General features: G+C 35.5%; 11 protein-coding genes across 11 annotated transcripts in view; 6 read left to right on the forward strand and 5 right to left on the reverse strand.

The window, feature by feature from the left end:
• Positions 1-843: 843 nt before the first annotated feature.
• Positions 844-3,234, forward strand: LOC125188596 (putative GPI-anchored protein At4g28100). The gene is made up of 2 exons (XM_048085540.2): positions 844-1,618; positions 2,660-3,234. Exons 1-2 carry the CDS (start codon positions 1,037-1,039, stop codon positions 2,990-2,992), a joined length of 915 nt encoding a protein of 304 aa, XP_047941497.1. The 5' UTR covers positions 844-1,036; the 3' UTR covers positions 2,993-3,234.
• A 1,827-nt stretch (positions 3,235-5,061) lies between these two features.
• LOC125191061 (flavanone 3-dioxygenase 2-like) lies at positions 5,062-7,096 on the reverse strand. Its single transcript, XM_048088523.2, has 4 exons — positions 6,738-7,096; positions 6,344-6,591; positions 5,676-5,997; positions 5,062-5,435 (listed from the first exon to the last, which is right to left on the reverse strand). The coding sequence occupies exons 1-4, from the start codon at positions 6,996-6,998 to the stop codon at positions 5,175-5,177; spliced, it is 1,092 nt and encodes a 363-aa protein (XP_047944480.1). The 5' UTR covers positions 6,999-7,096; the 3' UTR covers positions 5,062-5,174.
• Positions 7,097-7,324: 228 nt separating this feature from the next.
• Positions 7,325-9,333, reverse strand: LOC125191062 (cytochrome b6-f complex iron-sulfur subunit 1, chloroplastic-like). The gene is made up of 5 exons (XM_048088524.1): positions 9,174-9,333; positions 8,870-9,093; positions 8,307-8,424; positions 8,033-8,215; positions 7,325-7,559 (listed from the first exon to the last, which is right to left on the reverse strand). The coding sequence occupies exons 1-5, from the start codon at positions 9,216-9,218 to the stop codon at positions 7,458-7,460; spliced, it is 672 nt and encodes a 223-aa protein (XP_047944481.1). The 5' UTR covers positions 9,219-9,333; the 3' UTR covers positions 7,325-7,457.
• Positions 9,334-12,969: 3,636 nt separating this feature from the next.
• Positions 12,970-15,321, forward strand: LOC125186974 (UPF0481 protein At3g47200-like). Its single transcript, XM_048083466.2, has 2 exons — positions 12,970-13,128; positions 13,901-15,321. Exons 1-2 carry the CDS (start codon positions 13,115-13,117, stop codon positions 15,186-15,188), a joined length of 1,302 nt encoding a protein of 433 aa, XP_047939423.1. The 5' UTR covers positions 12,970-13,114; the 3' UTR covers positions 15,189-15,321.
• A 3,765-nt stretch (positions 15,322-19,086) lies between these two features.
• LOC125191220 (UPF0481 protein At3g47200-like) lies at positions 19,087-21,268 on the forward strand. Its single transcript, XM_048088730.2, has 2 exons — positions 19,087-19,282; positions 19,879-21,268. Exon 2 carries the CDS (start codon positions 19,892-19,894, stop codon positions 21,173-21,175), a length of 1,284 nt encoding a protein of 427 aa, XP_047944687.1. The 5' UTR covers positions 19,087-19,282; positions 19,879-19,891; the 3' UTR covers positions 21,176-21,268.
• A 2,528-nt stretch (positions 21,269-23,796) lies between these two features.
• On the forward strand, positions 23,797-27,376 carry LOC148926956 (uncharacterized). Its single transcript, XM_089059311.1, has 5 exons — positions 23,797-23,845; positions 23,978-24,940; positions 25,319-25,371; positions 25,466-26,634; positions 26,761-27,376. Exons 1-5 carry the CDS (start codon positions 23,797-23,799, stop codon positions 27,374-27,376), a joined length of 2,850 nt encoding a protein of 949 aa, XP_088915437.1.
• An 845-nt stretch (positions 27,377-28,221) lies between these two features.
• LOC125188154 (uncharacterized) lies at positions 28,222-29,601 on the forward strand. The gene has a single exon (XM_048084906.2). The coding sequence runs from the start codon at positions 28,374-28,376 to the stop codon at positions 29,472-29,474; it is 1,101 nt and encodes a 366-aa protein (XP_047940863.1). The 5' UTR covers positions 28,222-28,373; the 3' UTR covers positions 29,475-29,601.
• A 9,823-nt stretch (positions 29,602-39,424) lies between these two features.
• On the forward strand, positions 39,425-41,048 carry LOC125190625 (putative cyclin-D6-1). The gene is made up of 5 exons (XM_048087974.2): positions 39,425-39,701; positions 39,774-39,878; positions 39,961-40,162; positions 40,280-40,410; positions 40,621-41,048. The coding sequence occupies exons 1-5, from the start codon at positions 39,456-39,458 to the stop codon at positions 40,834-40,836; spliced, it is 900 nt and encodes a 299-aa protein (XP_047943931.1). The 5' UTR covers positions 39,425-39,455; the 3' UTR covers positions 40,837-41,048.
• Positions 41,049-44,082: 3,034 nt separating this feature from the next.
• Positions 44,083-45,649, reverse strand: LOC125187155 (transcription factor MYB32-like). Its single transcript, XM_048083689.1, has 3 exons — positions 45,416-45,649; positions 44,951-45,080; positions 44,083-44,862 (listed from the first exon to the last, which is right to left on the reverse strand). Exons 1-3 carry the CDS (start codon positions 45,546-45,548, stop codon positions 44,334-44,336), a joined length of 792 nt encoding a protein of 263 aa, XP_047939646.1. The 5' UTR covers positions 45,549-45,649; the 3' UTR covers positions 44,083-44,333.
• Positions 45,650-55,107: 9,458 nt separating this feature from the next.
• LOC125190898 (transcription factor MYB10-like) lies at positions 55,108-56,910 on the reverse strand. The gene is made up of 3 exons (XM_048088318.2): positions 56,736-56,910; positions 55,844-55,973; positions 55,108-55,748 (listed from the first exon to the last, which is right to left on the reverse strand). Exons 1-3 carry the CDS (start codon positions 56,866-56,868, stop codon positions 55,370-55,372), a joined length of 642 nt encoding a protein of 213 aa, XP_047944275.1. The 5' UTR covers positions 56,869-56,910; the 3' UTR covers positions 55,108-55,369.
• Positions 56,911-69,812: 12,902 nt separating this feature from the next.
• Positions 69,813-70,618, reverse strand: part of LOC125186014 (pentatricopeptide repeat-containing protein At4g18520, chloroplastic-like) — a 3,896-nt gene continuing 3,090 nt past the window's right edge. The window contains exon 2 of the mRNA XM_048082314.2: positions 69,813-70,618. This exon is cut by the window's right edge and continues 1,371 nt beyond it. Within this exon, the coding sequence (XP_047938271.1) occupies positions 70,105-70,618 (514 nt within the window). The 3' untranslated portion in view covers positions 69,813-70,104.

Consider the following 70,618-nt stretch of genomic DNA (forward strand, 5'->3'; position numbering starts at 1 on the left):
GTGTCAAAACTATATAATATCACATCATATAAACGCTACATTTTTTTATTTCGAATAATAGTACTGTAATTTATTTCTAAAAAAATTAGAGAATATTACTCAATTCATCTACTCCCAAGTCCCATCGTAGTTTCCATTTTGATCCACTTATTTTAAGTTTCTCTCTATTAAAGATTGTCTCATTCTCTATTAATATTCCAACTATTTATTTTTTTATTAAATTTGTATTTTTATCAATTTCGTATTAAAAGTCCAACGAAAGCAATATATGTTTGATGCTTATTAAATACCCCGTACTTCATATATTCGAGCCGAATTCAAAAGGAATAGAAGATCAATCGACCTTGTTCGCGCATAAAACCAAAACACTTCATTAAATTCAATCTTTCAACCTAACAACAGTTTTGTCCTTACTTTCCGAAATTAAGCATGACTTCCGTTATTCATTCAACACAGACTTCATTATATCGAAAAGCCTAATAAATTGGAATTTCACTATCGACCCATATCATTAACATGAAGAATACGAGCTACGAGAAAATAGTTCGGAGCTCACCCAACACGAGATAGACATACGCTACACTACTTCCGTCTATTAAAATCGACAACGACCTTCTTCACCAGGTCCGATCCCAAAAGTTTGATTACCCAGGTTCGGAGTTCGCCAAACACGAGATAGATGCTCGCTACACTACTTCCGTCTATTAAAATCGACGACGACCTTCTTCATCGTGTCCAACCCTAAGTCTGATGATACCCAGCCTAGCCCACAAGCCACACTATTCTTAGCTAAATAATCTCTAGAGTTTTCATATTTCTTCTTCCATAGTAAAAAAGCAGCCCACAATTCTTCATCACTTCCAAAATCCCTTTTCCTATTTAAAGCAAAAGGCACCTCACACCTTTCTCTCCCTCCCTCCTTCCTTCAACCTCCCCATTTCCAGCCAAAATCCCCATCAATTCAATCCCCATTTCCCCAAAATCCCCAAATCAACCCTCATGAAACCCTAATTGAACCCCCAAATCGCACTCCCCAATGCTCCAACTCACCCTCCTCGCCCTCCTCCTCCTCCTCCCCCGCTCCCTCGCCGGCCTCCTCTCCGAGCCGGCCAAGCCCTCCGACTCCAACACCGTCCCCGCCTTCCCCGCCCAGACCGCCGCCCAGACCTGCCGCCTCGACCTCTCCGCCGAGCTCTTCGGCGGCGTCGGCGCCGCCTGCGGCCGCACCCTCGACCGCAGCCGCTGCTGCCCCGTCCTCGCCGCCTGGCTCTTCGCCGCCCACGCCCGGTCCGCGCTCCAGATCCCCGCCGCGCCGCCGCCGCTCTCCTCCGACCTCCCGATGATGCCCGACGACTCGCAGAGGTGCGTCGACACGCTCCAGTCCTCCCTCGCCGCGCGCGACATCCGCCTCCCCCAGGCCAACGCCTCGTGCGACGCCGTTTTGTGCTTCTGCGGGATCCGCCTCCACCAGATCACCTCGCTCAGCTGCCCCGCCGCGTTCAACGTCACCGGAAACTACAAAAACGCGACTCCGACCGCCGCCGTGAGGAATCTCGAGCGGAATTGCAGAAATTCGTCGTATTCCGGCTGCACGAAGTGCCTCGGCGCGCTGGAGAAGGTGAGCTCGATTCAATTCAATTTCAATTTCAATTCAATCGATTTTATAGGTTTTCCCTCGCATTAATTTCTCAATGATTGATGAATTTTGAAATTCGGAAGCATTCAATTCATTCCGCCATTAATGCTCAGTTTTCAAATCGATTGAAGCAGATGTGAAAATATCTTTTTCGCCTAAATTTTGTGGTCTCAATTAATTTCTCATTTGAAATTTATGTTATTTTTCAATTTTTTGCATGTCAAAGTGAAGATAAAGATTTGATTTTTTTAAGTAAACGGCTTGATTGCTTCGTGATTAGAGCTTTCATATGTAAAAAGTTTTAATCTTTTTCACCTTTTTCTTTGTTTCTTTCCTTTGTAAATTCCAATGATAGTTTTTAGTAAAGTGAACTATCATGCTATAAATGTGTTATATGAACCAACCATTGACACTATATAGTCAATATTAGCATTATTTCTTTATATATATAGTTTTATTCTAATAATTTAGTATGAATTGTAAAATCAAGGTTGGATTTATTTTTTATTCATTTCTTGGATATATAGAGAATAAAAATCCAACCTTGAGTTTTATGTAATTAGGTATACAATTACTTTTATTAATAATAATTTTTGAAAAGTATTAAATGTATGAACTAGACTTAATCACTAGCTCATGCTAGTTGTATAATGGTTTCACATTTACCTTCGCGTCATCGTGACTCGAACACGTGTCATAGTGACTCGAACACCTGACCATTGTTCTACCAATTAAGTGTTGTTTACCAATTAAGTTGTGTTTCATTTATAAACGGTCACAAAATGGATTATCTTTAGAGGGAAATTCATTCTCTATATAACTTATTCATTCACAATTTATTTTCTAGTAATTATTTAACCCTCTTTTAAGTTTGGCATATTCCTACTTGCAATACTCAACTAATTTTAGTTAGGACTCGTGTTACACCCAATGATGTCTATTTTAATCAGATGGAATAAGCTGTCACGTTACTTTTTTAATGTTCATACAAAATGTCTAAAATACCCTCATACGCCCGCGCAGGTGACCGGTGGCAAAAACGGAACAAGTGGAGGAGGTGACGGCGATCGCGCGAGCAGAATGCTGAGCCGGGACTGCCGGCTGATGGGGCTGACGTGGCTGCTGGCCCGCAACAAGACGGCTTACATTCCCACCGTCTCCGCCGTATTGCGCGCCATAATGTACAGCGCGCACCCTCCGCACGAGAACACCTGCTCCCCGGACCAGGAGAACATGCCCCTCGCCGTGGACTCTCTGCAGTTCGACAAATATAACTCCTCGTCGTCGTCTCCGGTGGCCTTTTTTCTTCTTCTTCCGATTTTACCCCTGATAATTTTTTCCTTACTTTTCATGTAGCATAATTGCATTGGCTGGGTATTTTGTCATGAATTATTGGCTGTATACACCTGATCTCTTTACGCTGTCTCTGAAATTAGTGGGGGTTCACGTGTAGCAAGTTGACAAAATGGGAGTGGGGTCATTTTTGTCATTTTGTATCACTGTAAATTTTCAGACATTTTGGTTCGATTGATATGTAGTAGTACGAGAAGGTCTTACTTCACGGTTTTACCATATAAAGTCGCGTGCTAATTACGATACTCCCTCTGTCCGCCATTAAGAGTCTCATTCATGAGTGACACGGATTTTAAAAAATATTATGAAAAATGGGTGGAAGAAAGTTAGTAGAATAAGGGTCTCACTTATATATATACTATTAGTTTTAAAAGAAATGTGAATGGAATGAGTAAGTGGAAGGTGGGACCATATTACCATTTATGGTAAAAATGAACCGGGACTCTTATTAGCGGATAGACTAAAATGGAAAAACGAGACTTTTATTCACGGACGGAGGGAGTATTACCCATGTCATTATATTTGTGCTTAGAATATTATTCAAATTATAGGTATACTAAAATACAGATGGTATTCGATTGGATATAGTAAAGAAGGTTGTTGCTGTCGTCAAAGGATTGTTTGTGAGCCGAGCCAGTTATCTTTATTAATGGACGGCGGATGAATAAGGCTATTTGAATTTTAATCTCGCAGTTTTACAAATCGAATTTAATAGATTTTCGACTCTCATGGGTCAGTGGTGTGGTCGGTCGACTTCTTATTACACTTACATTAATGCTATAAGCACATTCTGTTCACTCGATCCTTACGTGACGACAATGGCTCTGATGAGACGCCAACTTATTTAATTATTTTTCGCACACAAAAAATTTAAAAATTCTACATTTACTATTGGAGACAAAGAGGAGAAAGATCGAATCTTTCAAACAAAAAAAGTTAATTTACTTTTCAAGACTCGAGCAACTCCCAAGATGGAGTATGTTGGTCATTTCTAGTTTGTGTGAAAATAAATAAATAAATGGAAACATTCATCGATTTCAATGTTTGTTAATTTTGAACAACAAAAGGCTTAGATCAGAAAACCTTATTTGGGAATTTACAAATTGGAGCATCACATGATCAAAGGCAATTTAATATGTTTGGGCACATGTTTTGAAAGAGGGAATCACGGCTGGATGTTTGTCTTCATCTTGATTTTCACCATCTCCTTGTATCTTATTCCTTTGTTTTATTTTGCTAAACCATTTTATAATATCTATATATACCACGACAAAAATATAATATTTGTGAAATATGGACAAAAGCATTTCGCCTATTAATGGGCTCCATAATGTTCAAATAATGTGGTTAATATGGTCCATGATTTTGATTGAAATTTCATGATCAACCCACGACCCACGACTGATTTAATTACACTAATACTCCCTCCGTCCCGCTTTAGGAGTCCCGGTTGAGTCGGGTACATGTTTTAAGAAAAAAGTGTTTGAGTGTGTAATAAATAAATGTTGTAATGGATGTTGGGACCCACTTTTAATTAAGTATCCAATAAATAAATGTTGTAGTGGATGTTGGGACCCACTTTTAACACTTTTTTATTAGTTGTAGTGGATGTACGGACTCACTATTAACACTTTTAACACTAGGCATTTTTTATTAATTTATCCTACCGGGACTCATAAAGCGGGACACCCAAAATTAATCAACTGAGACTCCTAAAGCGGGACAGAGGAAGTACTATTTTCTAAATTGAAACTCTTTAGTTTAATGAATAATTATTGTTTTTAACTTTTAATTATATTTAGTTCTAAAATATTATAATTAAAAAATAATTCTTTGATTATTATGATTTTAAAATCCATAATTTGAGTGTATAATCTCTGCAAGAATCGTTAAATATTAATTACGGTTATTATATAGTATTATTAGTAGTGGGCTATATGGTGAGACAAAAATCACAAGAAAGAGAATTATTTTCGTGGTAGCAATTTCATCAAAATAAACTTTACTATAATCTATCTCATCTTCAATTTTCCAAGCTAAAATTTTTTATAATAATAAAAAATTTAACGGTAGGAAAGGATTCAATACATCTTTATTAACTGCCATAGGACTTAGAAGTAGATGTAAATAAAATAGGAAACGAAAAACATATAAATAAAACATCATACTACCCTTTTGATTTGACTCATATCAATTCATTTTGTTGGGCTTTAAGTGCCAGCAAAGCAGTCTTCCCACGAACTGTGCTACTTTGTTGGATTTTAATATAGTCTTTATACTTAATGGGCTCATATTGGGCCGAACCATTGTCAGCTACAAGTGGGCTTGCAGGCCCAATAAAGCTCGATAACTGAGGCCCATGGCCCACAGCTATCGAAATCCTTGTTCGTTGCGCATTCACCGTTGCTCGATGCTCCACGCTCTTGTACCTCCCGTTGCTCAATATCTATCGTTAAACACATGGTTACAAGACGATAATAAAAAATTTAGTTGGTAAGATGTTTGTCTATTAAACGAAGGTAAATTTAGTTGGTATTTGCAAAAAAGATTTAACGAGGTTCGGCCTTAAATTAATTTCTGAATTTTTTTCTAGATATTTCTTTTTCTTTCGAAAAACATAATCTAACAATGTTAGATCGTATAATCCTTCGAATACTCAATCTTACGTAAATCAGACAATACTAACCTCCAAATAATCTCCAATGTTGACAAGAAAAGAGCCAGGAACATGGTGGACTGCATACCATGTTTGATCATGTTTGATTTGCAAACCATCCACACCATTTTGTGTCAAAAAGGTGAGTGCACCATGATCAGAGTGAGCAGCCAGCCCTAATGTTTTGTGTGGCTCAGGACATGGTGGATAGTAGTTGGCTGCAAGAATCTGAACTCCCTCACCCAAACACTCTTCTATGTACCCCTTTTCAAGCCCTAAGCCCTCCGATATCGCCTCAAATATCTTCATCGCCATCTCCCACACCCGCTCCAAGTATTCCCTTGCAACATTACTTCACATAAAATTTTGCTCACACGTTAGCTTCTTGATAAATGTTTTGAAAATCGGATCGGACCATAATGGGAGGCCCATTTGGTACGAAGGAAATGATTTATACTTTCTCAGTTCCAAGGTAAGTGATAGTAGTATATTATTTGGAAAAAATGACAATTTTTTTTATATCCTATACTTTTTTTTTTTTTAACTTAGTTCACTAAATATCAATTTCTTATTCCTCATATCTCATGCTCAAAGAAATAATAATATAAGTTATATAACCAACTAACATACTCTATCTTATTCTTGACATGATTTATGATTAGATGGTTCGACATGAATTTTAAGAAATATGAATGAACCTGTAATTAGGAGGATTGTGAGGCCAAAGGTGAAAGGTGTCTTGGAAAGGATGACCATAATGTCTGAAAAAGTCCCTCCAATGAAGATTATGCTTCTTTGATGTGTTCAAACTTGTCCCATATCTAACCGGGCTCATTACATCATCTGATGCATACTTCATTTTCTCCCTCAAATTCAGACCAAAAAATTCCTTAGCAACTTCCATCATTTCCTCTATCAATGCCTCCTCAATCCCATGATTAGTGATCTACCACCAAAATGAAATAGTAAGGGTAAAATAAGTACATTACATTCATTGAGAGAATCCATAACCTAACACGAATCTTATACGTACATAAGTTTGATGCTATATTGATCAAGATAGCATCGAACTTGTAATGCAAGGTGACTAACCGTAAAAATTCCCCAATCACGACAAGCAGAGGCGATTGCTCTGACGGTAGAATCCCTAGTTTGAGAAGCTCCGTTTAGACCACTTATATCGATTATCGGAATCTGGGCATAGTTTACAGACAAAGGGTTTCCCTCTAATGGTAGAATGAATTCAAATGGCAACTTGTTCAACTTAGGCATAGTTTCAACAAGACTCTTAACCCCATTCTTGAGATTGATTGTACTAACATCAACATCCTTGGTTTCTTCTTTTTCAGACATGTTAGAGAGAAATAGAGAGAGGAATGTGTTGTGGAAGAAGTTCAAATATGTGAAAGGATACTAAAACGTGTAGGTTTTTGCTGAAAATTTATGCCTAGTGGCCTTTGCATGCAAATGGGACAAAATGATGTCTAATTACATAGATTGCATCACGTGAACTTGTATGTATATATTTACTAGTAATATTTTTTAAGAGGGTCAATAATGATTTCACATCTACCGTATGATGAATCGAACCCATGACTAATTAGTTGAAGTAAAAACGTCTAACCAACTGAGCTGCACTTTATCGTCACGTGAACTTGTATATATAGATGCCAAGAACGTGAGGTATGCAATCTATTGCATAAATTAAATTGAAAATTATGATTTACACAAATTATAGTATGCATAAAAAATATATGGTGACATCAAGTTTTTTTCTTGAGGGATGCACAAATGGGAGTGTTCTAGAGAGATCTAAGACCACCATGGATTCTCTCCGGTTCTAAAATCAGTCTCCACCCATGGAACAAACACCACCTTCCCATCATCAAGGTCTGCATGAGCCAAAGCCAAAGACTGCACAAACAAAAATATTAAAAATCATATTACATCTCAATTCCACAATATGAAATTATTTCTATTTTCCCATTGTAAATTGTATCCGAAAATTATAGTGAAATTTTTGGCCTAGTATTGCCCCTAGACATAGATACACATCTTATCAAACTGAGGAAAATAATTCATGTGTTTCTCTTGTTTTATTCGTGATTATCATAATGAGTCGGGTCAAGATACGTATCCAAACCTATCTTCAATAGCATATTTGTAACTATAAATACCAACAAGATAAAAAATACGCCACTGAAATATGGTTTAGATCCGAATCTTGACTTATCTCACATTGAGATGGACTCACCTACGAACACCAATTGATTAGGATCTCGAGCCACAAATTTAGAGGTAAACCAACTCAACAACAAGAATATGAGTAACTTTGCCTCAATTTCTATAAAATGTAACAAAAAGAAATGTTTTTTGTCCAAACTTACCAAGGGAGCAGGTCCTCTAACAACTTTTCCTTGGTTATTGTATTGTGATCCGTGGCACGGGCACATGAACTTGTTCTCAGCTTTGTTCCACGGCACGACACAGCCAAGGTGGGTGCAGACAGCATTGATACCATACGTTGCAAGTGTTCTGTCGTTCTCCACAACAAGGTAGGTGGGATCACCCTGAAAAAACCATCCAAGAATCGATCACACATCCCCCTCGCAAAAACCTATCTTTCTAGCATCTGAAAATGGATACAATGCCATTAGTTACCTTCAATCCCTGTGTGAGGGTCCGATCGCCTGGCCCGTGCGTTTTGAGCCATTCCTCTGCAACAATGTCGTTCCCCAACGCATCCTTGGCGGGAGTGCCACCGCCACCCCCTCCGGAACTGTACTCAGTTACCAGATCACACACGGAGTCAGGAGGCACGTAAAAGTAATGCACAAACCGATACGATAGAATTTGATCAACATAGGCCGGTCGCAGATTAGGATATCGAGCCCTATGGATGTCGAACACGAAGCCCTCAACAAGTAGAACCGCTCGAGAATCCACACATCACATATTTAAGTGAAATGCAATCGACAAACTAAGCTAACACAAAGAAACTCCCCCAATTCAATCAACCAACAGTAGCAATTTATCTCACAAATCAAACAATCAGACATTTTCCCCAAATCAAAAGCAGAGAACGAACACACATCCATCAATTAACACAAAATTGAATCGAATTCCCCAGCAATTTCTCAAATTCGTCAATCAAACAACCAAATCACACGATCAATTGAATAAAAAAAAGGCCTAATTGAAGCAGAGATGGAGAGGAAACTGACCCAGGCGGAACAAAGAAGTAAGTGTAGGGCAACAACATCCCGGTAGAAGGAAGGGCAATGGCGCCGAGAAGCAGCAGATTCATGAGCTCTCTCTTGCCCATGTCGGGCACGCGATCGGCCGGCACGCTCGTGGCCATGCACCGGACCTTCATCCCCTTCCCCTTCCCGACCTTCGCCACCGCCACATTGAAGCATCGGTTCATCCCATTCTTGCCGGAGCAGAGCTGGTCGGTCGAATCAAGTCAATAAACTCGCAATTGATGAATGGAGTTGGAATTGGGGAATTGAGGAGAGGGGAATTTACCTGAGAAGGGGCGATGGCGGGAGAGAGCGTGGTTGAGGAAGCCATTATTGGAATGTTTGTGTGGAAAGGAGTGATTTTTAGAGGGATTTTGAGCTAAGTGAAGACCACAAGCTTCTAAGATAAGGTGATGATTTTGTAAGCCACATGTTGCTTTGGGATATTATAAGTGTGCTTTTTTATTTTGTTAAAAATGAAAATGGCTAAATAGGAGTAATAGAATGGCAAAGAAAAAGAAATTGAGTCAATGGATCACTCCCTTGGTCCTATTATAGGTTGAATTAGTCAATGGATTACTCCCTCCGTCCTATTATAGGTGGAACGTATGGTTGTTTTGCAAAAACGATATTCCTTCTGTCCCAACTAAGTTGAGTCGTATTTCTTTTTAGGAATTCCGATTAAGTTGAGTTATTTTTTTTTTGACAAAAAACATACTACCTCCGTCCCTGAAAATTTGTCCCATTTTTCCATTTCTGTCCGTCTCCCAAAATTTGTTTCATTTCACTTTTACCATTTTTGGTAGTGGACCTCATATTCCACTAACTCATTCATACTTACATTTTATTATAAAAAAATTAATATATAAAAGTAAGATCCACATTTCACTAACTTTTTCAACTCACTTTCCATTACATTTCTTAAAACTCATGCCGGGTCAAATTGAAACAAATTTTGGGGGACGGGGGTAGTTATATTTAATCACATTTATTTTATTTCATCACCTATCTTATTCTTTCTTTATCTCAACTTAGTTGAAACAGAGGAGGTAACACATACTCCCCCGTCTCCGATTAATTTCACTCTTTTTCATTTCGGTTCATCCCTCAATAATTTTCACACTTCATTTTTACCATAAATGGTAAGTAGATCTCACATTCCACTAACTCATTTCACTCACATTTTATTATAAAACCAATATAAAAAAAAATGGTCTTACATTCCACAAACTTTTTCAACCAACTTTTTTTTACATTTCTTAAAACTTGTCTCCGGTCAAAGAGCGACAATTAATCGGGGACGGAGGGAGTAGAGAGATAGGAGAGAAGTAAAGTAAATAAGAGAATAATATAAATGAGACTCGCTTCTATATTATTCTCTTTTTCAATTTACATTCTTAGAACTTTAATTATTTATTATTATTTTCACAAACAACAGCTCAAAATAAAGTATTCCCACCGTTTCTTCATAGTTGAGTCATTTTTTTATTTCGGGAAGTTTCTTCATAGTTGAGTCATCTCTATATATGGGACCTTTTTCTCTTTCTTACTTTACTCTCTCTTACTTTATTCTCTCTACTTTATTCACTTTATATTTTATTCTCTCTACCTTTTTCTTTCTCTTATTTTTTTATCTATTTATTTAGGGGTAACTGCTTTAAAGTCACCAACTTTCCATGAATTCCGATTTTTCCCACGAACTTTAAAAAGTTCGTGTAATGTCACGAACTTTATTGTCGGTTGTCATTTTCTCATGTCAGGTTTTTGGGTCTGATTCAAACTGTTCGTTTCCTATTAAGACAATGTCCAAATTATTTTATCTTAGTATCTTTATCTTTGTCTTTGAAATAACTTCGCGTGGGTACCTTGTACGCCTCAATCGGAACTCGGATGAAGAAGTTATGACCATTTGATGAAGGTTGCGACCTTGTAGTATCATAATGGCCATAACTTCTTCATCCGAGTTTCGATTGAGGCATACAAGGTACCCACGCGAAGCTATTTCAAAGACGAAGATAACGATAGTAAGATAAAAGAATTTGGATATTGTCTTAATAGAAAACGAATAGTTTGAATCAAACCCGAAAACCTGACATGGGAAAATGACATCCGACAATAAAGTTCGTGACATTACACGAACTTTTTAAAGTTCATGGGAAAACCGAAACTCATGGAAAGTTGGTGACTTTAAAAGCAGTTACCCCATTTATTTAACACACTCAATATTCTTTTCTAAAATTCCGTGCCGAAATGTTTTGCTTCAACTATGGCGAAATGGAGGGAGTACTATTTTCACTTTTGGATAGAGGAATTACTATTTTAATTGGGCGGAGATAATAGTACTAATACCTAATTAAGAATTGGTTAAATTGTCATTTTGACAGTTAATATCTTATTTTAATTGTCTATGTTACGAAAAATATAATTGAATCAAAGTTCATAATATAATTTTGAAGTGAACTTCAAAAATGATTCCTGGATTATGGGTTTATCTTGAAAATAGTCCATGGACTTCAAAAATATCATCAATAGTCCTGGACTAAGTGTTAATATCAAAAACGGTCCTTTTGCACTGTTTCGAGACGAAAATGCCCTTTTGAGGGGTTTTGGGGGATTTGGACAATTTGGTCTTTTCACACTTTTAACATTTTAAATCTGATATTATTTCAGTTATGTATTAACTCTGATATTATTTCAAAATTATCATTCTTCTTTCTTTTTGTCATCTTTCACTTTGTTTCTTTATTTCAATATTAGATTTAATTTATAAAATTAAATTTTAAATTTGATTTTTAAATATCAATAAATTTTTTTAATTAAAACTATTAATTCATGGACATTATAAATATTGATTAAAACTATTAATTTTTGTTATTTAATACTCCCTCCGACCCAAGTTAAGTGACTTGTATTCTTTTTTGGGGTGTCCCACTATAAGTGACCTATTTCAATTTTTAGCAAAAAGTCATCTCTCTTACTTTATTCCCCACATACTTTATTCTCTCTTCTCTCCTCTACTTTTCCCTCTCTCATACTTTACTCTCTCCACTTTAACTTATTTAAATACCATTCCTTAAATCTCGTGCCCAAAAGAAGTAGGTCACTTATCTTGGGACGGAGGGAGTATAATATTCAGCTGAATTGAAGAAGTACCGAAAAATAATAGTATTAATCATGATGGAAAAATAAGAGCTATTCTATTTAGCCTTCGTTCGGTTGTTATAATTGCTTGTGATTGAATATTATGAAGTTGACTAAAAATTTTATATAGGATTATTTTTGTTGAAATTTTCTAGTCATTTTGATTGTTTTCAAATTAATAAACGAAAACTATATTAGTTTTGCATTAGATACATATTTATTTCTGAATAAATCGTGTTATATGATCTATTTATGATTAAAGCTATTAAATATTGATTAAAACTAAAGCGTTGTCATATCTTATTGATTAAATATTAGACACTATCAAATATTGATTATGACTATTAATTTTTGTTATTTATTAATTTTTATAATTAAAAAAATTTATTGATATTTAAAAACTGAAATTTAAAATTTAATTTTGTAAAATTAAATCTAATATTGAAATAAAGAAACAGATGACAAAAGAGAAGAAAAATGATAATTTTGAAATAATATCAGATTTAATACATAACTGAAATAATATCAGTTTTAACATGTTAAAAGTGTAAAAAGACCAAATTGCCCAAACCCTCCAAAACCCCTCAAAAGGGCATTTTCGTCTCAAAACAGTGCAAAAAGACCGTTTTTTATATTAACCCTTAGTTCAGGGACTACTGGTGATATTTTTAAAGTCCAGGGACTATTTTCAAGATAAACCCATAGTACAGGACCATTTTTAAAATTCACTCTATAATTTTAGTTTGAGCCTAATAAATGATAGTAGTTGTAAAAATAAAACATCATTATATTTTGATCATATGTAACAATTTTAGTTCGAGCCTAATAAATGATAGTAGTTGTAAAAATAAAACATCATTGATATTTTGATCGTACGTAACAATTATAGCCACACATCTCACCAGAACCGAACTCATACTTAAATGCTTCCCTTCTGCACAATCATTCATCTCAAATTCTATATTAGTAAAAATCAATTTTACATTAAAGAAAGATTCGGAACTAAATTTGAGGCAGATCCAGATAGAGGAGCTTGATCTGCAGCTTCAATCGCTCTCTCTCTCTCCACCAAACAAGCTAGCAAGAATGCAAGATAATAGGTGACTTTTCTAGCCATGTTCGTTTATCATACTATTCTTATTATGTAATTACGGTTTAGAGTAGAAAGAGACCTGATGTGGAGATAATGCTGATAAAAAAGAAGATTTGATTGAATATTAAAGAGCTATTTGCTTCTAATATCACAACCTTTGGTAGAAATTTGGTATTTCTCATAAACTTAAAACGTGTACTCCCTCCGTCCGCTATTAGGAATCCAAGTCACTTTTGCGCACTTGTTTTGTAAAAATGATAATAAATAGTTAAAGTGAAGAAATGACGAGGAAGAATAATGTTAAGACGACTCTTATCAACATTATTCTCCATCTTACTTTACCATTTCTCTACTTTAACTATTTATTATCACTTTTACAAAACGAGTGTGCAAAAGTGACCGGGACTCCTAATGGCGGACGGAAGGAGTACTATATAAAAGCGGCGTCGTTTATTATGTTCGTTGTTTTATTCAACTATAAGATCCGACTTGCGGAAAATACCAAATTTCTACCAAACTTTGTGAGGTTAGGGACAATTACCCCAGGATGATCAATGTCGAACGAATTTATGCTTCGAACTGTCGGAGCCTTCATTTTTTTAGTTCAATATAAGAAGAATGAAGTAGAACAATCTTATAATGAACTTCGTGTCGTCTATTAATGAAGTCCTTATTACTTTGACAGTTCAGTACTAGGAATTAGTTCTGCATATATCACAATCCCCGTTATATATCCCATTATTAGATGTAAGTCAGTGACTAACTATAGACACATGTAGAACTTTTGAGTGTATGACAAACAGAGAAGAAGAAACTTCTAGATCCGTCACTGTCCAATCACGGCGGCGCAAGCTGCACAGAGTGCCAATACAGTTGCGACAAGGCAAAAAGCAAATCTATGAGCCGGTAGTGGTGCCCCTCGGCCCCTACCACCATCGCCTGCATCCACAGTCGCATCTAGTGGAGCCACTCAAGAACAAGCTAAAGGATATAGTTTGCGGGGACTTCACCAGCAAAAGCCTCTTTCTGTGTAGCATATGTGCGCGGCTAGATGAAATCCGCTATTTCTATGGCGGAGCAGATGGCTACACGGACGGGGAATTGGCTGAAATGATGCTTCGCGACGCCTGCTTCCTCATATGCTATATCGAACGTGGTGAAACTTTTAACCTAATTTTCCAACGCCTGGGAGTGTCCGGGGTATTGTTCATGGCACGCGATATGTTTATGCTGGAGAATCAGATTCCGTTATGGCTCATCTCCTTAATTCACCCGGATCACAATTCATTGTTGTGTCAATACTTGAGCTACAATAATTTTGGGGATAATAGGTTGACACAACTTCCATGGGCAAATGGGAGAGGGGAAGAGCCTCTTCACTTACTCGAAGCTCTGTGCACTAGCTTATTCCTCGATGAGACACAAGAATATTCGAGTAATCTTTTGCGGCTTGTCAAAAAATGTAATAATCTTTACACAGGGAAGCAAGGCTCAAGAACAAACTGGCAAATGATGAACACTCCCTTTTGGTCCGCGACTGATCTGAAAGCAAAGGGCGTTCATTTCAGGCGGAGTTCGTATTGTCTGACGGATATCAAGTTCGAATCCTTTGCATGGTATGCTGAACTCCACCTTCCTTTCTTCTACATCACCTACAATAGCAAAGTATTCTTCTCTAATGCTATTGCATTCGAGATGTCGCCTGAGACAGATACAAACATGGGCGTCACGGCTTACTTTAATTTCATGAAAATTATGATCAGCAACGCTAAAGATGTAAAGGTGCTGCGGGAGAAAGACATATTGTACAGCATGTTGGCGAACGATGAAGAGGTGGTTGAAATGGTTAAGAGCATCGATACTTATGGATTTGCGAGCAATTTCTTTTTTAGTGATGTGAATATGAGGATTGAGAAGCACTGCACTAGCAAAGCAAGGACATGGATGGCCGAACTAATCAACACCAACTTTCGGAGCCCATGGTCTGTTATAGCTCTCGCGGCCGCCACTTTTCTGCTATGCCTCACTTTTATACAAACCTACTTCACAATCAATCCCACCAATTAAACACTATTGCCACTTGATTCCATCTTCTATTGCAGGAGTATGTACGTTTGTAATGTTATTTCCATTGGGAGCCAAACTTAGTTTGTTTGTCTACACCTCATGAATTTCATGTTTTATTTTTAAGTTTGGAATATATTGTTTGTATTTATATAAGTCTCTATCATAAAAAATATATCACGAGTGAATAAAGTGAGTGAACAATAAGATAAGTAAAAATAGTTACCATAAATAATACTACTCTAGTGTCTATATGTTTTATAGATAGATAGATTGATAGATAAATAAAAATGGCAAAAGATACCTATGCGGCTACGCCCTCTATCTAAGAAAATTTGTCATGTTTTGATCCGGTAAGAATTTTAAAAATTGTAATGAAAAATGAGTTTTATAATAAATCGTAAGTGGAAACGGAATGTGAAGTCCATTATAAAAATGATAAAAGTGATATGTGACCAACTTTGTAGTAGGGCGGAAATGGAAATAAATGAAAAAGTTGGGAAGACGGAGGGGAGTATTATTTATAAATTGATGGAGTGATCAGTATATGTAAATACAAATATTACAAGAAAAACGAAACTATTACTACTACTTTACACACAATTATATTACCAAGCTTTATCACAAACGTTGACAATCTATTAACTTCTTTACATACAAATTTTTTAGGGTAATTGAAAAATGAGATGCAAGATCGGTCACTCATTTTTATTAAATGAGTGGTCCAGATTTTGCCACTCAAAAAATAATTTTAGATTAATTTATTATGAAATGACAGAATGGTAATTTCATGATTTAATTAATTCTCATCATCACCGAGGCTGCACATGAATCTCGACAGCAGATCCTTCCCATCGGAAAACCCCAGCTTCCGCCGCTCTCTGATAAAATCTCGCGAGACGGCGTGGATTGTCCCGATCACGCGGCGCAGCCTCCTCTCGCTGCCGATGTTGAAAAAACTCTTCGTCTTCCACACAATCGGAGAAGTCGCCATCGCCCTCTCCGCCGAGAGCTTCGACGCCAGATCGTCGACAATTTCTTAGTTTGGTACTTCAATATATAGTCTTTCGTGTTTGTGTACTGTCTTTGTATATGGCTGTTGATACGTGAACAAACAATAATGGATCTATTCGACGAGGTTGATGATTTTAGTGGAAGATTTAATTTTCATGTTAAAATGGTGGAGGCGTGTGCTAGTATGGTCTGATATGCTAATGGATTATGCACCTATGCAGTTTCTGTTAATCAATTTTTTTGATTCATTGGTTTCCTGATTATGTTTTGTGTGTGCATCTGATACTGCTTGTGTGATGCATTAGCTTCTCCCTTTTCTAGGTTGTAAATACTTTTCACATTTCCAACATTAAGTCTATTCATTAGTATGAAGGATCATTTTAATTTTGAAAATATATTTCATGCCCAAAATCTTGATTAATTGAACAATTAAGCTTGATTATACCAGATCGTTGACATGAAAATAGTTGACATAAATTATTTGTAAAATATTGTTGTTGACATCGTAGTTGACATAAATAATATAGGTCGTTGACATAAAAATATTTGTTGTTGACATAAATTATATGTAAAATGTTGTTGTTGACATTTGTTAGTTGTTGACATTTTAATACGAGTTGTTGACATTCGATATTCTGGCTATTGATATGTGAATTATAAGTCTTATTTTTTAGTTGTTGACATTTTAATACTAGTTGTTGACATTCGATATTCTCGGTATTGATATGTGAATTATAAGTGTTATTTTATTGAAGATTTGAAGATTTGAATGTTAAAGATTTGAAGATTTGCAGCTAGAGTTTTAGAGAGGGTTTTAGAAAATGATTTCAAATACAATTTAATTAAAAGACAATTATACCCCCGTGTTGACATAATGTGATAGCTGTTGACATTAAGTTAATCTTGTGAATTAGTGGCTGAGATTGCATCTCATTTCTCAATTATGCCAAAAAATCTCATCCTAACAAGACCCTCCGTCCCATAAAAATATGCATTCTTTCTTTTTTAGTCCGTCCCACACGAATATGCACTTTCCAATTTTCGTATCTTTTCTTTCTAATGAGGTGGGATCCATTCTCCACTAATAAAACTTTAATTACTTTTTCTCTCTACCTCTCTTTTACTTTACCAATTTTGTATTCCATCCATTCCATAAAAATAGAGTCATTTTACCATTTTGGTACGAGTCCATAGTAGGGGTGCGGTTGGTTCACCATTAGTGTTTTCAAGAGTTTACAGATATTATGCTTTTCAAGGTTTTATGGTTAGAAAATTTGTCCACCTTATAGCGTTTGGTAGAAGTTTATTAAACTATGAAAATATTGTGTACTATGTTTGGTTCAATTTTGTATCATAAAATAAAACAAATGAAGAGACAATTCTACCCATGTACTCCCTCCGTTTCATAGTAGTAGAGTCATTTTGTCATTTCGGTACGTTCCATAGTAGTAGAGTCATTTCCTTTTTTGGTAAAAGTCAACACATTTCTTCCCACCTACTTTACTCTCTTTTATTTTATTCTCTCTACATCTCTCTACCTTTTTCATTTCCTACTTTATTCTTTATTTACTTAACTCATCTAACACAACTTTTCTTAATCTCCGTGTCGAAAAGTAAAGCCTCCACTACTATAGAACGGAGGGAGTATAATTTATCTATTGACTAAAACGCCCTAAGCTTGCTTTTGACACGAAAGGTTTCAGACAATTCAATTTAATCTTAAAATATCACACAAAAATTCACTCCCTCAAACAATAAAAATTAAATAGAAAAATACAAGATCTGAAAGGAAATAAAAAAATAATTTCCTCATATTGGCATCTCCTAGCTGATTCCAATCTCAAAAATTTCCGGCGAAACTCATCAAATTTTCTTCCACTGCCGCCGCGCGGCCTCAGCCCCCGTTTTGAATGAGAAAGAAGGGTAAATAGGTAAAAGAACAATGTTTTCAAGGTTTTAGCAATTTGCCTCCTTCACTATACCAGGTTTTGGAAGAGATAGAGTTATAGCAACTCTTGTGTTAGTAAACGGTGGAATCATGAAACCCGCATTGTTTATACCGGATCTTCAGCAAGTGTTGCGAGGCTACTAATCACCAGTTAATTTATTTAAACAGTAGATTTTCATGGCTTTTCATGGGCTAACAGGGCTACCATTCAAGCCCTAGAGTTATTCCCTTTTTTAGTAAAAGTCAACACATTTTTTTACACCTACTTTACTCTCTCTTACTTTTTTCTCTCATCGTCTTTCCACTTTTTCATTTTCCACTTTATTCTCCCTTTACTTAACTCTCCTAACACAATATTTATTAATCTTCGTGCCTAAAAGAAACGCCTCCATTACTATGGAACAGAGTGGGTATTAAAACTCGTGGCGAACTCAAAGTGCATATTCTTTGAGGACGGATGAAGTAGTATTTTATTTTTTGCTCTTATTTTTCAACACAATTTCTTAATATATGTGCCCAAAAGTTTGACAGCTTAGTTGAGACGAAGAGAGTAATAACGGACGTTAGAGCGGAGAGAAGTAAAATAAGTAAGAGAAAGTAAATGGAGTAATAAGACAACAACAATAGAAAAGTAACGTCTCACTAATAACGAGACAAATGAATCACTTGCTATTTTAATTGGATGGAGAGAATACTAATACCTAATTAAGAATTGGTTGAGTCGTCGTTTTAACGGTTAATATCTTATTTTAATTGAATCAAAGTTCATAATACAAATAGGAATTTATTTATTTCGAGGAAAATGAAAACTTTAAGGAAATATCATTGGCCCAGTCCAATTTTATTTTGAGCCAAAAAGTTATTCCATAAATAAAGAAAGCAAAAGTATCCATAAACATAGAATTATAGCCACGCATCATTGATATTTTGATCTCTCACCAGAATCGAACTTATACTTTCTGCACAATCATTCTTCAATCTCAAATTCCATATAAGTAAACACCAATTTTTACATTAAAGAAAGAAAAGTAGAAGTAGTAATTCTGAGGAAAAAGAGTCAGAACTAAATTTGAGGCAAATCCAGATAAAGAAGCTTGATCTGCAGCTTCAATCAAACAAGCTAGCAAGATAATAGGTGACTTTTCTTGCTATTTTCATTTATCATACTTATGCAGTTACTGTTTGAGGGTAGAAAGAGACCTGATGTGGAGTCTGGAGATAATGCTAAGAAAAAAGAAGATTTGATTGGTTATTAAAGAGCTATTTGCTTCTAATATCACAAACTTTTGGTAGAAATTTGGTATTTCAAATAAACTTAAAACGTGTACTTAAAAGCGGTGTCGTTTATTGTGTTCGATGTTTTATTCGATAAAATATCCGACTTGCATCATGTCAAATTTAATTTGGTGCAAATTGAACTATCATGTTGATGATATTAACTATCAATTTTAGGTTCGTGGAAAATACTAAATTTCGACCAAAATTTGTGAGGTTAGGGACCTTTACCCAATTTCTGGCTCGAACCATCGAAACCCTTCATTTTTTAGTTTGTTTTAGTTCATTGTAAGAAGAATGAACTAAAACAATCTTATAATGTACTTTGTGTCATCTATTAATGAAGTCTGTATTACAATTCGACGATTCTGTACTAGGAATTAGTTCTGCATATATCACAATCCCCATTACCCCATTATTAGAAGTAAGTTGATGACTAACTATAGATACATGCAGAAGTTTTGAGTGCATGACAAACACAGAAGAAGAAATTTCTAGATCCGTCACAGTGGGCATCGAATCACGGCGGCGCAAGCTGCACAGAGTGCCAATACAGTTGCGACAAGACAAAAAGCAAATCTATGAGCCAGTAGTGGTGCCCCTCGGCCCCTACCACCAACGCCTGCATCCACAGTCGCATCTAGTGGAGCCACTTAAGAAAGAGCTACAAGATATAGTTTGCGGGGACACCACCCGCAAAAGCTTCCTTTTGAGTAACATATGTGAGCGGATAGATGAAATCCGCTATTTCTATGGCGGAGCAGATGGCTACACGGACGGGGAATTGGCTGAAATGATGCTTCTCGACGCCTGCTTCCTCATGTACTATATCGAAAGAGGCGAAACTCAGCACCTAATTTGCCAACGCCTGGGCATGTCTGGGGTATTGTTCATGTTCCGCGATATGTTTATGCTAGAGAATCAGATTCCGTTATGGCTCATCTCCTTAATTCACCCGGATCACAATTCATTGTTGTGCCAATACTTGAGCTACGATACTTTTGGGGATAACAGGTTGACACAACTTCCATGGGCAAATGGGAGAGGGGAAGAGCCTCTTCACTTACTCGAAGCTGTGCGTGGCATTAGCTTCATCCTCGATGAGACACAAGAAAATTCGAGTAATCTTATGCGGCTTGTCAAAAAACGTAATAATCTGAACACAAGGAAGCAAGACTCAAGAACTAACTGGCAAATGATGAACACTCCCTTTTGGTCCGCGACTGATCTGAAAGCAAAGGGAGTTCATTTCAGTCGAAGTTCGTATTGTCTGACGGATATCAAGTTCGAATCCTTTGCATGGTATGCGGAACTCCACCTTCCATTCTTCTACATCACCTACAATAGCAAATTATTCTTCTCTAATGTTATTGCATTCGAGATGTCGCCTGAGACGGATACAAACATGGGTGTGACGGCTTACTTTAATTTTATGAAAATTCTGATCAACAATGCTAAAGATGTAAAGGTGCTGCGGGAGAAAGGCATACTGTACAGCTTGTTGGCGAACGATGAAGAGGTGGTTGAAATGGTTAAAAGCGTCGATACTTATGGATTCGCGGGCGATTGCCATTTTAAGGATGTGAATATGAGGATTGAGAAGCACTGCACTAGCAAAGCAAGGACATGGATGGCCGAACTAATCAACACCAACTTTCGGAGCCCGTGGACTGTTATAGCTCTCGCGGCCGCCACTCTTCTGCTGTGCCTCACTTTTATACAAACCTACTTCACAATCAATCCAACCAATTAAACACTATTGCCACTTGATTCCATCTTCTGTTGTAGGAGTATGTACGTTTGTAATGTTATTTCCATTGGGAGCCAAACTTAGTTTGTTTGTCTACATCTCATGAATTTCATGTTTTATTTTTAAGTTTGGAATATATTGTTTGTATTTATATAAGTCTCTATCATAAAAAATATATCATGAGTAAATAAAGTGAGTGAAGACTATGATAAGTAAAAATAGTTACTATAAATAATACTCCCTCCGTCTCACAAAAGATGTCACACTTGTGGGACGGCACGAAATTTTAGGAAGTTTTGTTTTGTGTGTTAAATGGAGAGAGAAAATATAATTTTTATATTCATGTGAGAGAGAACTTTTACCAAAAAGGGAAATGTGACATCTTTTGTGGGACAAACTAAAAAGGAAAGTGTGACATCTTTTGTGGGACGGAGGGAGTACTCTAGTGTCTATATGTTTTATAGATAGATAGATTGATAGATAAATAAAAATGGCAAAAGATACCTATGCGGCTACGCCCTCTATCTAATAAAATTTGTCATATTTAATCCGGTAAGAATTTTAAAAATTGTAATGAAAAGTGAGTTTTATACTTTTATAATAAATCGTAAGTGGAAACGGAATGTGAAGTCCATTACAAAAATGATAAAAGTGATATGTGACCAACTTTGTAGGAGGGCAGAAATGGAAATAAATGAAAAAATTGGGAAGATGGAGGGGAGTATTATTTATAAATTGATGGAGGAGTGATCAATACATGTAAATAAAAATATTAGTACAAGAAAAACGAAACTATTACTACCTCTTTACACACAATTATATTACCGAGCTTTATCAGAAACGTTGACAAGTTATTAACTTCTTTACATACAATTTTCGTAATCTGCGTCCAAAATAATCTCTTGGCCCAACCTATTGGATCTCTTGGCCCAGCCTATTGGATCTCTTGGCTAGGGATGTCAATCGGGCTAGCCCACCGGGTTCGGGCCAACCCTATTCGGGTTGCGGGTCAATCGAGTGCGGACTAATCGGGTTGTGCTTTTTTCAGGTTATAAAAGTTCAACCCTAACCCTAAATGGAAATGAGTGAATTTTAGAGGGATTTTGAGCAAAGTGAAGACCACATGTTTCTTAGATAAGGTGATGATTTTGTAAGCCACATGTTGCTTTGGGATATTGAAGGTGTGTTTCTCGATTTTGCTAAAAATTAAAATGACTCAATAACAATAGAGTAGTCCATCCGTCCCATTATAAATAAGACGTTTCTTTTCGACCATTATTTTTCAAAAATGACACTCCATCCGTCTCAACTAAGTTGAGTCACTTACTTTTGAAAAAAAAAACAACACATTCGATCACTCTTACTTTATTTCTTCACTTACTTTACTCTTTTTTATCTTTCATACTCCATCCATCCTATAAAAATATGCACTCTTTTCAATTTTGATAACTCTTTTCTTTCTAATGAGATGAGACTCATTCTTCACTAACAGTACTTTAATTACTTTTTCTCTCTACCTCTCCCTTATTTTACCAATCCTACATTAAAACTCGTGCTGAAGTCAAAGTGCATATTCTTTGAGGACAGAAGGAGTAGTATTTTATTCTTCCTTCTTATATTTCAACACAATTTCTTAATATATGTTTCCAAAAGTTTGACCCAGCTTAGTTGGGACGAATGGAGTAATAAATAGTTAGAGCGAAAAGAAGTATAATAAGTAAGAGAACTAAATGAAGTAATAAGACAAAACAACAGTTTAAAAGAAACGTCTCACTGATAATGAGACAAATGAAGTATTTGCTATTTTAATTGGAATGGAGAGAATATTACTAATACCTAATTAAAATTGGTTGAATCGTCGTTTTAACGGTTAATATCTTATTTTAATTTCCTATGCTAAGAATATTTTAATTCAATCAAAGTTGATAACACAAATAGGTATTTATTTATTTCGAGGAAAATGAAAACGTTAAGGAAATGTCATGGGCCCAGCAAAAAAGTTACTCCCTCCATTCTGCGGTAGTAGAGACATTTCTTTTCGGCACGTGATTTAAGAAAAATTGTGTTAAGTGGATTAAATAAAGGAAGAATAAAGTAAAAAAGTGAAAAAGGTAGAGAGATGAAGAAAGAATAAATTAAGAGAGAGTAAAGTAAGAGATAAGAAATGTTTTGACTTTTGTTATAAAAGGAAATGACTCAACTACTATGTAACGTACCGAAATGACAAAATGACTCAACTACCGCGGAACGGAGGGAGTACGAGTACTTCATAAATAAAGAAAGCAAAAGTATCCAAAACATAGAATAATAGCCACACATTGATTGTTGGAAGAAGATCTCGTGAAATCAGGGATATAATATGATTTGATATAGGAGTATATCATGCCAATAATAGTGTATCATTTATTGTAAATTAGGTTTACCTTGTATATAGAGTACCTAGCCTATAAATATGTAACCTTGTTCTATACCGTAAAGTGAATAACAACGAATCCTTTTTCTACTGATTTAACATGGCCTCAGAGCAGATACGATTCTGGCTCAGAAAACTTTCATCATAGCCAAATACCAATTCTCGACCTTTATTTTCCGACCCAGAATACACCGAACCCTACACCAGAAAAATGTCAGATACAGAGGAGGATACCAAACCGAATCTAGAACATACCAAGAGTTTGAGGAATAGCAAAGGAATCACCGTAGCATTCAAGTTGAATGGAAGAAATTACCCCCTACGGTCTCGGCTGATGAAGGTCAAGATAGGGGGCAGAGGGGCATACCCATACATCTGAAACGAACCTCCAGAGGCAGGGAGCAAGGGGTTCGATGAGTGGGAGGAGAACGACCTTGTTGTGTTCTCGTGGATCGTCGACAACATTGAAAACGAAATCGTCGCCGATTTCACACATCATCTGACATCCAAGGCTCTATGGGACAACCTTGCAGTCACGTTCGAGAACAAGGCAGATCGTTACCTCATCTACGACCTGGAAGAAAAAGCAATCAACATCAAACAGGGCAGTCTCGATCTAGAGACATATTACCGAAGGATCCACGGATTGTGGATCAACATAGATCGTTGTCAGAAACAACCTATCAACTGTTGTGACAAGGGTATCGATCAATTTCGAACCCATTCGAACGACAAACGTCTGATTAAGTTCCTAACCGGATTGAATCAGGAGTATGACTCGATCCGGCGGGACATCTTGAAGGAGGACCTACCCCCATCAGTAGAAGCGGCGTATGGGAGGGTGAAGATGGAGGCGGCTCGACGTAGCATCATGCCACCGGCGTCTCCATCACCCGCCGGAGAAGCCAACGGTGGAGGCACCGATTCATCATTTGGGGGAGAAATTGGCCACGGCCTCGCCGCACAGAGCCACCGCCCGTCACACCGCAACGGCCAACCACCACCACGCTCCGCAGTCACCGGCCGACCGGCGGGGAATCGCCCCGATACTTCGAAATTGTGGTGTTCCAACTGTGGGAAGCAAAAGCACACATGGGAAACCTGTTTCAAGCGATTGGGATACCCAGAATGGTGGGAAGAACGACAGAAGGCAAGGGCTACCCAAGGTCAGGCGAAAATGGCAATTGGGGTAACCGACGATGGAGGATTGCGGCGAATTGAAGCCGGAAACCATGGGGAAACGACCGGACCAGGGGCGGGGAAGCATCAGGCGAGCCCACCGGTCGACGGCAACATACGGGGCACCGGCAATTTTGCGGAATGGGCTGAGACGACGGGCGACGGCGGAAAAGGAGGTAACGGGTTTGGTAGACAACCAAACCCTAAATACTCTTTTATTGATTCTGATTTTACACCCCCAGAGAATGAAAAATATAAAAAGGAACCCCATCCCATTATATTTGAACCCCCTGGCTTTCTGAAATTTGCTAGAAATACCCCACATATCCGAAAATTGCATACCAGCCCCAACTTTGTGTCTATTAATCAATTTGCACCCTTATAAATGATTTCCGCTGTGTTTCATGTTTCTAGTGATACGAATTCTAAGGGTTGGATATTTGATTGTGGGGCAACTGATACCATGACACCTTATAAGAGTGATTTTATTGACCTACATGATATTACTAAATCCTACATTAGGACTGCGAATGGGGAATTCATTACTGTTGTAGGGGCGGGTACTGTTGAAATATCACCTACTCTCCGGCTCACGAACTGTTTATATGTTCCTACTCTATCCCAGAGATTGATGTCTATTAGTTGTGACTAAAGAGTTGAATTGTACACTCATGATGAATCCTGACTTTTGTATTTTACAGGATATTCAGACGAGGAGGATTCTTGGGCGTGGCACTGAGAAGCAGGGGCTCTATTACGTCGACGAGATGGCTCAAACTGGCAGTGCAATGATGGCTCATGGATCCATGAAACAGGAAACTTGGCTCTGGCACCAAAGACTAGGACACCCTTCTCTTGGTTACTTTAAATTGCTTTATCCGAACCTTTCAATTTCTTCTGATTTTTCATGTGAAACTTGTGTTTTGGCCAAGAGCCACAGACAGTCGTTTAAACCTACAAACACTCGTATGAAATCCATGTTTTCTTTGGTACATTCTGATGTTTGGGGTCCTGTACCAATTGTTGGTGGAAATGGTTTTCGATACTACGTGATATTTGTTGATGACTGCACTAGGATGACATGGATATATTTTGGGAAAAATAAATCTGATGTGTTTGATATATTTGCCTCTTTCTTTAAATTGATCCAAACACAATTTCATACAACTATAAAAACCCTTAGGTCAGATAATGGGAGGGAATTTGTTAACAATGCCATGACCCATTTTTGCAAAGAAGGAGCAAAGACGGTAGGGTGCAGATGGGTGTTCACAATTAAGAGGAGACCAGATGGGTCAGTTGAGAGATATAAGGCACGGCTTGTAGCGAAAGGATACACTCAGACATATGGTGTGGATTATTCTGAGACGTTCTCACTAGTTGCTAAGATTAACACCGTGAGGGTGTTGTTTTCGATTGCTGCTAATAAGGATTGGCCGCTCTACCAGTTTGGTGTGACCAATGCATTTCTACACGGGGAATTATCAAAACCTGTGTATATGGAGCCACCTCCCGGCTTCACAGAAGAGTTCCTAAGTGGGGAAGTCTGCCAGCTCAAGAAGACCCTATACGGATTGAAACAGTCCCCGCGAGCATGGTCCGGAAGATTCACAGAGGTTATGAAGAAATATGGATACAAACAGAGTTATTCAGATCACACTCTGTTCCTCAAGAAGAAGGAGGGAAAGATCACCTGCTTGATTATATATGTAGACGACATGATTATTACCGGAGACAATGAGGAGGAGATAGCTGAACTAAGAAAGAACTTGTTTCATGAGTTCGAGATGAAAGATCTAGGCCTTCTTAAGTACTTCTTGGGAATAGAGGTGCTAAGATCAAAAAGGGGAATCTTCATAAATCAGAGGAAGTATGTGGGACACTCCTATGGTGCAAAACCATGGATTACAAATGAAAGAAGGAGCAAAACTAGCCGACAGGGGGAAATATCATAGGCTAGTTGGGAAGCTTATCTATCTATCTCACACTAGACCAGATATTGCATATGTCGTGGGAGTAGTCAGTCAGTTTATGCATGCACCACAAGAAGAACATTGGGAAGCCGTTCTGAGAATTATCAGATATTTGAAGGAACAGCTGAGCCTGGTCTTATGTTTGGCAAACATGGACATATGGAGATACATGGTTTCACTGATGCGGATTGGCCAGGGAACCCCAATGACAGGAAGTCTATTGCCGGATATTTTACCTTTGTAGGAGGTAATCTCGTGACATGGAGAAGCAAGAAGCAGAAGGTGGTAGCACTTTCAAGTGCGGAAGCGGAATTTAGGGGAATCAAGAGTGGACTAACAGAGATTCTATGGCTGCAGCGACTTATGACCGAATTGGATCTTCAACTGGTCCTTCCGTGTAGATTGTTCTGTGACAATAAAGCAGCCATTAGTATCTCCGAGAACCCGGTTCAACACGATAGAACGAAACATGTGGAGGTAGATCGAAATTTTATAAAGGAAAATCTTGAAGCAAAGGTGGTGGAAATGCCCTATGTTAAATCTGAAGACCAACTAGCAGATATCTTGACAAAGGCCATGAACTCAAAGTCATTTCAGGAAGTACTGTGCAAACTAAGTATCGGAAACTCCGTCACTTAGTTTGAGGGTGAGTGTTGGAAGAAGATCTCGTGAAATCAGGGATATAATATGATTTGATTTAGGAGTACATCATGCCAAGAATAGTGTATCATTTATTGTAAATTAGGTTTACCTTGTATAGAGAGTACCTAGCCTATAAATATGTAACCTTGTTCTATACCGTAAAGTGAATAACAACGAATCCTTTTTCTACCGATTTAACATTGATATTTTGATCTCTCATCAGAACCGAACTTATACTTTTAAATGCTTCCCTTCTGCACAATCATTGTTCAATCTCAAATTCTATATTAGAGAAAGAAAAGTAGAAGTAGTAATTCTGCGGAGGAAAAAGAGTTGGAACTAAATTTGAGGCAGATCCAGATAAAGAAGCTTTACCTGCAGCTTCTATCTCTCTCTCTCTCTCTCCACAAAACAAGCTAGCAAGAATGCAAGATAATAGGTGACTTTTCTAGCCATGTTCGTTTATCATACTATTCTTTTTATGTAATTACGGTTTGAGAGTAGAAAGAGATCTGATGTGGAGATAATGCTGATAAAAAAAAGAAGATTTGATTGAATAATAAAGAGCTATTTGCTTCTAATATCACAACCTTTGGTAGAAATTTGGTATTTCTCATAAACTTAAAACGTGTACTATTTAAAAGCGGCGTCGTTTATTATGTTCGTTGTTTTATTCAACTATAAGATTCGACTGCGGAAATACCAAATTTCGACCAAACTTTGTGAGGTTAGGGACAATTACCCCGGGATGATCAATGTCGAACTAATTTATGGCTTCAAACTGTCGGGGCCTTCATTTTTTTAGTTCAACATAATAAGAATGAAGTAGAACAATCTTATAATGAACTCCGTGTCGTCTATTAATGAAGTCCTTATTACTTTGACGGTTCAGTACTAGGAATTAGTTCTGCATATATCACAATCCCCGTTATATATCCCATTATTAGTAGTAAGTCAGTGATTAACTATAGACACATGTAGAACTTTTGAGTGTATGACAAACACAGAAGAAGAAACTTCTAGATCCGTCACTGTAGGCATCCAATCACGGCGGTGCAAGCTGCACAGAGTGCAAATACAGTTGCGACAAGACAAAAAGCAAATCTATGAGCCGGTAGTAGTGCCCCTCGGCCCCTACCACCAACGCCTGCATCCACAGTCGCATCTAGTGGAGCCACTAAAGAACAAGCTAAAGGATATAGATTGCGGGGACTTAACCAGCAAAAGCTTCTTTCTGAGTACCATATGTGTGCGGCTAGATGAAATCCGCTATTTCTATGGCGGAGCAGATGGCTACATGGACGGGGAATTGGCTGAAATGATGTTTCGCGACGTATGCTTCCTCATATGCTATATCGAACGCCTGGGAGTGTTCGGGGTATTGTTCATGGTACGCGATATGTTTATGCTGGAGAATCAGATTCCGTTATGGCTCATCTCCTTAATTCACCTGAATCACAATTCATTGTTGTGTCAATACTTGAGCTATAATAATTTTGGGGATAACAGGATGACACAACTTCCATGGGCAAATGGGAGAGGGGAAGAGCCTCTTCACTTACTCGAAGCTGTGCGTGGCATTAGCTTCATCCTCGATGAGACACAAGAAAATTCGAGTAATCTTTTGCGGCTTGTCAAAAAATGTAATAATCTGAACACAAGGAAGCAAGACTCAAGAACTAACTGGCAAATGATGAACACTCCCTTGTGGTCCGCGACTGATCTGAAAGCAAAGGGCGTTCATTTCAGGCGAAGTTCGTATTGTCTGACCGATATCAAGTTCGAATCCTTTGCATGGTATGCGGAACTCCACCTTCCTTTCTTCTACATCACCTACAGCTTGTTGGCGAACGATGAAGAGGTGGTTGAAATGGTTAAAAGCGTCGATACTTATGGATTCGCGGGCGATTGCCATTTTAGGGATGTGAATATGAGCATTGAGAAGCACTGCACTAGCAAAGCAAGGACATGGATGGCCGAACTAATCAACACCAACTTTCGGAGCCCGTGGACTGTTATAGCTCTCGCGGCCGCCACTCTTCTGCTATGCCTCACTTTTATACAAACCTACTTCACAATCAATCCAACCAATTAAACACTATTGCCACTTGATTCCATCTTCTATTATAGGAGTATGTACGTTTGTAATGTTATTTCCATTGGGAGCCAAACTTAGTTTGTTTGTCTACATCTCATGAATTTCATGTTTTATTTTTAAGTTTGGAATATATTGTTTGAATTTATATGTCTCTATCATCAAAAATATATCATGAGTAAATAAAGTGAGTGAAGAATAAGGTAAGTAAAAATAGTTACCATAAATAATACTCTAGTGTCTTTTTATAGATAGATAGATTGATAGATAAATAAAAATGGGAAAAGATACCTACGTGGCTATGCCCTCTATCTAATACTCCCTCCGTCCACAAAAAATAGATCACTTTTGCCATTTTAGGACGTCCACAAAAAATAGATCACTTTCTGAAAATGGAAAGTTTATCTCTCATGCTTTTCCCACTTTTTCTTCCTTCTCTCATACTTTACTCACTTTTTCTCCTTATCTCTCTTACTTTAGAGCATCCACAATAGCGGCTAACCCATTGGCTAGCCGATTCGCGTCGCTAGCCGGTCGGCTAGCCGAACTATTGGAATCGGCCAGCCGCGAATCAGCGAAAAAATCACCGTTGGCTAGCCGATTTGAGGGCGCTGGCCGATGTGCTGGCCGCTATTGTGGCGTGTCGATCGGCCAGCGCCACTTTTCGTTTTTTTTTTAAATTTTTTTTTTTGAAAACCTATTTATACGCGATTTTAGTTTCATTTTCATTTGCATCACTTGTTTTAACGAGTTTTCTCTCTCTCTAAATTTCTGTACAATAGCAACATCGAGCGATGAGTAACGCGGGTGATAGCAGTGGTGCTAGTGGTGGTGGTAGCGGTGGTAAAGGTGGGGATACTGAGGAGTACGAACGGTAGATGAACAAGGCTATGGAGGCCTACATGAACCGCGAGCTAGATTGGTACATGCGAAGGGTCGAACAGCAGGCGGTACCTCGCCCTCCTCCCATTGTCCATCGCCGAGTAGTGATTGATCAGGATCACGTAGCTACACATCAGTGGCTATTTGACGACTACTTCTCAGAGAACCCGCGGTATCCCGCCAACATGTTCAGGCGGCGTTTTAGAATGCGGAGGGAGTTGTTTATGCGTGTCGTTGACGCTTTGGAGCGTCGATATCTTTATTTCCGCTTCAGGCACGATGCGTCTGGTAGACCCGGCCACACCCCTATTCAAAAGTACACGGCGGCAATCAGACAGTTGGCCTACGAAGGCGCGGCAAACATGTTGGATGAGTACCTCCACATCGGTGAGACGACTGCTCTGGAATGTCTGAAGTTTTTCTGTCAGGACGTGATTCAAATTTTCAGTGAGCAGTACCTTCGAAGCCCTACCCCCCAAGATTGTCAGGATCTGATGCAGATGCACGGGGAGCAACATGGGTTCCCCGGGATGTTAGGCAGCATAGATTGTATGCATTGGGAGTGGAAGAACTGTCCAACTGTCAGGAAAGGGGCCTACACGACCGGCTACAAGGAAAAGAATCCCACGATGATCCTCGAGGCCGTAGATGATTACCGGCTGTGGATCTGGCATGCGTATTTTTGGGTAGCCAGGTCGAACAACGACCTCAACGTCCTCAACTCGACGCCCCTCTTCAACGAGAAGTGTTAGGGCATCGGTCCAGCCGTCTCATTTGTGGCCAACGGCAACCGGCATGATATGGGCTACTACTTGGCGGATGGGATATACCCAAGGTGGCCTGTCTTTGTGAAGACGATCAGGCATGCGGCGGATGACAAGAAGGCCTACTTTGCGGAACGGCAGGAGTCGGCGCGCAAGGACGTGGAGCGCGCATTTGGTGTGCTCCAGTCTCGATGGGCAGCAATTAAGGGTCCAACGCGTTTGTGGGATGTCAAATGCGTTGCTGATATAATGGACGCCTGCATTATCATGCACAACATGATCGTCGAAGACGAAGGCGTACAACTGACTAGTTGGGCCAATGACGGTGAAGCCGGTCCAAGCCACGGAACGGCCACCCCTAGCGTACGACGTGGGGTACCTCACGATGAAGTCGGCCACCTCCGGGAATATGCCGACATGCGCCAAGTGGATGCTCATATTCAACTCCAAAAGGATATAATTGAAGAGTTGTGGGCACGGAAGACTGCACGGCGATAGTTTTTTTTCTTTATTATGTAATTTATTTTTTAAATGAATGTACTTTTTTTAATGCAATTAATGAATTTTCCCGTATACGTCTCGTAAATTTAATTCCGTAATTTAATCGTAAATTTAATTCCGTAAATGTAGTTGTTTTTGAATTATTTTTATTGCGGCTGGCCTAAGGCTAGCCTATTTGAGTAAAATGCTGATGTGGCAGGTGGATTTTTAGTGCTGATGACGTGGCAGAGGGCCTATGGCTGGCCTATTCTTATTGTGGATGCTCTTACTTACTTTTTCTCCTCCTCTCTCTTACTTTACCAATTCTACATTAAAACCCGTGCCGAACAACAATAGATTTATTGTTTGTGGACGGAGGGAGTAAAATTTGTCATGTTTTGATCCGGTAAGAATTAATAAATCGTAAGTGGAAACGAAACCCGTTATAAAAATGATAAAAATGATATGTGACCAACTTTGAAGGAGGGCAGAAATGGAAATAAATGAAAAGGTTGGGAAGACGGAGGGGAGTATTATTTATAAATTGATGGAGTGATCAATACATGTAAATAAAAATATTAGTGCAAGAAAAACGAAACTATTACTACTACTTTACACACAATTATATTACCAAGCTTTATCACAAACGTTGACAATCTATTAACTTCTTTACATACAATTTTCGTAATCTATGTCCAAAATAATCTCTTGGCCCAACCTATTGGATCTCTTGGCCCAGCCTATTGGATTTGGAAATTTTAAGTTTGGACCTATTGCAGGTTGGAATTGATTTATGTGTGTTTCTTTCACAATCTCCATTTCTTTAATTTCATAAACCCCTTATTAATTAAATTATAAATATATTTTATTTCACATTTTTTTCTTAAGGCCTGCCCACGAGCATAAACTTAAATATCACAGGATCACAAAATCAAGATCTTGAAACACTACGGCAGATTTTAATAAAATGAAATAACTATATTTAGTAACATATATTGTTTTATCGATTTGTTTTTTTATTTGTGAAAACTAGATTCAATGTGGTTTCCAATGATATACAATTAACAACACCTCATTTTCCGAATTAAATAAATTAAATTCGTTAAGATGACTAAGAAGCTGGTGAATATCTTTAATTCTTTGTGAAAACATTATTTTTAACTCCAATTTCGTCGTAGAAAGTATAAATAGATTAATGGATCGATCTCTTCAATCATAATAATGAAAAAAAATATTTTTAATCTTCTTTGAAAGAAACTTTATTCATGTTCTTTTAACACAGGACATAGAAATAATTTTGTTAATTTTAAATTATAAGTGTAAGGGTTGCACTCATGTCCGGGCTTCGCATATTCTTCAATTCGCTTTATCTGTCTAGAATCAAAATTTTAAAACATTTACTTTTATACATTAAACAATAATTTGTGTTAAGAACGATAATCACTTTGCAACAAATGCCGAGAATACTCTATCTGTTCCATAAAAATAAATACATTTTCTATGTTGTGATGTCTCATAAAGGTATCCCTTTTTATTTTTGTTAACTTCTTTCTCTCCAATAAGGTGATCTTCATTCTCCACTAATAATATAATAATTACTTTTTCTTTAGACCTGTTTTACTAACCAATTACGCATAATCAATTCTCGTGTCGTCCCAAATGTCCATATTTTTGTGGAACGGAAGTTTTTTATTTTAAATATATTGAGTTTTTTATAACAATAATTAATTTTATTCTTGAAAACACTCATTTCATCGAAGTAACTTAAGTCATGAAAACAACAATTTTTAACAAAGTACTAATACTCCCTCCGTCTCTTAAAAAATAGACCACATTTATTATTTTGAGATAGTTCCGAAAAAATAGATTAATTTTATTTCTAATGAGACTGAGTTTTACTCTTTCTCGATAATCATCACGAACTGAGAGGTCACACAAATTTTTATCTTAGATGGATTAATGTAAAACACAGAAGGAGGGCCCACTAAAATCCAATTCTCCAATTATTTTGGTGATATTGGATTGGGTAAATTAGAGCTTGAAATGTGGCCTGTCATGTGAGGTCGGGCATGGGTTGAATACATTACCATTTGGGTGAATCTTATTGCACCACTAAATTATTCAACACTATATTCAAATAAATTATCCCCAATTAAGAAGAACTCTTTTTGTGTCCTTTCGTTTCAACATCATTTCCATCTTAGCAACAAAATATGGGACAGCCAAAAAAATCATATCGCATGTAATTGGAAGAAGTATAATACTTACAATGTAATTTAAAAGGTCACAAGTCCACTTTCAAATAGAATAGTTTTAAAGTATCATTATATAAGAATAGCCAAATAAAATTTACACCTTAGTATACGAGTTGCTGCATAAAATAAAAAATTTAGATGATAGAGACATGTCAATAAAAATAAATAGGGCTTTTCCCTTGTCTTGGATTAATTTAGAAGGTAGTAATAATGATCATATATATATTAATTAAACATAATAGTAGTTGGACACCACGTGTCTTAGATTCATAGTGACTCAATGAGCACCCACTAGCTAGGTGCGTTGGAGGAACCTAGTGACATAACATTATTACATTAATAATAAATATAGAAATAAAACTCGTGAGATCCGATACAATGCAACTATAGATGGGAAGGCGTGTGGCATAATAAGACCCTCCATCCCTTCTTTGTGTGAGTGTCGATGTGACAGATGTCTTGCAACGCATTCCATTCCTAGGGCACGGAGCGGATATCCACCATTGTGGATGCTCTTAGTTATCTTTCAACCAAAATAATTTGAGCTTAGTTAAAATGTTTTTGAGCTCGTTTTCTCTTTCATTGTATATTTCTTTGCGAATTATGATTGGAGGTGTTGTACTTGTAGTAGGGGCGGAGCTACGATATGGGTAAGCGATCAATTAATGAAGGCTGACGGTAGGGTTGGTTGCCCCCCAACCCTACCTGAATCTATCCTTGTGGAGTCCGTCGACTCCCAACCATAGCGGAGGAATCCACGTCAAAGAAGCACTAGAATCGAGGAATAAAAATTGCTTCTCAAAAATTTGTAGATCAAGTTTGGAGGCAGGTATTGCGTAATTTTAAGTACACGATGCTAGGAAATTGTAATCCGAGTAATTGAGTAATAATTCGCAAATCACTATTAAGAAATCAAATATGACATACTCGGCTTGACACCTTAATTAAACCTTAAAACGCTATCGAAATTATTACAGAAGAAAAGCAACAGACAAATATATTACTCCCTCCGTCCCATGTTACTCGCACTTTTCATTTTAGGCCGTAAATTTGAGATTGATTTTTTAGTGTAATTAAATTAGAATTTTAAATGTAATGAGACATCACTTTATAAATGACTTCTTAACTTAATCTAGCATATTAATTAAATGCATTAATTCTAACTTAAACTATAAATAGTGTAAGGAGTTTGTGACGTGCCGAAAAGTAAAAGTGCGAGTAACATGGGACGGAGGAAATATAATGTTTATCTGTCAATTTCACCCACCTAAAATAAAATGTCACACAACCGCTTCGAATCGAGTGAAAGTTTCAAACAACAATCACAAAATACACTATAAAACACCTACTGAGAACTAAATGGAAGGCAAAGCCACGAAACACTTCTAGAAATAAAAAGACAGAGAAGACGTAGGAGAATGGCAAATATCAAAATAAGAATGAAAAGAAGAAAGAGTTGGAACAAAGTTCAAAGCATAACATTTTGAAGGAATGAAAAAGTTAATTCTTCGTCTTCTCATTTCCCAATTTTCTCTTTTTTCGTCTTTCCTTGGGTCTCTCCATTCATTATGACTTTCCCTATATTATATTACGACAATGCTTCTAATTATTTACCCCTATTTCATCAAATTTCCCATGATAATTCAAAGGAAAAAAAGACCCAACACATGTACAAATTCAAAGGTCATGCTCATAATCAATAAAGGAAAATGAAATGTGACAAGAGAACATTTACTATCATTGTACAAATTAATTATGCAATTTTAGTCCTTTTTCGTTATAAGTAGTACTATACTTTTTTTCAGCCGGAAAATCCAGATATTTGGACGTTCTGCAATTCAGGGTACGTCTCAATTAACTTTGATGATTTTTTCTTAATTTTTTTTATTATAATTGATAAATAAATATTGAATCAATTAGAAAATTCCTTTTCAGGTGAAAAATTCACAAAAAATTTAACTTTGGTGATAAAAATCTTGAAAATAAAATCGTCAGGATATATGACATAAATTAAGAGATAATTGTAATTTAAATCACAAATCTAGTCAAGTTTTGGTCATTTTTATAAGCTTTTCAATTAGAAATATTGAATCAATTAAAAATTTCAAATTCAAAAAAAAAAAAATGGTGGTTAAAAACTTGGAAAACATATCGTCAAGATATGACATAAAATTAAGGAATAATAGTCATGTAAATCACGAAATCTGGTCAAATTCTGGTCATTCTTATAAGCTTTTTAAACGGAATATATCTTAAATCACGGATTTTAAATTTCCTTTTTGGGTCAAGAATTCATAGAAAGATTAAGTTTTGGTGATGGAAAATCTTGGAAAAGTCATCGTAATAGGACATGGAGTATAACTTATAAGGATGAAATTGAATCGAAGGGAAAGAAATTCCATCACATAAATTAGGAATATTTAAATTTCCTTTTTGGCTCAAGAATTCATAGAAAGATTAAGTTTTGGTGATGGAAAATCTTGGGAAAAGTCGTCGTAATAGGACATGGAGTATAACTTATAAGGATGAAATTGAATCGAAGGGGAAGAAAATTCCATCACATAAATTAGGAATATTTAAGGAAAAGCAGAAGTCAAATATTTCATTATTGTAAACTTGGTGCATTAGTTTCAATACAATGGTGGATCATGGCCATATGTGACCACAAATTTTAGAAATTAAATGTAAATGTGTATAAATGTTTTGCTTGTTGTTTTCATTCTATAGTCAAATGAATTAAATTTCTAATAAATGGTAGAGAGAATGGCAATAAATACAATTAAAACAATAAATACATAGGCTTGTTTTTTTTTTCACTTTAATCAGAATTCCAAACCAAACATGGATTTGTCATATAAAATAAATAGAAATGTCCATTTTGATTGGACTTTCTTCCTCCCTTCGACTATATAAATATTACTCCCTCCGTCCCAACTTAAGAGTCCTAACTAGTTAGGGCATGGATTTTAAGAAATATAAAGAAAAATAAGTTTAATAAGTTAATGAAATATGAGTCTCACTTATATATATTACTTTTATAATAAAATATGAGTGGAATAAGTTAGTGAAACATGACACCTACTTACCATTTATGGTAAAAGTAAAATATAACTCTTAAGTTGGAACAGACAGAAATGGCAAAGGACTTTTAAATTTAGACGGAGAGTGTATCATAAAATACACAATTCAAAAATTATCTTCTTGTTTTTCTATTAATAAATACTTATCTCGGAGATAGTGATTTTTCAACTCTCACGAAATGAAATCTATTCTACATGTATATACCATGATTACATTTGATGAATGTATAAATAACAGTATAATATTAAAAACATATATTATCGTGATTATTATTTTGAGGTGAACATATATCATGATTTGATAATAAAGGACTACACGAATTGTCTCTGTCCTAGCCTAATTCAATAAGAGAATTTTGTTATTGGTCACATATTAATTAATACTCCAAATTCCGAATTTCATTTCATTGAATTAGAAAATGAAAGATGAGAATTCAAGTATTAAATGTTTGTACCCTAAGATGCATTTATATTAATATTGATTGTATCTTGTTTCCACATTGGTGTCATGTGTAATTAAATTTGCATATCTTTTTACATCATTGTTCGCGCACATATCAAATATGAGCATTTATTATTCATTCTAATATTGATTGTATCTTGTTAGCATTTAATAATTTGACTATATAAAGTTGTTAATTTTGATGTTACAAAACATTCAATCCAAAAGGATGGTTAACATTAGTATAGGGAGAAGCTCATAATATTAACTATTAATAAAAAAAAAACAACGAATTTTGTGTGTAGAAAAATGCAAAAACAATTAAAAACAATTAAAAACAAGAAAAATGAAGAAAATAAACAACAATATATTAACGTTATCTGCTAATCTCATCCACCGAAGAAGTATGGCCTCATTAGCTCCAATTAAGCCGAATGAGAAGTTCTAAACAACAATTGTTAACATACGACAAAACACCCACCAATCAATCAAATTAAAACCAAAAAAGGCCCGCGGAAAAAAAGGCAACAGACTTACTTAAATGATCGGTAACCAAAAAAGCAAGAAACGGAGAATCCACAAATATCTGGTTTATAAAAACACTCATCCCTTTTGTAAAGAAATGCAGAGTCACATTGTTCACTTTGAATTACTACTTTGTTATTATTTAATTTTACTTTGAACTCCAATCATGTGTTGTAAAAGAATTTGTACAAAGACCTAGGGCTGTGGGGATCTGGTCATAAATCTTGATCTGTCACTCTGTCACACATGCTAAACATTATAAAGATTTTATAGTACAAATTTGTAGTCTCTCATTTGTAAGAAATGGGCACCCTTTTTGTTTATATATTCTATCAAGCAATACTAGCTTTATTTGTATGTCTTATATGTGGGAAGGGACATTACAAGAGTTCGTGAAAATTTGGATATTTAGGCTAATGACAAATGTATGATCAATTTGGGGTCCAAACTTTTTGTCTATGTACTTTCTCTTGTCTATCTTTTCCGTTTATAATTGGGTATTTAGGCTTTTAGATTTCACAATATTTTTTGAAATAAAAGAAATGGTTAGAGCTAAAAAATATACGCACAACAAAGTAGCAATACGAAATGAAACAATCTAAAACGCATCACAACTTGGAATTACCGAGAATACAAAATGCAAGATAAAAGACAACAAGACGTATACCAACAAAACAGCTAAGAACCAATGAATTTTACACAGAAAGGCTCCCGAACAACTCTAATTGAGAGGAAAAGTTTTAAGTATTGATCACAAAACACTCGACAAAATATCCTCATGGCAAGCAATCGAAAGACCAAGCAAATCAAATCGGTACTTGCAAACTTATTATTGGATTTTGGATTTTTCCTCAGCAGGAATAGAATAGAGAATAGGAAAGGTAGCAAAGACATAAGTCATTCCTACAATTATTCGGTAAGACGTTTTCTCTCTAGTTAATAGGTTAGAAACTCGAGTCACTACGGCCACAAACATAATAAAAAACCATTATACTATATGTTTTTGTAATTGTCTTTTAAAGGAATAAAGAAAAAAGAATAAAGTGGAATTTACCTTAATAGGCCAAAGTACATATGCAAATGAACAATCGAATATTTCATACCCTTTCACCGAACCCAAGATCTCCAAGACCTCTCCTTGGATACTACTTAGATACTTACTTTTAATATTATAACAACACATCCCTAAATAAACCTTCATAAATTTTAGCAAAATGCACATATTAAATATATCACTCAATGTCTATAGATTAGACATAGCACACGACAAAAAACAAAAAGAAAATTGAAGAAATACTACCCAATTAGTTAATTTAATCCGGGATACAATCTTGCAACCCGAACACCTCGGGTACTGAAATGTGAAGACGAAGTCTCCTCTCTCCACATTTTCTTTTCAAAACAAGACACCAAACTCTCTTCCTTTTCCTCTTAGTCTTTGCCATTCACACCCCCCCCCCCACCCCACCCCACCCCCCACCTTTGACACACCATACACCCTATATAAGAGCAAAGGACCATCCCTCTAAAGAGAGAAACAGAGCAAACTATCAATGGAGTTTGATCTTGAGAATCCATTGCCACATTCAAATGACATCTTCTCCTCATTATTCCTCATAGAGATTGATCACATGCCTTCCAAGAACTACATCCAATCCTTAATCTCATCGAGCTCGTATCTCTCCGTCCGCCTCCAAATCGCCTCCTCGATCCTCCATATCTCCCGACATTCCGATCCCTTCCTCCCCTACCTCGCTGTCAACTACATGGATCGCTTCCTCTCCGCCCACCCCATTCCGGTAACCTCCTCCTCCGTCTCTTCGTTAAAGTTTTAACTTCCATTTGATGAAACTAAGGCCGTCTTATCGCAGGATAAGAAGCCGTGGATCTTCAGATTAGTGGCGGTTTCCTGCATTTCATTAGCACTCAAAATGAGGAAAACAGAGAAAACAGAGTACTCTGTTTTCGATCTCATGGTAATTAATTCTGCAGCTTTATTCATCGAATTCAGTGTTTTTTAATTTTAATTTTGATTTTTATTAATTGGGGATGAAATAGAATGATGGAGGTTTGATGTTCGATTCTCTTACGATCGAGAGAATGGAGATGCTGATCCTCGGGGCTCTGAAATGGCGGATGCGTTCCGTCAGTCCCTTTTCGTTTCTCGGTTACTTCGTCTCGTTTTTCGACTCCGGCGACGAGGAATCGGTTCAGGCTTTGAGAAACAGGGGAACTCAGATTATCTTGAAATCTCAGAGTGGTTGGTGTCAGTCAGTTTTATTTAATACATAGTTGTTTTTTATAATGATTTTTGTCTTTTTTAATTATGTTTTTCTAATGATTTTTGTCTTTTTTTAATTATGATATGTTACCGTAGAGATTAAATTACTCGAGTTCAAGCCGTCGATCATCTCCGCCTCGGCCCTTCTCTTGGCATCTCGCGAGTTTTTCCCGACAAGGTTTGAACCGTCCCGTGACTCCATCTGCGGCTGCATTTATGTGATTAAGGTCCGAAACTCGAGTTCTAAGCTTTGTGTTTTTTTTTTTAACTTTGATTGAGGATAAAATTGTAATTTTACAACGTAAGTTTGGGAAAAAAGGAGAAAAATGCTACAAATGGGGCGGCCCTGGCGCTTTCGGCCGACCCTAAGGGAAAATTAGGCCCGACTTAAATCCGTGGATGTTTATAATGTTGTTAATTAGTATACTTTGTGGCAGGAGGAATTGCAGCATTGTTATGATGTGATGGCGGAGGCGGAGGCCGGGTGCGAGGTGGCCTCAACGTTCGTGTCGGAGTCATTAACTCCGCCCAATGTGCTCGACTTCAGCTGCTCGATCTCGGAGACGGATAGCAATCAAATGAGTGAGGGAGTGATTGAGAATTCCGCCACTAATAAATCGACTCAGCTTTCTCAAGGGGAATTCAGTGACTAGTAGAGTACATTTGATGAGAAAGGGACATCAGCTCTGGCCACTAAAAAGTGTGGAAAAAAGGGCAGGGGTATTTTTGTCTTTTCACATCCCGGTGCGAATGGCCGGGTTCCGGCGGTGTCGGTATGTCTCCGCTGGTTTCTGATTTGAATGATGAATTTTTTACGTGTTGGAACAATGTTTTTTTGGTGAATCGACTGACTTAATTAGTGCGATGATTGCTTTTTCAAATTTTGTACGCAGAGACATTGCATCTTTGGATTTAGTACACAAATATCTTTGATAGTAATAAAATCAAAATTGAATCTTTTATAACGGACATAAAAGTAGAAAATATAATGGTAGATTTTTCCTTGGTAAGGAGAATTTACAGTTTTTCCAAATCAACTAAAATATTGAAGAATAAGATATGATTATATATTAAAATTTGTGGCTGTGAAATCTTTGAAATCATGCTCTGACTTAAATCCATAATTATTTAATGTAATATTAAACGGTCCAATTTTTTTAAATATCTATATGAGTCATAAAATTAAAAATGCATGGTAAAATCGACCAACATTAGCATGTGACATAAAGTTAGAAAATAAAAGATATATACGAAAATTGTATCTTTGGATTCTCTCCCAATTAATTAAAGAAACGTTCTAGATTGGGGCTACGATAATACCGTTGGAACTGGAAATAAACTAAAATAGTTTTAAATCCTCAATTTTTTAAAGAACAATATAAGAATTTCCTAATGAATTATGGAGTATTAAATGTTTTAGAATTAATTGTATTTACTAACTACATAGTCAAGGGGCACTATAATCTCCTTCTTAAACTCAAACGCACATACTGAAAGCATGAAGTTGGGTTATTGTAAAAATTATACTCTTTTGATAAAATTTGTTCAATTAAAATTCATATTTGTTGAATAAAAATACATTCAAAGTAATGTCAATCTAGTGATAATTTAAACAATAATAAACATAAAGGGGAAAAAGCAACACAAAAGCGAGCAATGAATGAAAACCAAATAACAAACAACATTAGTGACTTACGATTCTTAGTTGACACGGTAGTAATATCACGCATAATATCAGATCTGCTTATCTCACAGCATGCAGCATATCTTAACAACGGATGACTGATAACCACAAATACTGAAAAATAGAAAAGCCACGAGATGACACACTCTCCTGTGCGCGTCACGTCACCTACTACACAGTTCCAACACAACTTTAAAATTTTATTTAATACTACTTAATCACTTTAATTAATGTTACAAATTAATATCATAAAGTTTGTTTCACCAAAATTTTTGTCTATAATGATAAAAACTGATTAAACCAAAGTTCTCTTTAAATACAGTAATTAATACTCACATCTTAAAAAGGAAGGTTAAAGTAATTGACAGTTTCATTGGAATGTAAAAGCATTGGTCAAATGAGTAGGTCATAATCTGCAGTTTTTGCATTCAAATTTTTACATTATGATCTCATTATTTGTTTTTTGGTAAGTAATCCAAACAATTATGAGATGGTCCCAAAAAATAAGAACTGAAATTTCATTGTCACATGAATTATGTACCAACATTTGATATCTCTATAGTCAGTAGGTGACAATTACCTTACAATCACAAACATAAATTTGGACCACCATTTTAAAATACATATTGCCATATTCTACAGAATTTCACTGTTGTAACTTGTAACTTTATATTAAAAAAATAAATGCTTCTTAAATGATTGAAACTATGTGTGTCAGTCTTTATCTGTGTCCAAATTTAACAATTAATTTGTTCTGCAATAGTCAAAGTGGACAGTATTGGAATTTCAAACTAGAAACTTTATATAGCTATTATATTTGATAATCATTTCTCATATATATAAAGAGGTAAGTAACATATACAATTCTTGACAATGAAGGTTTTTTGGTTTTAGAAATCAAAAATGGAAACATATAGAGTAAATATAACAACTATAATGTTGGATTCATTATAGAACTTTATTAAGTAGTAATACTTAATTGGATGATTTCATCATATTTGGGTACATAGATTCCTTAAACTTTAAATATTAGTAAATGATAATTTGGAAATAATATACTTTAATAATGTTAGTTCTTATGATGAATAGTAGTATAACAGAAAAATATTTGAATCCGATTAGGATTGAATAGTTTGGGTTCAATTTATGTGACAGTCTACTTCTTCAAAAAAATTTATTTATTTGGGCCTATAAGTTGAAAATTTAACAGCCCAGTTTTTGGTAGTATAATGTTATTGATTTGATTCATTTGATGATTTTAAAAAATGGCTTCGTGGGCCAATCAATAATGACGAATCAAATCTAGGAAAAAAAACCCTTAGAATCAGATATAATGAAGAAGATTATGCTAAAGTTGAATTATGTAATTAATTAGCAAATCAGAAGCTAATGTATCGGTTTATAACTTTACAAGATGCAATTATTTAATACTCATTTTGGTTTAATTAATTATGTAACACATGCATGAACCCTCGTGGTTGCCGGCTAGTTTCAATGAACTAACCTGGTCAAATTTCATTCATTCTAGCTACAATATTTAATTACATAGTTTTCAATCATATAATAAATTCTACTATTGTTTCATCATAACTAACTGTTTCGACTAATTAATTACCAAAAAACTCTCTTATAACAACAAGTCAAGAATCTAGCTAGTTGATTATCATCACTTGATTAGCATTTTTATTTCTCTTAAGGAAATCACTTGATCCCGAGATTAAATTAATTTGAGATTACCGGAGATTAATTTTTCACGAGGGGCGACCAAGAGAAATCTATCATCTATGAGTAATTGTCACGTGATTAAATATAGTCTCATCGATGGAAAGACTCAAAAACTTCGTACAAAAGCTAGTACAACCGCAGCAATTAAGCGAGGGTTCCTGAATCCTTGTATACCTCGCTTTATGCTTTGTCGCTAGTATGTTGCTCACATGTTATTTATCGTCGAGGCAATGTGTGGTTTTCTTCTTGGTGTTGTTTGTGTTATCACATGTTATCTTTTGCTATCTTCTATATGGAGTGCCCTTCGTAGTGTATTTGTTGCGTGCAACATTCCGTTCCTTTCTTTTTCTCTGCGATCGGGTGTGAGCTCGTCCCCCTTCTTGAGGCATTTTTTCTATTATAAAAAAGTACAAATTCATATTTACTTAATCGAACAGGATACTAAAGGCTGAAATCTTATATAATTCACCAAACCGAATACCAACATACATGATTAACTGAAATCTTATATAATTCACCAAACCGAATACCAACATACATGATTATCAAACATACATTAATGGTATGCAAACATTATTTATATACACAACTATATTATTCACTAGCTACAACAAGCCCTAATAGGTTGGTAGCAAATGCGCTCTGAGTAAACCTCGCTCCTCGTCTACTACCAAAAACGCGCACTGAATAAACCTTGCTATTACCAAAAACGCGCATTATATGAACCTCGCTCCTCCTCTGCTACCAAAAGAGACTCGTCTCGTAGTCAAAATACTGAAGGAGGGGATCATAAGTAAGCAACAAACCCTCTTCCTCCACAGGAGGATTAGCATTATAACTATAACTACTACTCTCACTCTCCGAATTCGAAGACTCATTCCAGAAGCTTCCGTAGGATGACCCGGAGCACGATAGCTCGCTGTACCGCAGCTCAGGATAGTCGAACTCCAACACCTCCTCATTAAACACGTGCGCCGCCAAACCCTCGTTTTGAGCAACATCATCCTTGAGCATTTCCGACAGCATCAAATCAAGCTCTTCTTGTGATGAATTTGTAGAGAAAGAAGCATCATCGAATGGTAGTGAGAGATCTTGAGATGTAGAGAGAGAAGTAGCTTCCGAGGAATCTGTTTTTTCTGTGAAAGAAATTGTATTATTTATAGGCTTTGCTGAGTGATTTGGCTTGCGCCGTCTCTCGACACGTGTGTGCCAGAAGTTCTTGATCTCGTTGTCAGTCCTTCCCGGCAGCTTTTCAGCAATAGCAGACCACCTGTTTTATTGCAAGAGTTAGTTTGAGTAATTGTTCAGACGAAGCACATTTTAGTTGGTAAGACGCGAAATTCGGGAACAATTCTTACTTGTTTCCGAGTTCAGCGTGTAATTTGATAACGATTTGTCGTTCTTCTTTGCTGAAATTGCCTCTTTTGACCCCGGGTTTCAAGTAATTCACCCATCTCAGTCTGCAGCTCTTCCCGCATCTCTTTAGTCCTAAAATCAAGAAAAATTATGTTAATTACATAAAATACTAATAGTACAATTTTGTACATATACTTAAAAATGAAGTAGATTCTCTTAACACCAGGCACAAATTTCAAGAATTCAAGTGAAGGTCGCGACTAGATCACTTCAATTCACTTATTATAACAAGTCAAGTCGAGTGATTGATCAAATCAACTTTGCATCTTGTCTAGTAGATGTTTCCAGATCGAATGTTGATCTGACAGCATCTTAAATTTTGTCTTCGTAGATGCTGTCAGATTAGACAATGCTGATATGGCTGCATCTCTATGTGTGTAAACGATCGTGATTATTTATTAACTCACCGGCATATTTGGGGAGCAATCTCCAATTCCAATGGCCATATCTTTGTATGTAAGATCTCAATTTTTCGTCTTCGTCTTCGCTCCAAGCACCCTTCTTCATTCCATTGCTGTCGATTGAAGGTGGCCTCACCATCTTTTTTTTTTGTTCTTTGATTATCCTTGTGTGTGTGTGTGTGTTTTCTTTGAGTTTTTGTTGCTGATTTAGTTTGTTAAATTTGAGTGATGTGTGAGGAAGGAAGCTCAGTGTTTATATAGAGAGGAGAGAGAGGACAAAAGGTTGTACCCTGTGAAAGTGTTGACGTAGGAAACAACGTAGGAAGATGGAATTTCAGATATTTAAATGAAAAACACGATGATAATTTGAGTAAAGAAATATCAAGAGATAATTTTTGTGTGTGTTGTGTGGGGATAAGGATGTTACGTATGTCGCTGTCATAACTTTATGAAATAGGAATTTTGGTAAATTTTGTTTTGGGAATTATGAGTTGACAAAAATAACCTTGAATATGTTGCTTCGATGAATGTACTATTATTGAAATTCAAATACTATTTCATTGAAAATTATTTTGTAATGATTTTAGTATGTTTTTCTTTTCTTTTGTGAGACAATTAAGCTAAAATTTAGACATTTTAAGTTTAACGGTCATATCAATTTTGTTGTTTGATGTCTATGTATTGTCAAGTGTAGAAAATTAGTTAACATTAAATGAAGACTTACAAATAGCGAACTTGAAAAGTTCCTAAATAACTTCTAATTTTAAAATTGTATGAATGTCTAAATCTTATTTACAATTTAAAATTGATGAGTTTAACTTATTAATTTTAATTCGATTTATCCATTTTAAAGACTTGAATCTAAAATATTTAACCTAACCTCAAGATTTAAACTTAAAATTGCAATTTCTTGTTTGCCCGTTATTCTTATTAATTGAAATATGTAAAGTAGTATCATATCAATGTAAACAGAGGTGGACCCATGTGCAATGGGGTAGGGCCAAAGCCCTTAATAAAAAAAATTAACCTTTTTTCTTTAGTAAATTTTTAAATTTTATCTAAATTTAATACAAATTATTATGTAAAATTTCTTATAAATAATCTAAAACACTCAAAAATATATTTTAAAACAAAATTTATGTATTACAGCCCTTATCGTTAGCTATTTCTGTATCCGCCCCTAAATTTAAATATTTTGTATTCATGAGAATACTAAGTGCAATAGTAATTTATGAGATTCATACCTTCCATAATTGAAACAATTACTAAGTGCAATAGTAATTTCTACTTGTATATATATAGACAAGCACGTATTAAAATGGGGAAGCTTAATAATTTGTTATGGAATTAAAAATAAGTCACCCCTATAGTTTCAGGAGTCAATGGATATCGATTAAATAATCAATATTTTAAAAAAAGTTTTCTGAGAGAGGAAATATTTTCACAAATTAGTAAAAAGCAAATCTTTTGAAATTTTGACGTAAATATTTCTCATTACTTTACTCGAGTACTAAAGGGGGTCCATGTCTCCTTATCATAGTGTAATACTTTATCAAACATTATATTCATGGATTAGAAAACAAAAATCAAACATCTAGACACCGAATCAAATTAATACTCCATTAATTACTGTTGTCCTTATTGTTATTAAGGTTCTACAAAATTTGGCCACACTTTTAGTGTCACGTTAATATCTTAAACCTTACCACAAAAGCTAAATTACAACAAAAATTGAATTAGACATTTAGGTATTTTTCGATTTCCTAAATAAAATAATACCAAGATATAATCTAAGATTGAGTTGTGAGATAATTTTAGTCATAGGGATAGCTATGACTAATTATGTCATGATTATCTGTGGGATTGAATTCCAAGACCCAAATATATTACATATTTAATCAGTGATATAATCTTGCAAACCAAACACCCTCTTACTATTTAAGGTTCTACAAAGAACAATGATGTAAAGAATCGACTATGAATGAGAAAAACATAAAAGAAGGCCAAGTAAAGAAATATTTCATGCCATCTTCAGGTAAAAAAAGTCGATGGATGTTGATAAGTTATCAATTTCATAGAAGATGAAAGAAACAAGCAACACCTAATTCAATATAAACATAAAAACATATATGGACCACGGACATGTAAAGTCACTAGTCACTATACACTCCAATTTCTTCCAATGACTTTCAAGTGTGAAATTTTGAAGATTCGATTTATGAGTTTCTAATTGTTTGACATAACACGTAGCAAAAAAAAAATTTGTTTGTGCAATGGACGTTGATCTTATTGTAGAGTGGTTGATGCTCGAAGTCAAAGGTTTCAGATTTGATTGCACTGACATGGCCAATAAAACTTCTATTTATTTATCCATAGGAAAATCATTTATCAAATATTTTTCAGGCTTCATATAGTTTCAAATTGTATATTCTCTAAATTCAAATTTTCAGAACGATTCGAAAAGTCGTTTATCAAAAAATTTCAAGATATATACTCTAAATTCAATTTTTCAACTTGGTTCAAATTTGTATTTTTTAAATTTTCATATTATCACGCACTATGCAAAAATCAGATTCGAAATCTAATTTTGACATGTATCTCAAATCCGAACATAAATCTAAACCAATAATATTTTTGTGACACATAATTTTTCTGAGAAGATAATGTTTTTCCGGACTCATTGGACATAGACACATTCATCACAAAAATTAGATACATAACTATTGGCACATAAATAAATTAAATGGTGAAAATTGACACATATAATACAATTTGTGAAAGCAACAAAAAACAATAAATATGAAATGTACGAAGCGTGTGAACACGTGAATAAAAAAGAGTGTTCACATCTTCATAATAATAGACTAGACATATTTTCTTCGTTGACTATTTGAAATCACATGTGCGATAACTACTTAATTAATTTATTTAATTGTGAATAGAAAAATAAGCCCCACGCGTATATCTAGATTCAATGAATACACAATTTCGACAACGTAAGAATTAACATTTATAGCATCATCTACGATATTATATCATATGTATACTATGTACTAGGAGTATATGTCATGTCACCTAGTATTTAACATTAACACGACCGAGCAATGGCAAACCACTAATTCATCACTTTTTATATATTTCTTTTAGAAATAATAGTAATTTAAGTTACAAAGTTTGTTTGAATCCTTGTATGTCCATGAACTCTGAAATTGGAATATTAAATCGTAAAGTTTCAATTTGTCTCAATTGTTCTACGCATGCACAAATTGACGTTTTTCTGTGATGTTACAGACGACAATATTTTAATGAAATAAGAAGAAAAATGAGAAAATTAAAGGAATATAAAAGAGAAAAATACTTATATTATTTCATAAATACGTCATTTTGAATTTCATTAAAAGATGACATTTTGTGCATAGATAAGACTATTAAGAAAACTTAAATTTTGTGATTTACTATTCCAATTTCAATGTTTATGTGGTAAACCAGAATTTGACCAAACTTTGTGATTTATATGACTATCAACCATTTATTTTATTGTGAGATTTTAAAATTAAAATAAAATTACATTCTTAAAATTTACTACATAATTAAATTTAATAAACTACATAATAGATAAAAAATAACATATCACATAATCATACTTTGCATCCAAGTTGGCCGACAAAGCTTTTGTGTTTTTCTCGTTGGGTCTCAGTCATCCTCGGCGTGTCTTTGGACAATATTTTGTAGTGTAAGTTCACCATAAGTACCTCCATTGGTTCGTTGCCATCGTCACCTTTTTCTTCACCTCCTACTTTGTAACAAACTCGACTCTATACTGAAATTCGTAGTTGTTCGGTGTCTCACCTATTTGTTATAGACAAAGTATAAAATAAAAATTATTTTCTGTCATTAAATCGTGAATATCTACCATGAATTCATGATTCAAGATTCAAATTTGGTAAAATGAACAATTTTTTTTTTAATTCACCATTTTTCACAAAATAAATCCGTAATATTTCATCCGTAAGTATTAATTTATAATTCATGCTCTGTTTTATGGTGTAGTATATGCCAATATAATCAAAATTGTTTTGAATTATACTGTTTGAATTCTTTAATCATGTGTAACTACTTAAATACGATTATGCTCCACCAAGTCACTCAAAATTATTCTATTTCACTAAAAATTCATTCAATTCAAAAAGTTTTTCTCCATCTTTGACTAGTCCCTTTTCCGGTCTATGTGAGGTTAATGTTAATTAAATAATTTTAATAATATTTTACGTAATATTAGTGATTAGGATTGTCTCATGTCCACATGTATGGGGTAAAGTGATGTTAGCCATTACACGACAATTACAAAATCATTGTAGCCTTTTTTATTAGGATAAAAACGTGTGGTTTTTAGAATCCTTCATGGAAAGTGCCATTTGAAATATGTTTGACCAGGAAAGAATAGATTTTGTGTTTTTTCATCAATTTGTAAGTTTTTCATATATTTTGCCAAATTTATCTTCAGTATCTTCCAATAGTTGCAGGTTCATCTTGAATTCTTATCCAATGGTATATATATTTGTGTATTGATGTGAGATTTTACCACTCACTTAAGCTGGATTATTTTTTTAGATTTAATTTTTTATAATATATTAAATAAAACAGAGTTAAATTGTTGAGAATTATTAAATAAAAACAATTGATTTATTTTAATTAGAATTTATTTATTATGTACTCCCTCCGTCCCAGTTTAGGAGTTAGAATTAGTTATGACACGAGTTTTAAGAAATTGATGGAGTGTGTAATAAATGAAGTGAGATGGTGGAGTGTGTAATAAACAAAGTGAGTTGGTGGAAAGTGAGATGATTTGAATTTTTGGTTTTTCATTTTTTTTTTTGGTTTATTTTTGTGTAGATAATGACATTTAGACGTAATTTTGATGAATAATGGGGTAAAATTTTATGTCCAAATGTGGAAGATTCTAAATATAACTCTTAAACTGAGACGGACTTTTATGGTAAAATGTGACTCTTAAACTAAGACGGAGGGAGTAGTACTTATTTACTAATTTTTCTTGGTGGTGTCCCATTTTTTGGCTCCTATTTTTCTTTTATTTCGTGTCCACAAATGGAAGAAATAATTTATCTACATTTATAGGCAAAACATTTCAAAATTATCGTCGTATTATAGGGGGAAAAAATTTAATCCAAACAATCAGAAACAAATCGATCTATATTTCGCTTCGATTTAGTTGATATTTGGATTTCAGATATTTTGATCACTCAATCCACTTCAAATATTTGTGGTAGTATTTTTTTTATTTTTGAAAGAATTTATTTGCAATAAATTTAGAAAGCAACAAAGCAAACGCGGGACCAGCGTAAACAAACTTCAACTAATTAATAAAATCAAAAACGCGTTGGAAAATAAGGATTTCACACTCAACTGTATTTGTACTAACATAATTAATTTTGAATTTGAGTGATTGACCACGATAGTACATAATATTGTAGTAATTCACTTTTGCCTGCTTTTTATTTTAATTTTGGATGAAATAAATAGAGTTAATATTTTGAAAAGGAAAAATAAAAATTGGATTGTGATTAAAATTTTTGCTACTTACTTTTAAGGACCAATTGCCAAAAAAATATGAACTTGTCAAATTATTATTCTGTCTCACAATTTAAAAATAATTGATTTTTATTAATGTAGCAGTGTTCATAAATATTCACAAGTCTGATATGAAACTAATATCTGAATTTTTATATTTATAATCTTTATTAATTTGACAACATACTAATTAATTAATTATATAAATATTTAATTAGTCGCATTATCAATTTGAGAAATGTGTATATTGTATACTTTCTTTATTCCTTCATATAGAGTTAGAATCATTTTTCTATTTTGGAAAGTTCTATCATAATTGAGTCATTTATATAAATAGTACTCCTTCTATCCTTCTATCCCACAATAAGAGTCATATTTTTTAATTTTGGTTCGTCCCATAATAAAATTCATATTTTGTTATTTTGGTTAGTCCCATAATAAGAGTCACATTTCTATTTTACCATAAATGATAAGTATGTCCAACATTTCACTAACTCACTAACTCACATTTTATTATAAAATCAATACAAAAAAGTGAACCTCATATTCCAGTAACTTTTACAAATCACTATTCTTTAGGGCATTCACAATAAGAGCCTATCTCTGGAGCTCATCTCAGAGCTTATCTCCATTTTTTCATACCACGTCAGCAGACTCATCCCAGAGCCTATCTCCATGCAATAAGAGTCCATCCCAAATTCTATCTCAGAGCCCATCTCATTTCCATATCATCACTATTTTATATTTTTTACTTTTAATTTAGTTTGAAATAAAATGATATAAAATAATAAGAAATAAAGATAACTCAATAAAAAACAAATTTCGTTAAAAAAAATCCTACATTTAAAAAAAATTATGGAAAAAAACAAACAAAAATATTGAAAATATTGTGACTAGAGAGAAGTAAAATGTACAGTAAGATAAAATAAAATGGGATGAATGTGAATAATTAGTGGGAAATAGAGCATATATATATGGGATAAAAATAAATAAAAACAAAACCCAAAAAAAAATTAGGAGATCGGCTTAGCCGATCTATCGGTCTTTGGGGAGGTGCCCATGAGAGTGGCCATCGACACTTGCTTAGAGGGCCGATTGTTTTTTTTTTTGGGGGGGGGGGGGGCACATAAGAGTGGTCATCTTCCCTTGCCCCACAATAGAGGGCCGTTTTTTTTTTTTGGGGGGGGGGGGGGGTGATAGGCCTTTGCTATCGGCCTCCATTTGCCAATGCTTTACATTTCTTGGAGCGTATGCTCACATCAAATATAACTCCTATTATGGAACGGAGGAAGTAATAATAAATATATTTTTTCACTCTTACTTTACCCTCTCTTACTTTATTCACTCTACTTTACTTTCTACTGTATATTGTCTCACTACTTCTTTTTTCTCTCTTACTTTTTATCTATCTACTTAACACACTAAATTAAATATTTATTTCTTAAACTCCGTGCTGAAAAGTTCTACGTCAATTACGAAGGAACGAAGGGAATATATAGAATATCTAAATATTTCGTTGTGTGCTAACTGAGAATAGTGAATGAAATTGTGTAATGGACTAAAATTAACCAAACTTTTTCATTATTTAAAATGCGTGGTTATGAAAAGTTTGAATTAAACGACTGCAAGCTCATTATTTGGATATAAAATTAAAGTTTAATTATCATTTTATAACATCAATTTAAATGAATGGATGGATAGGATCACTGTTTGAAATAGCTATTGTACTAGAAAAGTAGAAATATTAGGAGTAATAAATTGCTACCCCTAATAATTGATGATTACGTCACCAAAGCAAACGTCACTTATCTACGAAAGCACACAATAATATTTTAAGTAGAATTGTAATAAAATAAGACAGCTCTCCGTGTGTTTGAATTTTCAACTGCCCCGGCCCTACTTATTATTATATTATTCACTATTTTCCATTTTATATCTATCTACTAGACATGACAAAATTTTGTAAAACCATTCAAAATTTCAAACATTTTTAACCTATCCCCATAAATTCCTATCAAATAAATAGACCCCAAATTAAATACTCCTCGACAAAATAAGATCATTATAATTAAATTAACAATCGAACTCAGCATATAACTGGTAAAATACCTTTCAATCTCAAAAAGTTATTAATAGTAAAACAATAAAAAAAAATAGTTTAGACGAGTACAGAGACGGAACCAAAAATTTAAAAAAAGTCGGGACTAAAAATGAAAGCGTATCACAATGTTCTCGTCTAAAGTTGCCTGAGAGAGTAATAAAACTATCTCCATTTCCAATAATTAATCTCTACTCTTTTCATAATATATAGCAGTCAACATTTATGTATATACTTGGTTGCATTTAATGTTTATTACATATTACTCCTTAAACCAAAACAACCATAAAATTGTATATTCAAGAATCAAGTTGCATAGTTTTGAATTTCTTCTAAACGTGACAAATTTATCTTAATCATATCATCCTTGTCAATTGCGATTATCTACAAATTAATTGTGCAATCACATCATCCCTATTTGAACAACGTGGATAACATGTGTTTTTACTAGTCTTCTAGGGTGAAAAAATTAAATTGATTTGATTCTAGTTTCAGTCAAACTTTTCTATCTTCTTGGAACCTAGCTATAGAAATCATACCAAAAATGATCATCCATGTTCCAATGTTCATTTTTGTGTGTTATAGTATGTTGTGTTTTCCATCATCTTCCTATTTCACCAAGAATTCAACACGTTTTATTTTGACACTTTATTTCGCCCTATATGAAGACTAGTTTGAGTTAATAGTGTCACTTATATAGTTACATTGTTATGTACGAAGATTCCATTGTACATCCTTGGTAGCTTTAACCTTTTCTCGTTTTACCATTTTTGTATGTCCCCAAATAGTTTATTATTAGTTTCTTACTATATTTTATCCACACTATGATAAATGTGAGCCTTCTTTCCCCCTATTTTGCACACGTAATACTCCCTCCGTCCCGAATAATTCAGGTCACTTTGACCGGACACGAGTTTTAAGAATTGTAATGAAAAGTGTGTTGAAAAAATTAGTGGAATGTGGGTCCTACATTTATATATTAGTTTTATAATAAAATGTGAGTAGGAATGAGTTAGTGGAATATGAGGTCCACTACCAAAAATGGTAAAAGTGAAGTGGGACAAATTATATGGGACGGACCGAAATGAAAAACTGGGATGAATTATCTGGATCCGTCCCAGATAATTTGGGACACTTTGACCAATACGGGTTTTAAGAAATCTAATGGAAAGTGAGTTGAAAAAGTTAGTGGGACGTGGGTCCTACTTTTAAAGTATTAGTTTTATGGGGTCCACTACTATAAAAATGGTAAAAGTGAAGTGGGACAAATTATATGGGACGGCCCGAAATGAAATATTGGGTCGAATTATCTGGGACGGAGGGAGTACTAAAACGCTTCCCATTTTGTTAATTTTAGTATGTCCCTCAAACATTTCGGTATTCCATTTATTTTTACGTTGGCACAAACGGATGTACCATTAACTTCTTATATTGTACTACCCACACTAATAAATGTGAGCTTCATTACAATTACCTACATCTCGTTAAAATCCGAATAGCTTTGAAGAGTATTAAGGTAGTATATACAACGCTAATCTATTGGTTTGAGCAATTAATCGATCAAAAATATTGAAGAAAAATGTAATCCAACTTTTAAAGGCCGAATTATTTGCAAAAGATTCATTAATGATTATTTTTTCTTTCTTTTGAGAGAATACAAGAATAAAATCGTACTTAACCTAAGGAGGGTAAAATCCATGCTTTATTAAACGATAGGATCATTAGTATGGTCATGTCATTACTATTTTAATCTAGTAATGAAAATTGTAAAACTAACACTATTTTATTTGCCTAATTGAGAACTAATTACACTAGTTTCCACTAACAAAATCTTCTTTAGAAAAACTTCAAAATTCTATAATTGCTATATTCATATATAACCCTTGTTACAAAAACATCAAAATTCTCACATGAAGCATTCTCAAAGTATTTACCATACATATATTCATAGTATATAACTGAATTAAATTACAACAATTTGGAAATTAAATAAGAACACCAATATAACTAATTAGTATGCATAGGAACAAAATATCATCCTACTAAAACTCCTAACAAAATTTTCAATACATAACAAAACACATAAAATCACGAAATTAAGACAACAATATCATATCATATCATTATTCCAAATCATATATTACAACAAAAACACAACCTCAAGATTCGGATAAGCAACTTATTCAGGTATACTTCAAACACAACTCTATTACATATGATATTAGACGATTGTTGCTCATATATATATAAATCTAGCTAGCTCAATTATATTTCTATTTCCCATAATACTCACCACCAAAATTCCTGTTGTTGAAGCAGTCTTGTTCAATTGCAGCACTCAAACTCCAAGAACCAATTTCATAATCTGAGGGATCACGAAGTAGATCCATCACATTTCCATCCTGTCCATAACACTCTAGCCCAACAATGTTGTAACGATTGAAATCCGAATCCGCATTCGACTCAAACACACCGATGTTTTCTGCAGGTGTGTTTTGATTCGGACAAGTTGTTATGGTGCTAGAATTGCTGTCTGAAGACCGCGTCGAGGCGCCCTTGAGGCGAGCCCGGCGCTTTTGTATGTGCGCGTGCCAGTAGTTCTTGATGTCGTTGTCAGTCCTACCGGGAAAGTGTGCAGCAATGGATGACCATCTATGTTATAATTAAATAATTAGATAAAATTTTTTTATAAAATTGTTATCTTTTTTCTAATCTAAATAAAATGATATGTAGTGATTAATTCATACTTGTTTCCGACTTGATTGTGGAGTTGGATGATGAGATGCTCTTCTTCTTGGGTGAAGTTGCCACGTCGGATACCAGGCCTCAAATAATTCACCCAACGCAGTCTGCAACTCTTCCCACACCTCTTCAACCCTAAATTAAATAAATCACATATCTGTTAATTAATTAATTAATTAATGTAAGTCACTAAAAATAAGAGGTATATGCATATGCAAATTAATGGATCAAAACTAGCCGAGCTTGTGATCATGGAATCATTAAGTAAAAATCACCACTCGTTAGGATCTGACCATGAAGCGCAACTGATTTGGTAAGATCATTTCAAACTAATACGAAATAATAACATGAAATCTTTAGTAATAAAAGAGACACATGAATTGTTTACCAAATTACAACAAGAGAGCATATATATAATGAACACTAATCATAAACCAAATAGCAATCGGGATCTTCAAATATATATTGTACGGAAGCTCAAACTACGTCCCCGAACTAATAGGTCAATGATTAATGAATACAATTGCAATGATTTCCTTTCAGGCTCCGTACTCTAACACGAACTAATAAGCCAATGATTTGAGTGGCCTAATATGTGTGAATTTGAACAAATCGAAAATCTTGGCACACGGATGAGTGAATTAATAATAAATTACTTTCACTAAGCCCTAAACAAGAAAATCACCTATCCAAGTAGTAAAGATTTGACCTTTTCGAACTCAGATCTCTAACTCACAAGAAGCGCGGGAAACAAAGAACAAGGGTTTCCATAAATAACTAGGGTTATGAATATTCTTGAATTCAATTAAAGACCTGATCTAAAAGGGAAATCGATCAGTTGACTTGGTAGTTAATTTTGCTTCTACATGAAGCTCTAATCGGAGAAATCGGGATTACCGGCAAATGAAGGCAGCAGCCGCCAGTTGAGGTGTCCGAATCGACTAATATGATCCCTCAATTTGTTGTCCTCTTCTTCATCCCAAACCCCTCTTTTGATTCCATTTCTATCAACGAAAGCTGGCCTCACCATCTCTCTCACTCACTCACTCTCTCTCTTTTACCAAAGTGTGGAATCCACTTCACTTCAGTCCTATTTAAGAGTGGTGGTAAGAAGTGGGAGAGAAGAAAGTTTAATTGGTAGTCAAGTACAAAACCGTGTTTGAGGATAAAGAATAGTAAATTTCTGTCTACATTAGAAGTTACATCGAAGCCTTAATTTTTGGATTATTATACTAAGTGAAAAGTATATAGGGAAGCAAGAAAAACTTGACCTGATTCATTAATATTAAGTCTAGCCGCCAATTAAGTCCTAACTTATGGCACTAATATATGAATATGAGCAACAATTTCATTTGGAAATTTACCATAAATTAAACTAGTGTGGCTTAATTAACGTATAACATGCGAGTTCATTATTGATATATTTACACGTGAGTTGTCCTACATACAAAATGTGTAGTATAAAGATTTCAATAGGAGTCTCGGGCAATATTTTTCATGCAATCCGGCCCTCGATGAAACTTTACTAGAATTCCGTTTGATCTGTCATTCACATATCGTATCGTATCTGTGATTCAATGAATGAAATTATAACCTGTAAAATCAAACATTATTCATATCCTACTAAATTAGTTATACAACATTCTTAATCAATGCAAAGATTGAATGTTGACGGACCTTTAATTTGTCATTTTTATGCCATAACTAATTCGAAGAAGCATTTTAACGCGGCAGGAACATAATTATGCACACGTGTGCTAATTATTTTGATTAATTTATCCACTAAACAAATGTATATAAGTATTGCCCAAGTAACATAATAGTATAATTATAGTATGCACGAAGCAAGTCACCATCAATGATGTAGTAACATTAACTCCCCTTGTTCTTGATTACAAGATACATTGAATCCCAATCTTAACTAATCAAATCGAATAAGTTAATGGCAAGGCACAAAATTATATATTCTCTTTCATTAGTTTGTCTTGAATTACTAGTAACTTTGTTTATAGAGTTTTCTATTTCTTGCTATTTTAAGCCATACGACCATTCGTCTTGAATTATACACTTTGAAATTATTTTAAATATTTATTACGCTACTAATTGAAGATGTGTGCATAGATTCTCCAAAAACTACATTTGCTAATTATTTCTGCATGATGATTTTCTTTGATTTTATGAAGTTTATGTTTTAGAAATTTAATACTACAAAAATGACATCATCCAATATTAATAATACTCCAAATAAGTGCTTCCAAACAATAAAATCAACTAGTCCGCGGCAACTTATAGTTGAACCAGGTAAATTAAACACCCAATCTATGTATTTAATTAATTTAAATACTATATTGGTTTCACACTGCTAGTGCTTTTGTTACAAACTTCCACCAAACCTTAAAATGTTTGCATATTAACTAGTTCTTGCATCATCTTCGTAGAAAATATTTACTATATTAATCATAGATAATGTACGGTAAAAACCCAGATAATTAGTTGTGTAATTTTTGGAAATTTTCAAGGGACTCTATTTATTTATAAATAATAAATATGCATTGTCCTTTGTTATTAATTTATAAATAATAAATAATCATGCTCATGCATAAATCTATCTAGCTATTTACCTTTTTATGACCCAGTCTTGTTATTAATTTTTAGTTCAATTATGTTGATATTTGTTTCAAGCTGTCATAGTATAATTGATAACTTTCAGTATTCTATATGTAACATGCATTTGAACATACTTTTTATGATTATTATTATTGTTGATTTTACTGCATATACTATGAAAAGGAGAATGTAAGTGTAATTGTTGCTGGAAAGCAAATTACAAAGACATATAGTGGAATATAACTTTCTATATGTAGTCAACACAAAGAAATTGGAATCAAATTTCCTAATTATACTTATTTTGTTTTCATTATCTGACTCCATGTTGAATGTATATATGTGAACTAGCTAGTATTCGATTTGTTACTTGGAATTTAACGTAACAAATCAACACAAATATTTGTCTACAACCCAAAACATACATTTTACAGGCAAAAAACGTCTGACGCTCTAGCAGTAGCACATCCTCTATAAATTGTCTCGTTTCACTTTACTATATTTAGCAAGTGGACCTTCACATTCCACTAACTTATTATACTCTCAATTATTAAAAAACTAGTAGTAATATAGTATCTGATTCACATTACAATGATTTTTTTCCGTTCATTTTTTTTATAGGGTCAAACATTTTTTTAAAACTCGCACCGATTAAATATGAGACATTAATTTAATGGGGACCGAAGAAGTAAGATGGTCTCAATGTGCGGATTCAAGCTCATATCTTGGTCCGTCAATCATATGACAGAGTAACTATTTGATTAATTTCTCTAACTTTTGATAGGTGATTCAAATGTCTCTCTTTGTTGACTACCAATTTTTTAGCTTCTTTAACTTTTGATAATGAATTCTCGTGAAATTTACAGATTGTGGATTTGTCAAGGGTGCAACCAATTTTTCGCCAAGAATAGGTCAAAATGTGCAAATTTTCTCATGTTTTGTGGGGGATTAGGTCTAAAAAATTTTATAATTACTGTAAAAAAATTAAACTACGTCATTATTGATCAATGTAGACAAGAAATTATTAATAGAATATTTGATGGCGACCTGAACAGAATCTCTTAAGATTATACAAAATTTCGTGATGGAACATCTTTAGCAATTAGTCATAAAAAGCAGGAGATTTCAGAAAATTTGGAATATCTTCGTTTATATTGACTTAAAGAATTTTGCATTATTGGACAAGAATGTATTAATACAAATTAAGGTCAATATAGTTTTTTCAGATATTGTATAACATAATGTAGTATTTCTTGGGTAATGATGGACACCCATACTTACTGTCTTGTATCCATGATAAAGATGAAATGGTGGCAATAGAAGGATTCCGGTCACTGCAAAGGGCGGTAGGCATAAGTAGTATTGGTCTTAAAGCTGTGATAGATGTTATGCGCAGAATTCTTCGTGTTTCTCACAGGCCTGTGTTGAGGTTTAATTAGTGTTTTCAGGGCATTGCAGAAGGTTATTGCTATATTCTTAATGCATACTTTGAGCTAGGAAATCTTTGTTTAATATACTAATGAATAACTTAAGATAATTGATGTAGCAGGTGGGAATGGTGCATAATGTGGTATGGATAACTCCAGAGGATCATATAGTAATTGGTTTAGTGCATTACACACATGTTTTCGGTGTAAACTAGTGTTACCACTCTACTATTAACAGGACAAAAGACTTTCAAAAGACTTTCAAATAAAGAAGATATATTTATAGCTACATAGATTAAAATAAAGAATACTGAGAAAAAATTTAAAAAAATTTGACAACTAACAATATAAACTAAATAAAAATTGTATTTATAAGATTATAAATAATTACAAATATTATAGTAAACAATAACAAACAGACAACCTACACTGATGAAATATATCAAATTCATGATACTATTGAAAGTAACAAAAAAGACACGAGTGAATGAAATAGAATAAGATATACAAATAAAGGAAAATGTGTTACTAAATGCTATGTTACCTTTGGCATGTTTGATGAAGTTGGTACCACCAAGCATCTTGGTTGGTGGCTTCATTCTTGGAGTCATCTGTCTCCCGACATTTGGACGGGTGTCAAATGTCTCCCGCAACTCCTAGGAGTCGGACGGGTGCAAATTTCTCCCGACATCTCCCGTGGGATGGGCGGGTGCAAAATGTCTCCCGACATTTTTCAAGACACTGACGGGTGTCAAACGTCTCCCAATATTCTAGGACCGACATGTGCCAAATGTCTTTGATTGCTAGGGCACGAACGGGAACAAAATTGTCTCCCCATGTCTCCCAGCGAATGGGAGACCGACGTGTGCCAAATGTCTCCCGACATTTGCTAAGGCACGAACGGGAACAAAAATGTCTCCCCATGTCTCCCGACGAACGGGAGACCGACGTGTGCCAAATGTCTCCCGACATTTGATAAGGCACGAATGGGAACCAAATGTCTCCCCATGTCTCCCGACGAACATGAGACCGGCGTGTGCCAAACGTCTCTCGACATTTGATAAGGCACGAACGGGAGCCAATTGTCTCCCCATGTCTCCCGGTGAACGGGAGTCCGACGTGTGCCAAACGTCTCTCAACATTTGATAAGGCACGAATGGGAGCCAAATGTCTCCCCATGTCTCCCGGTGAACGGGAGACCGCCGGGTGCAAAATTTGCTCTTGGCATTTCTCATGCCACAGACGGGAGTTGAATGTCCCTCATGTCTTTCGACGAACGGGAGACGTCCCTTGGGACCAACGTGTGCCAAATGTATTCCAACATTTTCTAAGGCACGGAAGGGAGCAAAATGTCTCCCATGTCTCCCGACGAACGGGAGACGTCCCTTGAGACCAATGGGACACGCCCAAAGACCCTATCCATGGGGACGACGGGAGACGTCCCGTAGAACTTCCCGACCAATGACCCTCACGAGGTCTCTCCCCCACATTGGAGTCAATCGTGTTGATCCCAAATGCATCAACTCTCGTGTTGGACTCGACGGTACTAACACTCAATCCATTATAGGATTCTATGGAGCCACCAAATGTGGAACCATTAATTCTCGTGTTGGCCCATAAGGCCCCAACACACGTGTTGACCCCGAAGGCCTCAACACTTGATCCATTGGAGGATCTCTCGGAACCACTAATAGTGGAGCTGTCAGTTTGCGTGTTGGCCCCGAAGACCCCAACACTCGTGTTGATCCCGAAGACTCAATACACGATCCATTGAAGGATCTCGCAAAACCACTAAAAGTGGAACCGTCATTTTTCGTGTTGGCTTCGAAGGCTCCAACACCCGTGTTGACCCCGAAAGATCGAACACCCGATCCAATCAAGGATCCTACGGAACCACTTAATGTGGAACCATTGGTGCCACTCAAGGTGGATGCACCGGTTGACCCAAACGGGTTAGTTAGCACCCATGGCACTTGGGTAATCAATAATAATGATGGACTCGACGGGAGTCGCAGTCACGACGGGGACCCGAAGGGAGTTGCGGTCACAGCGGGGATCTGACGGGAGCCCAGCAGGGGAAAAGTGGGCACGTCAGTGTTGGAGTCGGGAAAAGCGGCGACGGGGAACACAACAACGGGATCCATCTCCACGCTAAGGTATTAGTTTCGAAAGTATTAGATTCAATTTAAAGTCCAAACTCCTTCTTCAACGGCAAGTTGTATCTCGTCTTGCAATTGTTGGTTTTTTTTCTTTGAATATTTAACTGTGGGATACAAAGATACATTAACTAGGCGTAATACAACCCAAATGAAGAATGAAGATAAAAGTACAATAAACTGAATTGAAATAACAAAATAATAATCAAAACTATAAACCGTAAAGATATAAGCCGAGTCGAGAAGTCCTCTTTCCACAAGACGAGATACGCCCCGGTTGTGCTCTCGGATTGGCGTGTCGTCCCCAAAGATAAAACAACTTCGTCTTGTTCGTTGCAGCACCGCAAACATAACAAGTTCCGGCAAATTGGATGATGGCGAGGGCAAAGCTTCGATGGAAGACTATGCAGAGAGAGGGAGAGAGCTATGCAAATGATATGCAATCTTTTTGTGTCTAGTGTTGTGTTGAGAATGCAATGGATGCATGCCTATTTATAGGCCAAGTCCACTCATGTGCATTGATGGAGTCAACGACCATTATGTGTGCCATGATGGCTTTGACTGTAACCGCCGGGGATTACTAGCCGTTACGGGAGCTAGAGGAGACTGGTGCATCTGGACACGCTACACGACGGGGTTCATCGTGAACCGTTTGGTCACACGATACATCGGGGTCCATCGGGGACCTCTTGTCACCCGCTATGCGTCGGGGTCCGTCGTGGACCTTTTAGTACCGGTTGTGCACTTGGGTCCACTATAATTATTACACGTAATAATTCATCTTATTAAATCAATGTTTAATAAGGTTCTCTCCACCAATGTGGGATAATTAACTCTTTTAATTAATCCATTGGTTTTATCTCATATAGCTTCTTTATAGAGTACCACTGTGACAAACTTTAATTCATAATTTCTCACTCATCGGGAATCGATTTAGAGAAAATGAATATACCACGGACATCTAATCGAAAAGTAGATCGTCGCTATTGCATTTAATTTTAATAAATTAAATGTCTCGTCACATTTATATTGGTCAAAGTCCATTGACCAAACACGATTCCAACACCAACTAGGTTATTCACACTTTGGGGATATGGTCGTCCCCCATCGCGACCTCAACTACAAAAGCCTTGATGCTCAACCAACTAAGCTAGCACATAATTATACACTTAACATCGGTAGTAATGGTATAACAATGTGAAATGTTGAGGGGCCCAGGCCCCAATGTATCTTCGTCACTGGCCCTAACACAAGCTCTTCTCTATCTCCCGCCTTCACTACGAAATATATAGACGGAATTACAGCACGCAATGGCGACCACTTGGAACTGTTCCCTTATCTTCACTTTCTACACCCTTACTCTTTTCTGTGTTACGTTCTCATCTATATATCTCTCGCATTATGTACGTATTTTATATGATCACATAAATTTACATTTATTTCTATGACGTGTGGTCAATTTTTGAAGTCCACGCGGTGTCATATGATTACTCATATGCACTTGCGGTAATTAGTTTATAATGTATATAATTGATATGATCATAATTTCTACATAAATATAATCATGTATATGTATCTTGCATTTAAATTAAATGGGCACATACACCATACAAGTAAATTATATAGGCACATACATGTAAAAATATGATAGTTATTCAAAACCAAAGAAGTTATTTGAAAAAAGAAATTATATTTAAAATTGAATAATCCAATTACAATTCTTTTATTTTCGAGAATGGTGATTTGGAGAAAGTGATACTACTACTTATTAAGATATGTAAAAGCATATAATAACTTTGAACTACTAAAATGGCATGGCATGGCATGTCAGGTTTTTTTACAGGAAATACGTGGGACATATCACCAAACCAAAAAAATTGTCGATTGCAAAGTATGTCAAGAGGAGTGGAGTACCAAATACTAGAAACATAGTCAATCATAACATAAACATAGTCAACAGCTTAATAACGCAAAAGCATGTCAAGAGGAGTGGAGTACCAAATACTAGAAACATAGTTAATCATAACATAAACATAGTCAAACCCCTAGAAACATAGTTAATCAGAACATAAACATAGTCAAACCCCTAAACAAAACACAGCTTAATAACGCAAAAGCATGTCAAGAGGAGTGGAGTACCAAATACTAGAAACATAGTTAATCATAACATAAACATAGTCAAACCCCTAGAAACATAGTTAATCAGAACATAAACATAGTCAAACCCCTAAACAAAACACAGCTTAATAACGCAAAAGCATGTCAAGAGGAGTACCAAATACTAGAAACATAGTTAATCATAACATAAATATAGTCAAACCACTAGGCCCTATCATAAACCAGAAATACAAAACACAGCCTAGATTTATCATCGGAAGGCGCGGCGACTCGGGAGGCTGTGCGACCGATCTACCGGGTGCAGCCCAGAGCTGCGGATGACACGTGGAGTTGTTTTAAATAACGCTTACAGTTAGTCTGGCTATCCTCTGAATCCAACTCAGAGATTCCGCCGTTTCACTGACCACCGTCCCTTTTTTGGCGACACGCCTCTCCACACAGTGTTGGAACCCAGTAAACAAAGTTGGGGCAAAATTTTCCCCCAAATCCGTTGCCTTTTCACCTCTCTTACCCAGTATTGTAAGGATCCCCCAACACTTCTCAACAAAGACAGCCCAGAAAACAAATAGAAGAGTAGCAATATAACCAATATGGGACCACTTCCTACAACTGGAAAGACTACCCACCTCTTCACAAATTTCCAGCGCCATTGCACAAGCGTTCCGACTAGCAGCTTGCAACTGGCCAACCAAAAAATCCAAATCACCGGGGCCGCCTTGTGCTATAGCATTTACGTTGTCGAGGGTCCTTCTCAAGAACAAGGCAACGCTACCACAGTTGGGGTGCTGGCAGTTTCCTCCGGCAATGTGCGATTCAATCAAATCTCTGCCAATCGAGGCTACCACCGCTAGGGTAGCCAACTTCTCATCTCGACTCTGGCCAGACAACAGCGTCAGAATCTGAACATCATCTCTGAAATTGTAGCGAACATGCCTCTCAAACATCTCCGGTATGGAGAACACTGCAACAAATACCAAATGTTAAATCAAAACTCCACACAAAAATAAACAACGAATTTTAGATTTTGAACGACATTTTACCGATCGAGCTCCATTGTGCAAGCGCAAGAAATGGAATAACCACAGCTCCAGTTCTAATAGACTCTTCCATTACCAAACTTGGTATGGATCGTTGAGACTCTAATATTTCCCGACTTTGCATAAATTACTGAAAAGATCAAATAGAAACCTTATTGCAGAAAATGGCAATCGAGAGAGAGAGAGGGTAGAGAAGATATGTAATTATGTATGTATATGTAATTATGTATCATGTCAGATTTTGGGGGCGTGGGACGACTTAATTAATTTTCACAAAACAAATATAATAATTACTTTGTCGTTACTTAGGGTATCTCCACCGGCGCCCCTCCCGGTCACTCGTCGGCGACGTCCGACCGGACGTCTGCCGTAGGGAGCGGGAAGGGCGCCCACGCCCGTCCCAAGTGCCCCTGCGATGGGCTCGCCCGTCGCATCGACGTCCGATCGGACGTCCGCCACTGTGGCGAAGGTCGAACGTCCCGGTCGGACGTCCGGAATTTTTAATTTAATTTAATTTTTTTTTTTAAAAAAAAACTCTATAAATAGGCTCCCCCAACTTCATTTCATTCACACCACTTGTGTTGACAAGTTTCTCTCTCTAACCTCTTTTTTCAATTATCTATAATGGCGAGTAGTCGTGCGGGTAGTAGTGGCGGAGGCGCTAGTGATAGTGATGGTTATAGTGATGATGAATTGGATCTCGCTGTGCAAGAGGCGATTAATCGACGGCTCCGGCAGAGGCAGCAGGCGGCGGCGGTCGTGCCTCGGCCGATCCATCGCCGACGGCATGTACCCCGGGACCACATTGCTGCACATATTCGGTTGTATGAGGACTACTTTGCTCCGCAGCCGCGTTTTGGGGATGCCTTATTCCGCCGACGTTTTAGGATGCATCGTCCTCTGTTTATGCATATCGTTGGTGCATTAGAGAGAAGGTACGAGTTTTTCAGGATCAGGAAGGATGCGGCTGGCAAACCCGGACACACGCCAATACAGAAGTGTACGGCCGCAATCAGGCAACTGGCGTACGGAGGCCCGGCCGACATGTTCATGTTCGACGAGTACCTCCACATTGGGGAGTCTTCAGCCGTCGAGTGCCTGTTGGAGTTTTGCTCGGGCGTTAGAGCGATATTCGAGGAGAGGTATCTTCGGCGTCCGAGCCCCGAAGACTACCAGCGGCTGATTAATATGCACGGGTCGGTGCACGGGTTCCCTGGGATGTTGGGCAGCATCGATTGTATGCATTGGGAGTGGAGGAACTGCCCCGCCGCCTGGAAGGGGATACACACTTCCGGCTTCAAAGCCAAGCATCCCACGATGATCCTTGAAGCTGTAGCTGACTACCGGCTGTGGATATGGCATGCTTATTTTGGAGTGGCCGGGTCGAACAACGACATTAACGTCCTCCAGTCGTCGCCCATGTTCAACGATCAGTGCAATGGCGTTGGTCCCGCCATCAATTTCGTCGCCAACGGCAACCAGCACAACATGGGATACTATTTGGCGGAGGGATATACCCAAACTGGCCCGTCTTTATGTTTTTCTTTTACTTTAGATTGTGGTGTTATTTAAGGAGTATTTGAAAATTTAATCTCCAATTATTGAATAAATCTAAGACCACCAAATATTCTTCGTTAAGATGAAGATCAATTATTCAGATAGCACTTTTAGCAAAGCCTCTGAAAATGAGATATAATATGATTGGACAGCTTTATCTAAAGACTTTGCAGAAGGATTTTACACAGAGGAACGTGAGGAGACATAATCCGGCAGATTGGGCTCAAGAAGGACAAACATCTCCCACTTAATTAATTTAATTGGCTCAATTTGTTGGGAGCCCAACTTGTGTAATTTATTTATTTGATTTGGACTTCTATTATTTTTCATGTCCCAAAGCCAAATTTGTAAAAATAAATATTGGACTTTATTAAATTTGTAAAAATAAATATAGATCAATTAATAAATTATTTTCATCTAACTATTATTAAAAAATCTTAATGATATTAATTATACTAAATCTAAAGTAAACTTAACTGCTCAAATAAATATTTAAACATTCAAATAAATATTTAAACATTCAACTAAGATGACACCTTTCCTTTCTTGGAAACTTTATTTTGATATCTGTTTCAAGCTGTCATAGTATAATTGACAACTTTCATTTGTAACATGCATTTGAACATACTTTTTATGATTATTATTGTTGATTTTACTGCATATACTAAGAAAAGGAGAATGTAAGTGTAATTGTTGCTGGAAAGCAAATAACAAAGACATATAGTGGAATTTAACTTTCTATATATAGTCAACACAAAGAAATTGGAATAAGATTTACTAATTATACTTATTTTGTTTTCATTATTTGACTCCATGTTGTATGTGAACTAGCTAGTATTCGATTTGTTACTTGGAATTTAACGTTACAAATCAACACAAATTGTCTACAACCCAAAACACACATTTTGCCGGCGAAAAACGTCTTACGCTCTAGCAGTAGCACATATCCTCTATAAATTGTCTCATTTCACTTTACTATTTTTTTGCAAGTGGACCCTGATCACATTTCACTAACTTATTATACTCTCAATTATTATAAAACTAGTAGTTATATAAGTATAAAAGTATGATTCGCATTCCACTGATTTTTTCCGTTCATTTTTCTTTAGAAAGTAAAACAATTTCTTAAAACGCACACCGATTAAATATGAGACATTTAATGGGGACCGAAGAAGTAAGATGGTCTCAATGTGCGGATTGAAGCTCATATTAATTTCTCTAACTTTTTATAAGTGATTCAAAATGTCTCTCTTTATTGACTACCAATTTTTAAGTTTCTTTAACTTTTGATAATGAATTATTGTGAAATTTACAGAGTGTGGATTTGTCAAGGGTGCAACCAATTTTTCGCCATGAATAGGTCAAAATGTGCAAATTTTCTCATGTTTTGTGGGGGATTAGATCTAAAAAAATTTATAATTATTGTAAAAAAAATTACACTACGTCATTATTAATCAATGTGGACAAGAAATTATTAATAGAATATTTGATGGGGGCCTGAACAGAATCTCTTAAGATTATACAAAATTTCGTGATGGAACATCTTTAGCAATTAGTCATAAAAAGCAGGAGATTTTAGAAAATTTGGAATATCTTCATTCATATTGACTTAGAGAATTTTGCATTATTGGACAAGAATATAATTATACAAAGGTCAATTTAGTTTTTTCAGATATTGTATAACATAATGTAGAATTTCAATCATGTTTTTTTTCTTTATTTATTTTCTAGAATGTGTGAAGCTGTTGAAAATTGAAGTTACTGGAGTATTAGAGTACATATGTATAATGAAATAAATAAATCGGAATTAGATGTTTATTTATTACTAAGGAGAATATTGGATTTTGATTTTTTTTTTATCTTTTCTCGCTTACACGGATAAACCTGTTATTTTATTTTTATAATTATAATTTGACAATGGAATAGATGGGATATTTTTTCTGTAAATTTCTGAACTTTAATCAATTTCTAGTTTTAGATTTTAACTTTTATTTTTATTAGTGTGATTTTTTGCTACGCATAATAATATTTATAAATTTAAAATATAAAATAAATTCATTTTCGAAATCATGACAAATACTACTATACCAATTTTCAATTAAATGGCGCATTCTAGGAAAGATATTAGAAAAGTTAATTAAATCAAAAAATTCCATTAAATAAAGATTTAACTAAATTTTTTTTAATAAAAATGCATTAGTATATAACCTAATGAAACAAAAAAACTATAAAATGATCTAATAAAACAATATTTTGGTATAAAAATATAATGAACCAAAAATTTATATATAAAAAAATCTAATAAAATAAATTGTATTAATATAAGGACCTCAACATGTATTTTGCCCTAGTTTTAATAGTAGAGCATGTAATACACACCCCATCCATACACTACCAATTGTGAAAATAATTGATTAATTATCAAGCCTATTTTTTGGTGAACTTAGTTTTTTTTTTACTACTAGTCAACCACTTTTTTTATTTATTACTCTCTTTGAATTGTTAAAATTTAGAATTGTTTCATTCCTAAATTCCTAATATCGCGATAGAGGCCCAGTGTTTTATTGGGCTTAGATCATGGGCCTGATTAATAGATCCAAATCCATAAAATCCATCAAAATCCGACTTTCTACTCTAAGCATGGCGGAAAGAAATAGAAAAATAAAAATGTAACACCCAAACTTTTTCCACCTTTTGATTTGTTCTTGGAAGGACATCGTGCGTGCACCCGAAAATTCTTTTGGCCTTTATTTCTTTTATCGAGGGAAGAATTTTACTTTTTGGGCCAATCCTATAGTATATAGTTAATAGTTTGACAGTTGAATACAATCCTATAGTATATAGTTACTAGTTTTTCTTCGTAATCTCTATGTATTCAAAGGAAAGGAAAGGAGTAACTCTTTAATTTTTATAATTTCAAGAAGCAAATCATAGTCATATATGAATACTCCATTTATGTATAAAAGGTACATAGTTAGTGCAACCCCAAACACAAAATCTAAATTAAAAGGAACAAAGTAAGAAAAATGAAAATTCAAAACCAACTCTTGATTTTTCAAGAAAGTTGCACAAGAATCCAGTAAGATTTATACTTTTGCATCAAATTTTGCCTAAATAAAACCCATATTCACATTTATAGACAAACATCATTCAACATGAATTCATCCTAACAGAAGGCAACTTTCTACATATACTTATTTCGATAAAGCCCAGATTTCAAATATGCAACTTCTTCTTCTTCTTCATCTTCATCCCTGACTTCGATCACGACACAAAAAGCCAAACCGTGCTGAGCCGAAAATCTCGAGCTACAGATTTTGCTTCAAATACATGATGCTAAAACTTTACTTTAAATCTTGTAAGATTTTTAAGGCTGCAGACAGTTCTCGGAAGGCGACGACTCCCCTTTCTCCCACTTACCACAGCATGTAAGAACAGTGGAGAGGATGTAGTCATCTACCTGAATGCACTCGTCTTGCATTCGATACATGAGCTTCATAGCCTCTCCACAACGTCCATTTTTCGCATAAGCTACGATCATTGCCTTCCACGAGACCAAGTTCCTCTCAGGCATGTTTTCAAAGACTTGAGCCGCCTCAGAAAGATGTCCACATTTCGAGTACATATGAACCAGAGCACTCCCAACAAACACGTTGGACAATGAAGGCGTCTTGTTTAGGGACGAGTGAATGAGCTCCCCTTGCCTTATGCTTTCCAGATTCGCGCATGCTTTCAGCACTGACGAATACGTGAACGGGTTGGGTTCCACGCCTTCACTCAGCATCTCCTTCAAGTACTCAAGGGCTTCATGCTCGTGACCTAGGCGAGCACAGCCAGAAATCATCGCAGTCCATGAAACCACATCTTTATCTGGGAGGTTT

This window comes from Salvia hispanica, chromosome 5 (assembly GCF_029641045.1).
Source record: "Salvia hispanica isolate PSC_SH4W2 chromosome 5, Shi_PSC_v1, whole genome shotgun sequence".
NCBI lineage: Eukaryota > Viridiplantae > Streptophyta > Magnoliopsida > Lamiales > Lamiaceae > Salvia > Salvia hispanica.

What these genes read in the sequence shown, in the direction of transcription:
- LOC125188596 (XM_048085540.2), top strand. Translation starts at nt 1,037, where the DNA reads ATGCTCCAACTCACCCTCCTCGCCCTCCTCCTCCTCCTCCCCCGCTCC. An exon ending in GCCTCGGCGCGCTGGAGAAG is followed by an intron (nt 1,619 to 2,659) that starts GTGAGCTCGATT and finishes ACGCCCGCGCAG; the next exon opens with GTGACCGGTGGCAAAAACGG.
- LOC125191061 (XM_048088523.2), bottom strand. Translation starts at nt 6,998, where the DNA reads ATGTCTGAAAAAGAAGAAACCAAGGATGTTGATGTTAGTACAATCAAT. An exon ending in GTGATTGGGGAATTTTTACG is followed by an intron (nt 6,592 to 6,737) that starts GTTAGTCACCTT and finishes TTTTGGTGGTAG; the next exon opens with ATCACTAATCATGGGATTGA. An exon ending in ACATTGGAGATTATTTGGAG is followed by an intron (nt 5,436 to 5,675) that starts GTTAGTATTGTC and finishes GTTTAACGATAG; the next exon opens with ATATTGAGCAACGGGAGGTA.
- LOC125191062 (XM_048088524.1), bottom strand. Translation starts at nt 9,218, where the DNA reads ATGGCTTCCTCAACCACGCTCTCTCCCGCCATCGCCCCTTCTCAG. An exon ending in TACTTCTTTGTTCCGCCTGG is followed by an intron (nt 8,425 to 8,869) that starts GTCAGTTTCCTC and finishes AACTGAGTACAG; the next exon opens with TTCCGGAGGGGGTGGCGGTG. An exon ending in TTAGAGGACCTGCTCCCTTG is followed by an intron (nt 7,560 to 8,032) that starts GTAAGTTTGGAC and finishes TTGTTTGTGCAG; the next exon opens with TCTTTGGCTTTGGCTCATGC.
- LOC125191220 (XM_048088730.2), top strand. Translation starts at nt 19,892, where the DNA reads ATGACAAACACAGAAGAAGAAATTTCTAGATCCGTCACAGTGGGCATC.
- LOC148926956 (XM_089059311.1), top strand. Translation starts at nt 23,797, where the DNA reads ATGTCAGATACAGAGGAGGATACCAAACCGAATCTAGAACATACCAAG. An exon ending in GGGCGACGGCGGAAAAGGAG is followed by an intron (nt 24,941 to 25,318) that starts GTAACGGGTTTG and finishes TTACTGTTGTAG; the next exon opens with GGGCGGGTACTGTTGAAATA. An exon ending in GGCTCACGAACTGTTTATAT is followed by an intron (nt 25,372 to 25,465) that starts GTTCCTACTCTA and finishes TGTATTTTACAG; the next exon opens with GATATTCAGACGAGGAGGAT.
- LOC125188154 (XM_048084906.2), top strand. Translation starts at nt 28,374, where the DNA reads ATGACAAACACAGAAGAAGAAACTTCTAGATCCGTCACTGTAGGCATC.
- LOC125190625 (XM_048087974.2), top strand. Translation starts at nt 39,456, where the DNA reads ATGGAGTTTGATCTTGAGAATCCATTGCCACATTCAAATGACATCTTC. An exon ending in TCTCCGCCCACCCCATTCCG is followed by an intron (nt 39,702 to 39,773) that starts GTAACCTCCTCC and finishes GTCTTATCGCAG; the next exon opens with GATAAGAAGCCGTGGATCTT. An exon ending in TATCTTGAAATCTCAGAGTG is followed by an intron (nt 40,163 to 40,279) that starts GTTGGTGTCAGT and finishes ATGTTACCGTAG; the next exon opens with AGATTAAATTACTCGAGTTC.
- LOC125187155 (XM_048083689.1), bottom strand. Translation starts at nt 45,548, where the DNA reads ATGGTGAGGCCACCTTCAATCGACAGCAATGGAATGAAGAAGGGTGCT. An exon ending in ATTGCTCCCCAAATATGCCG is followed by an intron (nt 45,081 to 45,415) that starts GTGAGTTAATAA and finishes TCTTGATTTTAG; the next exon opens with GACTAAAGAGATGCGGGAAG. An exon ending in CACGCTGAACTCGGAAACAA is followed by an intron (nt 44,863 to 44,950) that starts GTAAGAATTGTT and finishes GCAATAAAACAG; the next exon opens with GTGGTCTGCTATTGCTGAAA.
- LOC125190898 (XM_048088318.2), bottom strand. Translation starts at nt 56,868, where the DNA reads ATGGTGAGGCCAGCTTTCGTTGATAGAAATGGAATCAAAAGAGGGGTT. An exon ending in GCTGCTGCCTTCATTTGCCG is followed by an intron (nt 55,974 to 56,735) that starts GTAATCCCGATT and finishes TATTTAATTTAG; the next exon opens with GGTTGAAGAGGTGTGGGAAG. An exon ending in CACAATCAAGTCGGAAACAA is followed by an intron (nt 55,749 to 55,843) that starts GTATGAATTAAT and finishes ATTATAACATAG; the next exon opens with ATGGTCATCCATTGCTGCAC.